We start from the raw sequence: 72089 nt of genomic DNA on the forward strand, positions 1-72089 counted from the left end.
CTGGACTTTAGACAAAGGCCTACAAGCATTTGATGCATCTTTCCTCAATTTCTTTAGGTAATGAAATAAAGGTAAACAACTTATTAGGCTTTTTGTTGATAAGTACATTTAAAAAATAAGTGTATGGTAAACAGCAAAAGGTATTCATTATGACAGTTCACAAAAACACTCATCATGACTAAAATATCTTAAGTGGACTGTAGTGCTAGAACTAGAACTAGTAGGTATAGAACTGATGGGAACTTACTATCCTAGCGACGAACAGAGTCTTGAAGGGGTCGAGCGTGGAGCGCGGGTTGGCGGCGGGGTCCCACAGCGCGATCTCCTGCTCCAGCTTGTACGCGGTCTGCTCGGCGCGCTCGCGCCGGCGCCGCTCCACGCGCTCCTCGCGGGTCTCCACGCGCGTCGGCGGCGGCGTCTCCGAAGGGTGCTACTCATAACAAGTTACATTCAAAGCCCTGCTTTCAGTCATAATATTGTCACAAGATAACTTTAAGTGTAGGTAGTATGGATCGGGGAAAAGGACATTTGGGAAAAGAGTTAATCAAGGAAATGGACTTTAAAAATCAACTGGAAATTCTCGTAATAAGACTGTGAGGACTTAAGTCTCTATTAGTCCATGTCTGTGTTTTGGAGTTTATTGGAAATAGACAGACGAGGCGGGGGACTTTGTTTTATAATATGTAGTGATACTACCTTATGGGGTACACAGAGCTGATAGTCTCAACTCAATTTAAGATTCATATAGTGACAGGTTGCAAGCCTATAGCTTAAAAGAAGAACCCCAAGTTTCCTTGACTGACTTTTAACAATCTACATGAAGAGAAGCAGCTGGCACACAAATGGAGTGGTATGAACAAGAAGGTACTAAACACAAGACTTAAGAGTGGAATCCATTGCAGAAGACTTGTGTCCTTCGGTAAATGAAATAAGCTGCAAAAAAAGAAGTATCTCAATAAGGTTCAAGAAAAAAATTTGTAAAAATCAGGTTAGAATATTAGGAGCAGTTTTCATTACACAAGTAGTGTCAGGTATGTGAGGTAGGTAAAGTCCACAATCAACTTTGCAGTCCATTGCAGATGTCTCGAGAAAGCCTCAGTCATTGTAATAGTAATTCATAATTGTGGTATTGTTACCTGTAAATAATTTGTTCCGTTTAATGGACTATTATCATTGTAGGTACCTACTTAGTCAATGTGTTAACCAGTTGTGACCAAGTGCTAAGGTAAAAATCAAGCAATAAAAAAAATACCACAGATTAGATTTTAAAGTAGAACCAAAAAGTATTTAGGCAATTGATAAATGTGATTTAGAGATATATTCTTGCAAGCATATATTTTTGCTCCGTATCAGTACATAATGAAATCTAATTGTTGCGTGAAATTGCTGAAATCACTGGTTTTATTCTGTGGGGGAATAATGATATATTGTTGGAGTATTTAAAGTCTTATGTCAAGAACATTGCATTTTTAACTTTAAATAACTCTGATTTGAAATATTAGGTTTTCAAAAAATTTACTTAGCTTAGAATTCATGTCTGATTGATGATTTTCACTTTAAATCAATATGATTGAATAAACAATAGGTTTCATTAAATTTGTGAAAATGTACAATTAAATTGGTACGAATGAAAACTTCTGTTTTAATAATTAACCAATTCAGTAACAAGCTGACATATTAATTTTTTGTCATTTATGTTCATTATGCAGATGCAGTAGGTAATTAAAAAACTAACCTCAAAAACGTTGAGAAATGCACCGACGCCATCGTATCCTTTCTGTTTCTTCTCATGTGGAAGCTTCGCTGCTGGTGGAAGGTACGGGATAGGATCCCGAGCGGCAAATAATGCCAATAAATTTGGTGGTAAAAATTGCGTCATATTGCCATTAGTAAAGAACTTGGATCCAAATTCACACACAAAACAAAACAGACAGACTGTATTTTAATAATAAAATAATGACGCAGTCCCGTCCCGATCAGTCCCGATGTTATCGACCACAGATAATAATATAGGTTTTATAGAAGTTTTTTAGGCATTGAACCCTGGTTTTAGCACAAAATACTTGTGACGCGATTCAAAGTATTTTATACGGACACGCAGCGCTCCTCGTACTTGCAGTGCCAATCAAGCCCTAGTTTCGGGCCCCGCAATACTTGTAACCCCACTTCAAAGTATTTTACTCGAACGCCCGCGACGCGCTTTAAATGAAAACTGATATTTATTACTATCGCATTATGAATTATAGTCGTGTGTGCAACCTTAAAACCACACAGTATATTTTTGCCAAACCCATTGTTTTCCCAAAAAATACTCTCTAATATTTTACTATGAAGTACTTAGACGTGCACCTCGATACTCCTACTCGTATATCTAATTCATTTGATTATAAAGCTGCTTAAAAATAAGAAAATAAAATATGTTCTTAATAATGCTATTAACATAGGGAACACAATCTTGTGATCAACTTTAAAACACTTGGAGTATTAATGAATTTAAGCTTGTATATTAAGTATGTATATTATTTATGGGATTATTTTAAATATTTTTTTGTTGGACGGCTCGTTCGACACTTAAATTGGGGTACAGAAATGAGAATGGTCAAGTAATTTTATGTCTTTTTATGGACGAAATTGTCAAAAGATGCAATTATGCTTTAAAAGTTTCGATTAGATTCCTGATCGATTTAATTACTATTGAGATTAAGTTCTACATATTACGAGAAATGATGGTAATTTTTCTCAAATCGAACGTATTTTTTTTTGTGTTAAACGTTTTGTTCCTTATCGCAGCACACCAAGCTCTATTTTCTTTGAAAGATTTACAAGTATTTACTCATGCACATACCTAGTATCTCTGGTAGGCGATTTACGACTCAAAAGGAGATATTACGTCAAGTCACTTCACGTCAATTAGCAGTCAGTGAATGAAAAAAGGATGAAACGCGGGGCACCAGTGTTGCCATTATACCCAGAGAAAAAGCTACCAATAACCTTATGATAATACATAGATGTAGGTACTATGAAGATGTATAAATAAAACAGTGTTATAAATAAAATTTAAATCTGAGTAAAAAGCGTGGGGTGCCTGATGTAGCAAATATTAAAATCATTCTATTAGCATATATTTATAACAAGAGAGTTATGAAAATGAAGTAAAATGCACCCCACGCTTTTTATTCCGATTTAAATTGTTTTGTTTATAAATTTAATTTTGTTATAATTTTAATCGGAGGTAATTGACTATAACTGATTGTTCGACTTGCTACTACTGTTTTATAATTCCTTTGTCATTAATTTTTATTTTCTATTTTTTAAGTTTGATTAGCAATAAAAGCGTAGTTTTTTAGTTTTTTTTTAACTATTATTTATTTTCTATTTTTTAGTTCGATTAGCAATAAAACGCGTAGTTTTTTAGTTTTTTTATACAATTATTTTTTGGAAGTTAACACTTCTGGTATAACTATCTTACTAGAAAAGACTTTCGCAACCATGCGCCCATCGCCGGAGGTTTTCACAACTAACTTTCTTAAAGTTATATGTGGCCTGATTGGATTAAATCTCATAATATTCTCATCATCATGATTCTTTTTTAGGCGATAGGCTTGCAACCTGTCACTATTTGAAACTCAATTCTATCTTAAAGCCAAATAGCTGAACGTGGCCTATCAGTCTTTACAAGACTGTTGGCTCTGTCTACCCCGCAAGGGATATAGACGTGATTATATGTATGTATGATGATTGTTAAACCCAGTTGAAAAAAATTTTATAATGATAAATCACTGTTAATAATATTTTTGACTATCCAGCAAACATAATAATTTTCGATTGTGGCCTTGCCAGGAATCAAACCACAAGATTAAGAGGCAGATTGATACAGGAACAAAAATATTTCAAACATACCTCCACTGTCTTTACAACCAGGAACGCAACAATGTTTATCTGAAGACATCGTGGCACTTTTGTTGTAAAATCTGTCTTTTACAAAAACAAACACAAACTTGGGACTCCTATCTCAAATAATCAGGTACTTTTTACAGGAGTCCTATCTCAAAATATCTGCACAACACAGTGAACACGGTCAGAGTCCAATTTCAGATGATAAAATCACACGAATATCCGGAAGAACAAAGCTCGACTCAACGGAAGATTCCAAACTCCAAATAACGACAAGTTATCAGCACAAAACAAAGTGCAAATAGGTAAATACACAGGCACCGGTATAAAAAAACAGAAAGAAAGTTTACAGGTGTTCGAATCGAATTCAAAACTTACTGCAAAACTTATTTGACATAAATAAACTGTCACTCATTTTCCAAACGAGTATTACAGTGTTGCTATTATAAATAGGCAAAAGATACCTAATGTTAATTCAAGAATTGCATTAATATGTTAAATACGTATTAAATATCGCAAAGTTCTGTAGGTAGTAACTTTATTCTTGTATTATTGTAAATTTAGTTGTTCAATTTTCATTTATTACTTTTGTTTTATTACATATATATTTTTTATTGTTTTAAAATATTCTACTAATTCTACTATTGTTTCTAATGGTAATTCTAAATGGAGCGATGCGATGAAATAAAAAAGCCTCAGGTTAATAGTAACATTATATGGAAATATATTACATCTCTTTTTGGACTCCTTATACGTCAGAACTTCTTCGTTTCTTGTATGAAGATTACTGGCACTGGTGCTATCTCTGTCTCTCTTACTCTCATACGAAGGATCTAAAAATGAATTTATTAATCCTGGCAGTTTTAATAAGGATAATGAGAAACTCTTATCAAAATATTGCATTGTCATCGGTCCTTGATACGTGTGCAAAGTTCCAAGTTGATCAGACGTTTAGAAATCAGTGAAAATTAAGCTCAAAGATTCCGTTACATATATACATACATACATACAACCGAAGCTAATAAAAGCGTAGTAAAAAATAAAAACGAAAATAGACAAATTGTATTATTTAGAAACCTTAAAAACCAATATAATTACAACAATCAAAAGTATGATTATGAATGCGACCGAACTAAAAAATGCTATTGTAAAGCCGGTGACATGTCTTCCAACGAAAGTAGGCTCTGGTTCATGGGTTCTGAACCCTAGCATGCTTTGAAAATAGTGCTCTGAAGGTCGCGGTTGACGATGATGCTTTGACGATGTGGTTTTCTTATCTATCTCCATACTGTCTCTAAGCGAATATCAAGTTATCTGTAATAAAAACAAAAATTGAAAAAATATCGCACGAAATTGTTTTTTTTTATTGTGCACAGTGGAGACAGCGGAGAAAGAAAACGTGAAATGAACCACCCGTATATTTTTTACAAGCCTTAATTTCTATCAGCTGCTTAGGATGAATCTTAGAGGCTTTTGATGACAAATTAAAAAGTCAAATTTCTTTTAGTATTTATTATTACTCTTCCCAAAGGTTTCCCAAACAAGTTGACCTACATTTAAGGTCAACTCATAAACTCGTTATTAAGAAATAAACAACGAGGAGTAAAAATAGAATCCCTATAAAAAAATTTAATGGGCACCATAAACATTTAAAATTTCTTCCTAAGCAGCCATCTTCGTCGCACAATATTCGCCTGATGATGAAGTCACTCTGGCATGGTGGTTCTTGGAGGTGGGGATTCGGTTTCTCGACACCATCTCCACCACTGCAGCCAATATCAAGATTTCTGTAATAAATAAATTAATAATATCATATTTTTGCATATAGCCAAGCACAAGCCATACAGCTCAAGGTGGCCTATACTTATGTATTTTTGCACAAGCGCATTCTCTATTGTATAAATATGTTTATTTCACAATTTGTAACCATAAGCGTCATCTGAGAGCGCATATAGAGGTAGGTGAAGTTGTGAGTTGTAAGCATGTGGCTTCTAGCATTAAGTCCACCGATTGTATCTTTTAATTGTCTTAATCCTTTAGTCCCTGTTGTGTCCTATCTCTGGGAAGGCTAAAGTAAATCCTATTTGACCTTCGCAACCATGCAGGGCAATTTTACCAATATTAGATAATCGACGCTAAATAGAATAACCACGCTCAATATCTTTGATTGAAGCTTAATTTGATTCCTAGTTCTTGTAACATGATACCTGAATGTGGTTTCCGCACGATATTTTCCCTTATCTTTAAAGTATGCGTTAATTTTCAAACTAACGGACTTTGTAAGTCACAGATATTTATTTATAATGTCAGAGATTGTACGTACTCAATCAAAGAGGTACTAGTGTGTATGTCGTACTTTAATTGCTCCCCATATTTAGAAAGCCCTCAGTCAATTTTCAAAATAATGAACATTGTAGGGCCGTTGAAAAATTACCTCCCGAATTCCGGATGGCGATTTCTCTTTGGTATTATGAAAGTCACAAGCCCATTGAGCGAACTACTGTTGACAGAAGGACAGGAGGCTTAATCTTGTTTAGATTTGCTTGCAAGAAGGCATAAAGAATTAAAATAATATGTATGTGTGCATTGTCGGGTTTACATTTTGAAAGTAAAAAAAAATAAAATTAATCGATTAATCACAATTTATTACACCAGTTTAACACAAATAATGTAAATCCAATATGTGAGTAATAACACAACGTCGGCTTAATTATCAGAATGCGTAACTCCACAAAAATACGAAATTTGACTTTTGATGCCATCTAGTGGTGCATTTGGTTACCTACCAGATGGAATACTTCTTATTTCCCAAAAAATACTGCAAAATTTGCTATCGACGTATAATAAAAACACTTATCTCCAAGCCGCCATTTTGTCTTACCCAATGTGCGTATCTCCGGCGCTCAGTACGGCTTTGCTTGTGCAAGGGGAGGACGTGCGTGCGCTCTTGAGAAAAAGGTACGTAAACTTTTATTTTTAACGTTTGTTATGTGTTCCTTTTGTTTGGTAAATAATTATAAAGCTTATTAAATAAAAATGAACCTCGAAATATTAACTAGAATGCGACAAAAAGGAAAATAAATATTACAGTGGACTTACGATGTTTTATTTTTTTGTTTGGGGTAAGAATACGTAAATTGCTTAAGGAGTTACGAAGTTTTATTTGATTGATTTTATTGTTTGTCATTATTATTAAAGGATGTTGAAGCTTCGTTTGATGATACTAGGTACCTACTCATACTTTCCGAAATGCTTGCATACTTTGTGTAGGAGTCTATTACACCTAATCAGCCTTAGGAAGCTTAATTTGTTTATTTATTTTTCAGATATAACAACTATCATGTATAAAAATCCTCGAACTTTAAAAATACTCCAAAACGTTGACCATGGCGTATCAGAACCAATACTTTGCCGAAATATTCCGAATCAAATTGCTTTGCCGGATATCGAATTATCAAAAATTCAACCAGGGTCTTATACATTACAGCCAGATTGTTCTTTGCTATTAGAGGAAGAGGAAAATAGCCCGAGTAAAGTACGCATTTGCGGCACTCCAACAAATATAATAATCTGCAGTGACGGATCTCTCCGAAAACGATCAACAAGTAGTTCGACGTGCAGTATCTCCATATTAAACGATTCTTTAATTATGCCGACTACATCTGACATTCATTGTAATATTTTAGAACAGGATGTTACGATGGACTCTCAAGAAACACTGACGAACGAGACTACTTTGGGCCTATCAGAAAAATATCTAACATCATCTGTTCCTAAGTCTCTTAACGACGATATTTCAGTAAATGATGAGACAATTGAGAATTACCAGGATGTTTCTGAAAAGGCTACCTGTTCATCAGGCTCTACATTAAGTCACCAACATGATTTTCCCGAACAAATTATGACAACAACTGAAAAGAAAAGAAACAAAAAGAGTCGTCCTCAGGATTGGAGCGTTAATAAAAATAAAGATCAGAGGGAGAAAGGTCAACCATATTTGGGCAAGAAAAAAGTTGACGATAAATGGCGTTTCGTACAGATCAAGAATGAGAGAAAGTTTAAAGACAGATGCAACTGTAAGCTTAGTTCAAGAGGTAATACAAAGTTACAGTGTAAAGAAATACCAGAAGAAGAGCGACAAAAATGCTTCAAAGATTTTTGGAATATGACGTGGAAAGAAAAGAAAGTTTTCATCAAAATGTTGTCTGTTTGTAAACAAAAACAAAGAAACAGATCTGCTGGAACATCCTCAAGACGAGAAAATTCTGTGGAATTATATCTCTCGGATAGCAAAGGGAACAGATATCGGGTGTGCAAAAGAATGTTTCTAAACAGTTTAAGTGTTGGCGAATGGGTTATCAAAAAATGGATTATATGCGATGATGGCACACCGAAAAATATACCAAAAAATAATGTCAAGGCGGAGCCGCAGAAACAGTTACGACGATTTTTCGATTCCCTACCCAAACTGGAATCACACTATTGTCGCAAGGATTCTTCAAAACTATATTTAGAACCACTATGGACATCAAAATCCCAGTTATACAAGGCTTATACAAAAGACTTCTGCTCTCAAAAAAATGCTGAACCTTTAAGCATCGCCACTTTTTGTAATATTTTTGATGAGCTGAACTTATCGCTGTTTCGACCAAAAAAAGACCTGTGCGAAACTTGTGAGTCATTTAAAACGAAAAATATTACAGAATCCGACTACAAGATACATCAAGATATGAAAAAAGAAGCTCGCGATGAATTGACAAAAGACACTTCCTCGAATAACGAAGTGTATACCATGGATTTACAGTCTGTGCTTTTGAGCCCGCAATCAAATGTTTCTTCCCTGTACTACAAAAGGAAACTTATTGTACACAATTTTACTCTGTATGACGTTAAACGAAACAAAGGATATTGTTACATCTGGAATGAATGTGAAGGAAAACTTTCAAGTAATGAATTTTCTACTATAATTGTAACTGCACTGGGAAAGTTCATAAATCAACACCCCATGTCTGATGGGCAGGAACTGATTTTATACAGTGATGGCTGTACATATCAAAACAGAAATGTTGTACTGGCCAATTCGTTGCTCAACTTTAGCATGCAGCACAAGATCACTGTCGTTCAAAAGTTTCTTGAAAAAGGACATACCCAGATGGAGTGCGACAGTATGCATTCCGTCATAGAGAGAGCAATGAGGCACAAAAAGATAAATGTTCCAGCAGATTATGTATATTTGGCCAAAACAGCCTGCAAGAAAAGTCCTTATGAAGTTGAGTATCTTTATCATCATTTTTTCAAAAACATTGAGAATACCCTGACTTTTTACAAGTCTATAAGACCGGGGAAAAAGTCTGGTGATCCCGTGGTCACAAATCTGAGAGCTCTGAAGTATTCCGAAGGAAAGATTGTTTACAAGTTAAGACACTCGAGTATTGTTTGGGAAGAGCTTCCTATCAGGATTAAAAAAATATGTATCGTGCCATGGAATGATATACCTCCGCTGTACTCCGCAAGATTGCAAATTACAAAAGACAAATACATGGATCTCCAGGAACTGAAAAGTTCAATGGAAAAAGATTACCACAAATTTTATGATGATTTACCTCATTTTTAAAACGGTTTTCGATATTTTCTTTTATTTGATTAATGTTATGTTTGCTAACTAGTTTCTTTGGTATACTAATAATTAAAATAATGATTGTTTGTTCCTTAAAAATTGCATTAAAACGTTGAGACTGATTTTGCCATAAAAACCTTAATGTTACCTATAGGTATGATAAGATGTTAACTAATTATATAAGTACTTACCTCATTTACGTGAACATAGTTCACAACTGTGTTTTGTTTTTGATAAATTTAATAGATAGTTAAGAAACGTATTTTGTTCCTAAGACTTTTAAAACCTAATTTTGAGACTGATTACGCCTTATAAGTTAAGTCAAGCTACTAGATTTAAGTTTAGAAACTGTTTTATATCTGTATAACAGACATTCTATTTGCATTAAATAAATAATACTTAAGTTTTATCTGGCATTTTTCATTATACCTATCGAAGAAGTGTTTAGTTTGTGGTAATACCGCGTAATTCCAATATCATTTTAAAATATTCAAAGATAAAAAATGCTAACTCCATTTTACACCTCGTAACTCCAAATAAAATCACGTAGAAAAGTTCGTAAGTCCATTTTCTTAGATATTCACTGTTACTAAATTAAAAATAACCAGAAAAATCAATTCCTTGTTCGATTTTAGTTCAAAATGCAAGTGCACGTTAAAAAATAACAATTAATTACTGAAATAATTGGTTTTTACCTGCTCCTGTAAAATTTTTCCTAACGGAGTTACGAATTCTGATAATTAAACCGACGACAATTATTATGGACAAGCAAACAACGACGATACAGTTGAAATTCCGACCTAGACAAGAGTTTTCAGCGTAGAGTGGTCCCCTGATGCGAAAACCGGGTTGATTGGGCTGCTGCTGTGGAGGCTTTGAAGGTTCCATGCTTTACCAAGTACTGAATAAAAAGTCTGTAATAAACATTGATTATATCGCTTTATGATTGCACATGTTTGGGCAACAGTAGGCAAAAGTATTACTATTTGTGAGACATAAAACTAATCAACAAAAAGAAAAAATACATAGTCAGTCTTTGATACTTTTAAAAGCACGTCCAACTAGCAAAAAAATTGTCTCTACTGAGTATGTGGTGACACATTGTGCATTTTAAACCTAACCTTTGCTTTTCTCAGGTGGATAGAGATAAAATTCAAGTCAATATTTTTATGAATGTCTTTACTGTTCGGAACTCCAGTGTTATTATAAAGACAAGAAATGGTTACTGAGATACTATTTAGATCCTGAATCATGCTATAAAAGTTTTCAATATAAAATAAAGCACTTAACCACATATACTTAACCAATATAGCTCAGTATACACGACACACATTTAAATACATAACGTTTATGTCAAAATTTTTCTTGTATGACGAAAGCAGTTATAATTCCTAGTACAGCCAAAACGGTTCCCGCCACAATTAAAGCTGTCAAAATGGATATCGTCCGATTGCTATAGAAACTTCTGGAACTAACATTACGCAATGGGCGTTGTGAGAGAATTTCAGGAACTGATTTTCCACCCTAAAAATTAAACAACATGTTAATAAATATTAAAAAAAAATATTTATTTATTAAGGATTAAATATTTAAAAATATTTAATCCTTAATAAATAGGCTTGCACAGGTACTTTGTCATTTTCAAATAATTATTTATCAGTGACAATACTTTATGCACACTGTTGTTAATACTAGTTTAGATCGCTAGACCCAATATTTTGACCAAGATGATAGCAAAACTAAATGTTATGTTGAGAAATTTTATAGGAATTGTGAAAAGAACTCTTTATTTCTGAATTTCCCATTTTGTTTTGTGTTGTAATTGTAGGAGTACGGTAAGTTCAAAAGCTGTATTACGTAAACTTTCACTATATTAACTTAATTCACTATATTATATTAATTGTCACTATGGTGTCTGTTCGCAGCATAAAATAAAAAGCGTTAAAGCGTTGTCACTCTGTAATCAAATCGTAATGAAAGAATCGATAAAGAAGTAAGGAATATCTCTAAATCGTTTTAATATTACGATTACATGTATTTATAAATACGATTACTTCTGAAAATAAAAAATTAACTTACACCAACTGTATCTGTCATTCTTCGTTCTACTGACGGATCTACAACAAACGATGACCCTTTTGAAAATTTGTACCAGTTTTAGTAGTTTTTTCGGCCTGTTAACACTAGTTTACGCGCTATTTTCAATTTACCAAATAATGATATTAAATTCGTTGGTAGGTGGTAAATAGGTACTAAATGTACCTTTTTATGTAGTAAGAGGTAGGTTTCATTTTCTCAACATTTGCCTTGAATTTGTTTGAATCATTTAAAAGAACATTATGAATATTAATTAAATTTCATTCCAGCATGAGAGGAGAGAATGCTTGTCAATAAACTCACAACCCAGGCGCTTCAAAGCAGCAAATATTTTATTAAACTACAAATCACTTCTCTTCTCGGCGAGGTAGGCAGAAACTACATCTTCCCATTAGCCATGTTCACTGCATCCTTGTTTCGTTTTATATAAATTCATAAATCTCATTCCCATTTTTTATTGGGTGAGTTGGTCTTTTTCCACAGTTCGGGTGATTATTAAAAAACAAAAAAAACTATCTACTTACGCCACTTGAAATATATCTTTACTACTGCATCCTGGCATTAGTTATATTTTGTATATTAACTATATAAATAAAGTCATTAAAAACTCAATGAAAAATCGACCGATCTATATTACAAGTAGGTATTTTCACTATTTTCGTTTCTTCTGCTCATGACATGACTACATTTATTGACGGATGACCATCGACGACAGCCTTGCTTTGACTTTTGAACAAGAAGTATAAATATTCCACTGAGGATTTTGGCAAATGCTCACTTGAGTCTTGTTCACTGAATTATTTTAAAATTTCCCTCGTCGAAGGTACACTCTTTGTGCTCCGTGAGTCCACGAGCTCACAAACTTAAATTTTACATGCAGAATCAAATTTGTCTGTTGCATGAAAAGTGAAATCCAGAATGTGAAGAAAGCAAGTATGCGATCGTGTTAATAAAATAAAGTCTTTGCTTGCTTACCCCTCTGAGAAAGAGGCATGATCATATTATGTGAATTGCTTGTTAGAAAACCTTATGATAAACGGCTTTATCCGTCTAATTTTCCTCAAATCAACGGCCTTGAAATCTCAATTATAGTAGCGGCGATAAAGGAAAATAAATAAAACTATATACAATAGAACTTTAATTAAATTATATTATGCATAAAACAGACCCTGTACATATTAAATTACATTTAAAAAGAGAAGGATTACAACAAAATTAACATCGTAATAAAAAATAACAACAAAGCCTTGGTTACAAACGGATATCTGGGGTTGACTAGGAGTCCCTACGAGATCAGTACACTTGGAACTTTTATTTTTATTACCCTGATACAAAAACGTTAACGCGGCGGAAATCTACGCCGGCCAATAGAGGGGCTCCTTGACTGCGAATACCTCGTGGCAGTTCGGGGTCCGGGCCAGGAGGGTGAAGAAGACGCTTCCGGGGCCTTCCGGGGCCATGATGGCCTCCACCTCGAATCCTTTCTCCTCGAGATCTTCCTTCAGTGTGGCCTCCTCCGTGTTGGGCGGCCGCCCGCGGATGGCCACTTTTAGCGGGCGGTCGGACGGCAACGAGTAGGAGTGCCATTGCACGTGCAGTGTTGCGATGTATCGCTATATCACGCGGTACTCGTTGCCGTCCTTGGGCGTGAAGTGCACGCCCCTGCCGCGCGTGGCGGCGGCCGGCGAGCGCCCCAGCAGGCGGCTGAGTTTCTTGAAGTGGACCACCCAGCTGGGCAGGTAGTCCACGTCCAGGTCGTGGTGTTCCTGGGCGGTTCCGCTGCGAGCAACCGGGCCAGCTCGCCTGTTCCTGGCCTCGCGCCGCAGCACCGAACAGGACGAGTGGTTAGCCGGGTGCGGGCCACTGCAGTTGGCGCAGGTGGCAGGCTGGTCCAGCGGCCGCTCGCAGTCGGCGGCCTTGTGGGGCCCGCCGCAGCGCACGCAGACTATAGACCGGTGGCAATTGACTGAGGAATGTCGGAACAGCTGGCACCGGTGGCACTGGGCGGGTCCTTGTTTTTCCCTTCATGCCTCGATCCTCACAGCCGGCCTGTGGAGGAGCTCCTTGATGGTAAACACCTCCTGGCAGTTCGGGGTCCGGGCCAGGAGGGTGAAGTAGACGCTTCCGGGGCGATCTCCCCTGCCCCGGATAGCCTTGATGGGCTCCACCTCGAAGCGCTTCTCCTCGAGGTCCTCCGCGGATGGCCACTTTCAGTGGGCGGTCGGACGGCAATGAGTAAGAGTGCCATTGCACGTCCAGAGTGTTGATGTACCTCTGGACGACTCTGTACTCGTTGCCGTCTTTGGGCGTGAAGTGACGGCGGCCGGCGAGCGTCCCAGCAGGCGGCTGATCTCTTTGAAATGGACTACCCAGTTGGGCAGTAGTCCACACAGATCCTCGGGTACCGAGGCTCCGGGGCGCTGGTGGTGGTTGCGGGGGCCACCACACTACAGATTCGTACGAATGATTTTTTACTGTTTTTGAATATTTACTGTTATTGCAAAAAGAACGACGGAAAGCAAACTTGAGCAAATAAGTATTTATTAAATTTTAAATAAAATAAATTAATATTTTATTTAAATTTAATTCATTAAATTTAAATAAAATATTATATAAATTTTGTTCATTGAGGAGGCAAGGCGTGACTTTTAGTTAACATTATACAGAAGCAATGAGATCTTATGAAAAAACATACAATAAGAAATATTTTTGACGTTAAAATGTAACGTGTGAAGCTAGCTGGGTGAATGTACTTAACCGTTCAATCAGTATATAACTAATAAGGCACAGCTGAATGCAATACAAACGCAACATTAGTTTTAACTAAATTACCGAGTTAAGCTAATCCAGCACGCGTACATCCATGCGTCCGCTGTATGCTCTTCCGGAATGGTTCCCCAAATGGAGGCTCTCGGTGAAAGGCAAGACAAGGGCCACAGTAACGGGGATAAGACCCCCTCCGACAACTTTGCGAATCGGCGCCGTGGCGGCCGCACATGCAGTATAAGTGAGAAGTACACCGACGACGTCGTGGCGAAAACGCCAATTACTTAAGGCGATAACAAAAATTCTTAATGAGCGCCAGATCTCCTGTTACTCATTCACATTAGAGGTGGCCCCGCAAAGAACGCAAGCCGGATCTCCTGCCGCGTCGCGGGTGCGCTCCGGCAAGTCCACCGGATGTTTAAGGGAACTTTGGAAAAAAAATTGCTACGCACCTCGGTAGTGAATGACAATTTCGTGTCGAGTGGCCGTAATTTCGACAGCCAGAGAGGCCGGCCACCTGTTTAATCTGGAATATTCTCTTCCCTTCCGGGGAGAGGTCTAGGATGACGAGCACCATATCATATGGTACCCGTGGGTTCTTCCCCTTAAACATCCGGTGGACTTCCCGGACCGGATACGTCGAAATGGAGGGCGGTCGCGATCCGAGGAGGAATCCGGAATTCCTTTGTGAAGTTGCGGAATTCTTCTGCTAATTGTGGGGTTTTCCGCCATTGCAGCCGATACTCTACCGGAATGGTTCACCAAATGGAGACTAGGCGAAATTCTGCAAGGCACGGGCCATAGTAACCGGAAATTGGGCGGGTTGGAGGGGCGGAGGGGCTCTGGAAAGAAGCGACGGGTTTATTGGGTTTTTGCCGGAGGCGGGTTAGCTGTTTTTCTTTGCCTCTTTCCGGCGACCGTTGAACAACCGGGTGAACTCGGATGAAGAGGACGAGGACCCAGAATTGTTCCTCTGGCGTGGAGTGCGCTGATCCACTTTCATATCCGACTCAGAGTGGTTCCTCCACGGGGAGGAAGCCAAATTGGTTGGAGATAACAAGGCGGCGCACTTACTGCGTTGTACCGACAAAAATACCCCTGGAACCGAAAAGGGGCACTCAGTCGGCAGTGCTCGGTGCAATCCTCGGCTGCACGCGAGGGGCCGGGCAAAAGTCACTGAGTCCCGGTTTTGGGGGTAAGTGTTGAGAGAGACAGTAGGGGATAGTTGAAGTAGGCTTTGGGTGGAAGTGTTTAAAGCCTGTAACTGCTTACACGGTTTAAAGTTATGCGGCGCAAAGACTAGGAATGCCAGACTCCGTGCATTGTATTGGTCTGCGACCACTTTTGAATGTAAACTGGAAAATTTGTCTTTTATCACCAATAACATATTTGATTTATTTCTATAGAGAAGCTCGATCATTATGGAGTCACGTGATCCTGCATCCCTCACTGGCCGCTTCGCCGGTCGGCAGCTTTTTGTCTGAAGATTCTTGTGTCTGTAAAAAATGAAAGAAAATTAAAAAATCACTCTTTTATCAGAGACGTGTTAGTCAGGACCGGCAAAGGTTCGATATAAAAGGCGTAGGAAATTCCTAGAGATCCATAATTATTGCCTATCTCGTGTAAGAGCGTTTTATCTGGGTACCTACACTTTCTTTATTAAATAGATTAAAATATATTAACTTGTGAATACAAAATGTGCTCTGAGCAGCTGTGAAAAAAGAAATTGAATTCAATTTCGTCACAGGTTCATAACTCACAATGCTGGAGTCTTCGGCGTGGAGGTAGGGCACCGCCTGCCGGCTGAACAGCCTCCTGAAGGCGGATCGTGGCGGAGTGTCGCGCCGCGCGGCCGCCGCCGGCTGGGAGCAGACGTTATAATACATTATATCACGTCTTCATGCTTTGATTTAATGAATACGTGATACCTTGTATCCAATTTTGAAAATAAATCTATTCTATTCATTTTTTTCATTCGGTTAAACCTGATTTTGGTACATTATGTTAACCAATACTTCCCGAGGAAAACTGGTTTTGAATTTGAATCCGTTGCATGAGAGATGCGTGCAATTAGGTGGAATAGCATCTGTGTTCAAACTCTCGCTGACTGACCCTTCTTTCAGCTGTGCATTTATTTCGCGACTCATTTTACGTCCGCCCTTCAGAGATAAGGACTAAGTTTAGATAAGAATAACATGCGCACTTTTGGGAATAATTTGTAAATTTTCTCTTTGGACCATTCAAGACCAGCCTAACTTTCTGTGCGACAAGATGGCTTGCTTTCCCAATCGGTTCGTTCGTTTCCAGAAAATCTTTTATCTAGAACTTTAGGTATTCGTTATTTTTCCCGGCGCTCGCTACTCACTAGCTCCTCCACGGCGACGCTATCGTCCGCGCCGCGGGCGGGCGGCGTGCGCGTGCGCATGTCGCAGGCGCACTGGTCCGCGTCGTCGCGCGCACGAGTGCAGGAGCCGCACGCGGCGCCGCCCGGTTGGACCACTGCACATAGATTCAAACCTTACACTTTTGTAGCTTATTTTGAGCCTTTCACTGTTGAAGGCATATTTCGACGTCTTGCCCAAACTGACAAGCAGGGATTACAGTTTTCCACCTGCCACGATACCTACATAATTATTGTTAACTTGCCATTGATTAACAGACATAATATCCAAAGCACCTGCATGTCAGTCAACGTAAAATTACAAATAGAATTAATATAAAAAAATAACTATCAAATCACAAAAAGAGTCATTGAATAAATCAGTCATTTTGTGTTTAATGTGGCTCTCAGCAGGGCGCATTTTGACTCGACATACATTTGACTCGACCCGAGCTCTTCCAGAGCTGCCTCGTCGCAGAGGCTTGTCCTCTCTCGTCCAAGCTGAATGTGGCTTTTAGCCCGTGAGGGATAAAGTGATTTTGTATGTATTATACTTCTCAGCGCGTTCATTCCATTTTATTTACACACGTTTGTGTTGGGACCAACATATGAACCGCATGACGACAACATCAGACTGCTCATAGGCAACAGACAACGCTCCATTCACCATATTCCTCACATACACCTTCAATATCACACTTTTCCATGCATTAAACGTGGCAAGTGGAGTGATGTAGTCCGCCGGCCCCTTTGGGAAAGCGTCGCGGCTACACGAGTGCCTGGTTCATACTGACCTCTCTGCTCAAAGCTGCTGGGCTCGCTGGCGACGTCCTGCGATACAGACGCGCCCTGTTCCAAGAACTGTTTTAATTCTTCAGCTCGCTCCATGTACCTAAAGAATTAATATTGAATGATTAAGTAAGATTTAAATTAAGAAACCGGTAATAGCTTAAAAGGGCACAGGTTCTTATCCCACCTCGGTCAAGTATCAATGACTATTTCCAAAGTTATGTATTTGAGTTTTAATACTAACCAATTCTCTTACGGTGAGGAAAAACTATGATCGTTGCAATACGAGTTAGGCTCTCCTGCAAAGATCAGATGGGGAATCTCTTCGTGTAAAAACCTGACTCACCCAATCGAAGATCTATTAAAATTAAAAAATTAAAATTAAAAATTTGTTTATTTTCTCTCTATGGTCAAAGGCCTATCCCGGGCTCCGCTCCAGAGCGGTAAGGATGCACCCGAGACTAACACGAGGAGGAAGAAGATATGTAAGATTATATGAATATTTTTTTAGGCTTGTTTTGACTCATACCTCCGGGGGTTTTGTTAACGCGTCGCGCTCGTGAGAACAGGTGACGCGATCACGCCCCTTGCGCATGCACACTCGCGCGGCTCGATAAATCTCAGCCAAGTTCATATATCAAGGTCGCCCCCACTGGGGCTCGTTCCCCTTATATCTATATATATATAATATATACATATATACTAGAGGCCGCCCGCGACTTCGTCCGCATGGAAACCCTATCAATCCCGCGGGAACTCTGGGATAAAAAGTAGCCTATGTGTTATTCTGGGTCTTCAGCTACCTACATACCAAATTTCATGGTAATCGGTTCAGTAGTTTTTGCGTAACAAACATCCATACATCCATACAAACTTTCGCCTTTATAATAGTAGTAGGATAGTAGGATGTATACTAGCTGTCCCGGCAAACGTCGGTTTGTCATCATCGATCAGTAGTGGAGCCTCACCTGGCCAGCTTGGCGGCGAGCGCGTGGCGGCGCAGCGCGTCGGGCTGGGCGCGCGCGGCGGGCACGAGCCGGCGCAGCGCCGCGCCGTACGCCGCCAGCGCGGGCGCCGGCCGCCGCGCGCGCTCCAGCTCGATGGCGCGCCTTATCAGCGACACCGCCTGCGCGCGCGCACAACCAGTACTCATTTTATATTTATTTATGTTAAGGCTGATAAACATACATATGGTAACGTTTATGTCCCTTGCGGGGTAGACAGAGACAACAGTCTTGAAAAGACTGAATGGCCACGTTAAGCTGTTTGGCTTAATGATAGAATTAAGATTCAAATAGTGACAGGTTGCTAGCCCATCGCCAAAAAAGAATCCCAAGTTTGTAAGCCTATCCCTTGGTCGCCTTAGGCTAATAAACTTGAAATTTTATTTATTTATCTTTATTAGGGAAACAAACTGTTACATGATTGCCTATTAATATTATCTTATACTATGACGCATAAACCAATAAAGTTTCCTGTGTTATGTAGGTAATTGAAACACCAACAGCCGTACATACATACAGGGACCAGCTAATGAACTTGAGATTGTCCTTTTGGACGATGAGCTAGCAACCTGACACTATTTAAGCCTAACAGCGGAACTTGACCTATCAGTCTTTTAAGACTACTGGCTCTGTCTTCCCTGCTAAAAATATAGACATGATATATAAATGAATTGACAAATTATAGGTCTCATATATAGATTTATAGGTCCTCATAGTGACAAAAATAATACACAAATGTTGCATACAACCTCAATAAGAAAACTAATAAATAAAGATATTGTGTATATGATAAGGATCATTAGCAAAACAATTTTTATTGTTGTTGATACTTTTTGTTTTTAACTCAAATAGTGGCATTATTGGAAACTAAAACTTCTTCACTTATCCGATTATGAACAGCGCCATCTATTGAGAGAACTGTGAAATAAAAATGAAAGTTACCTTCTCATAGTTCTCCCTGCTCGGCATGTGCTCGAGGTCCAGGTAGTCGTGGTTGAAGAAGTCCTCGTACGAGATCCTGCGGTCCGGGTCGTGCTGCAGCAGCCGGGTGAGCAGGTCGCGGCAGCCCGCCGAGATGGAAGCCGATCTAGGTATCTGTTAACATCGATTACATTATTTGGGAATAATATACAATACATACAATCCCTTACGGGGTAAACAGAACCAACAATTTTGAAGAGACTGAAAGACCTTATGATGGGATTGAGATGTTTATTAGCGTTCCCCTTGAGTCACTTTTACAATATGAATGAAAGTAAACTAGCCTTGCTAAGACATCTATGGGGAAGAGATGAAGTGGTCTTATTCTAAATGGCGAGACTTCTACACTTGTGCTTCGGACGCGGTAGTAGATATAATTATTATGATGTTGAAGTCATTAAGCAATACCGTGTATGCTATTTTGATCATAAATCTATTTCTATAATAGGAGTACGTATTACATTGGAAAAATTTAGAGTACTTGACTCACCTCGATTGGCGCCTTTCGTTGTATCTTGTCAATGAGTTCCTTGAAGGTCGCGGAGCTGTACGGCGCCCGCCCGAACAGACACTCGTACATTATCACTCCTACCATATAAAATACATTTCGTTGTTACTTGTTCTTTCATACAACAAACGTAATTTTTAAACAATTGTCGATTTCAATAAGCGGGTAGAAACACGAAAATAACAAGTAAATATTTAACACTTTGCGGCGCGGAACTGTTATAGCAGTAGGTACTCGCTAAAATTTGAAAATTGACAGTACGGCATATGCCGTCTCTAAAAAAGATGGTATAAACGGAGCTACGGTGACAACCGAGCCATGACTATGGAATCATCGTATAGGCCAAGATTTACTGGCAATCTGTGATCTACTCAACTTTCGCTACTGTCAAATTTAACATACCTAAACGCAAACACCGGAGTGTCATACACGTGGCAGTACCTACGGCGTTAACCGTAATGGTTATATAGCCCTTTACAGGACAGAATACTGAACTCAAATTACACAGGGTGACACTCCGGTTTTTCATACAAAAAATCACCACGTCTACAGCAGTACTTATTAAAATGACTACTAAAATATCAATATACGTCTGTAGCTACGGGCATACCCGCTGTACGGATACAACCGGACTGTTATTATAAATAGAAACTTAAACCAACAAGACGGTTAGTTAGCCTCAAAAGGGTCTGTTTCAGTATTTTCTGATGTATCAAATAAACTATCATCGTCGGTATCTTCCGGGGTCGAAACATCCTCCAACAGTTTTTTGATTATTTTCTTCGTTTTTATTCATCTATGACAAAAAGTGAACTTGAGCAAATCACACAAATTGAGCTAGCCCCAAAGTAAGTTCGAGATTTGTGTAATGGCATTAGTATCGATACTATATTTTATAACAACATATGTACATATGAATCTTATAAGAATGAGTAAAATACTTACGTTTTCTGTCACAAATTTAGGCGACACTGACTTGATGTTTCAAAGAATGTTCTAGGCGAACTAAACGGCTATTGCCGTGGTGTCACTATATCAACTACTTTTTTGTGGTTCTACACGATGTAAATATGTATATATTTTAGTTCTTAGATTTGACAGTAACAATGTTTGAATAACTTGTAGATAGACAGTAAATCTTGTTCTTTACAATGATAGTATTAACGTAGCACGGTGCCCACCGTAGCGCTCTTTACGCTATTTTTTAAAACGACTGCGGTGCCCGGGCTGTCAACCTTCTAAGTTTTTAGCACACTGCTATAACCGTACTGTCCTGTAAAGTGATAGAGAATCTAATACTAGCGCCAGTCAGTGTTGCGCTGGAGCTGGCTATAGCCGTAGATGTTCGAGGTAGAGTACAATATTTGTACTATTATAACAGTACGGTTATGTCCGTGATGAAATTTGTATGGAATTTTTGGCGTCATTTCATGAAATTGTTAGGTCGAGCTTCCGCGTCGCAAAGTGTTAAGTAACAAACGTCATGACGGCACTGAGCCCTTCGACCGCTTTTCGTATCGTCGTAGAAACGTCTCTTTCGAAGCGGTGTAATTAGAAACATACAAGTACTTTATTTAAAAAAGATGAGATGTAAAAAGTTAATTCAGGTCATTTGAGGTCTGAAAGAATTTAAACTTTATTTCAGGTATATCTCCATTAAGTGAAGGAGCTAAGGGGTTCGTGTTTGAAAGAGCGTTTTTTTTAATATTAAGCAGCAACCTCCGGCTGGCAGTCGTCTTTCCTTTCAATTGTGGCCTTCCAACTAGCCCCCACTTCAGCACCTATTTACACCGCGAGCCAGTTTTACGAGCTATATCACAAGCTATACATATATATACGGGACAAATTACACAGATTGAGTTTTCCTCGAAGTAAGTTCGAGACTTGTGATACGAGATACTAACTCAACGATACTATATTTTATAATAAATACTTATATAGATAAACATCCAAAAGACCCAGGCCAATCAGAAAAAGTTATTTTCTCATCATGCCCTGGCCGGGATTCGTAGCCGGGACCTCCGGTGTCACAGACAAGCGTATTACCGCTGCGCCACAGAGGCTGTCAAACCGAGCTATACACCAAGCTAAGCTTTTCTTTTTTTTTCTTTTTTTTCGGACAAATTACACAGATTGAGTTAGCCTCGAAGTAAGTTTGAGACTTGTGTAACGAGATACTAACTCAACGATACTATATTTTATAATAAATACTTATATAGATAAACATCCAAGACCCAGGAATCTAAGCTATATTTAATGTTCCTAAACCTCTAGGATAAATGGGGATGAAGGTCTTACCGACGCTCCACAGGTCGACCCTGGCGTCGTGCCCGCCGGAGAACACCTCGGGCGCCATGTACAGCGGGGAGCCGCGCACCGCGCGCGACCACTCCGCCGACATGTGCTGGGCGAACCTGTCATATATTTATAAATAATCATGCAATAAAAACACAGGATAGCTTGGACACGAGTGCCATGTATTTTAAGGTGCGCGCGCATGGGACGCCGCGCCATAGATAAACAAGAACATAACAAGAAAGAGTTTGTATAACAGTTCAAACTTCTTTGAACATATATATCAACCTGCCAGAGACTAGTATTGCGTACGTACATACATATCATCACGTCTATATCCCTTAGGGGTAGACAGAGCCAACAGTCTTGAAAAGACTGAAAGGCCACGTTTAGCAGCTTTGGCTTAATGATAGAATTGAGATTCAAATAGTTACAGGATGCTAGCTCATCGCCTAAAAGAAGAATCACAATTTATGAGCAAATTCCTTACGACATCTGTGGGAAAGAGATGGGAGTAGTCCTATTATTTTTTTCGTTGGTGCCGGGAACCACACGGCACTACGTACATCTTATCAATATATTATGTTTATTTGGAATATGACTTACACTTCGAATAGACATCATTGAATGAATGATGAGTGAACATCCCCGAGTTAGTAGTTCGGTCGGAGTGGACTCTTAAAAAACCTGACGGCTGACAGCGAGGATAGACACTTTAACCTTAGATATAAATACTCGTAAAAGTGGACACTGATTGATTGACTGACATAAATAACTTCTCCCTCCTAGCTTTAGTCCTGGTTACATCCTCACCTCTCTGAAGAAGAGTCCGGGGTGCGCTTTTACGACCATAATCCAGTATTGGGCGAGTCAGGTTTCTACACAAAGAGAGTCCAATCTGACCTCCGCAACTTTTGCAGGGGAACCTAACCCGTATAACATCATGGCATAGGTAGTTATACATCCAACTGTTCAACTAGAGGTATTCAGAAAGTACTCACCCAAAATCTGCAACTTTCAATATGTACTTCCCGTCCGAGTCTTTATGTAACAGGAGATTGTGTGGTTTGAGATCCATATGTACTACGCCTGCAATAATAAAAATAGTTTATATGTGAGTTGGGTTTTGAACATAAAGTCTACATAACATTGTCAACAGGAATATCAACCTATAGCTTGCAAGTTGGAACATATTAATGTCACCAATTTATTTTTGTGTATGCCATGTTTCTTCCCTTACAGATTGTTAGAGTCAATCAAGGGAAACTTGGATTGTAATTGCACTATTTGTATCTCAATTTCATCATTAAGCCAAACAGCTGAATGAGGCTTTTCAATCTTTTAGAGACTGTTAGTCTACCCCATAAAGGATAAACATGTGGTTTTATTTCTCCCACTAGGCCTGTGAGAGGAGAAATATAATCACATCTGGAAGAAATTTCTCCTATATTTTAATGCTCCCTTACTTTGTGTACATAAAATAAATTAATATTAATAAGAGGAAGTCTCTGCCTACCCCTCCGGGAAAGAGGCGTGGTTTTATGTTTCTAAATAAATACATGAAAATATTAGTAGACGGTAGATACCTTTTTCTCTGAGGAACTTTAATGCCGATGCTAATTGTTGCAGGAAATACAACACCTGAAATAATTAAAATTAAATGTAAGAAAAAAATAAACACACTGGTTTTCTATCTATCTATTATATTATCTCTGTGAAAATATTTTGTCAAAGTTTCTGACTTTATTACACAAAATAATGTAAATTCTCATAAGTAAAAAGTAATACTGACATAATACAATAAACTTGAGATTCTTCTTGTTGGCTAAATATTAATAAAAAATTATACTTGCGCCTACCTGTTTCTCCGGCACCCGCCCGTACCGCTGTATGTACTTAGACAGGTCGCCGCCGCAGCAGTACTCCATAATGATGTAGATGTTCCTAGGAAAAGATACACCTATTCATTTTATAATGTGACTTGTAAATTTATGTGGGAAGTGAGGAAAACTGTTTGCAAAACAAACATACATTTTTGTCTCACATCCACAGAGTCGCGGATACTTTGAAGGAAGGAAAATGAAATGAAATAAATATAGTGTTAAAGGGATAGGCTTATAAACTTGGGATTCTTCTTTTAGGCGATGGACTAGCAACCTGTCACTATTTGAATCTCAATTCTATCATTAAGCCAAACAGCTGAACGTGGCCTATCAGTCTTTTCAAGACTGTTGGCTCTGTCTACCCCGTAGGGGATAAAGACGTGATCATATGTATGTATGTATGTATATTGTTAAAATAGGATACAAGGTATCATTACAGTGACGTCAGCACAAGTTATAATTAATTCTACTACGGCGTCCAACGACGGAACATATCGCATCTCGCGTCGTGTTAACCCGCCACAAATTGGAGAACAGCTAAATTGCGCGGTTTCTATAAATGGGACCCCGAATACAACTAATCTCAACTTCTGTAATTACTTAGCTTTATTCACCTAGCCTGATCTTCCTTTTAATATATTGATCCCGTTAATTCACCTTCCCATGGAAATCTCGGGAAATCCTTAGTGCACCTTAGACTACATAAACTTAATGCCAAATTTCAAACCTACAAAACCCAACAGTTCGGGCTGCACACTGATATGTCTGCCAGTCAGTTTCCTCTTTTGTATTACAACCATGAGACACTATATTATTATTATCGTTTTCATAACCTCAGAGTCCTATGTAAATAAATGAATATACACAAGTTAAAGGCACACCTCAGTCTCCTCTGCAGATAGCTGAGGATGTTACAGGGACTTTTGCGCAAAACAGGAAAGAAACTTACTTGTCATCCCACGTGAATTCCTTCATATGAACGATGTGCGGGTGTGTGAGCGTCTTGAGCAGCCGGATCTCTGTGACCAGGTTGTCCACGGCCGAGCCCGAGTGCTTGATGCGAGATTTGTCGATACATTTTATGGCTACTGTAGTGCGGGCACCCACCTGGAATAAAACAAGAATGCTAGTCTAATACACACATACTTGTTAATGTATGATAACCACTATGCCTGTATTCAAATAAATACAACTGTATGTGTCATTCTGCAAGAGTAGTTAAGCAGACAGCACATGCCATGTTTATGTTACCAGACCAGCATGGAAGCTATCTTGAAACCTCTTCATTAATTGGGCCACAAATAAGTCTATTTGGTTTGGTGATTGAATGACTATTAAGTAAAATTAAAACTTTTCTTCTCATTATTGGCAACTCATGATAAAGTTAACACTGGTTTTGTTTCTAATTTGGCAGAAAAAAAAATTTTGGAAATGAAAAATTTCAGATGGCTTTTAAACAATCTTCAACATAAAAGGTAAAAATAATTATAAATTAATAGGCCACCTAGGCAATTAGCGGGTTGGTAAAAGAAACATGTTAAAGAAGAACAGAGATAAAGACTTACAAAAAATATTTTTTGCAGAGGTTGAAACATTGCTGAACTAAGTATGTATATGTATATATGTTATGTAGAAAATAAAATAAATTATACAAAAAATAATCATTGTTCTACCCAAAGTCATGGCTATTAACTGTGATGCCAAACAAACCTTAAACCTGATAGCTACCAAGTTGCTCAAAATAAAACTAATTTATGCCAAAAATTTTCTAAATGAAAGAAGAAAATGAGTACTTACTAGAAGGGTCACATTATCTGCCTACAGCAAATTACTTTAGCAACAAATGTCAGATGGCAGGCAGGCATGTAGGGTACTATACTTTTTTACTACGCTTTTATTTTATTAAACAAAATGTATTACAGGTAAGTACCCATTTTTTTATCAACTTTTCACAGCATAGTTTTTACATATGTTTATATGACTGATTGAGTAACACAGCTAGGTTTATAACACAGGACAAACTTTATAATTGAGTCATGGTGTGAGAGAGATTATCCCAAAAAGCATGGTAAAAAAGGTAAAAGCACTTTTCTGTAATTGTAATTTACTCTATTTTTTTAATATCAAAGTTAGTGATTCTTTAAAGAAGAGGACTAAAAGTTAACAAATTATTGAAAAATTAAAGTTAAAAGTTTTGTAACAAGACATGAAAGAAAAATAGTCTCTAAAACTATGTGTAATCTTTAGAGCTCCACTTAAATTACTGTTTGAACCTAATAATCCAAGTGCAAACACTTTATATTATTTAACAAAGGAAAAAATAAGGTCGCACGTCTTCTCACCTTAGTATAAGCCTTATAGACTGTCGAATAGCTCCCCGTTCCTAATCTTTCAGTCACAATGTACCCGTCTATTTTTGGGAAAGCCATAATAATACATCTATGTGGGGTAAATTAATAAAAAATCACACGAAGTTTACATGAATAGAAGAGATAATCAGAGTTAATACTAGAGTAATGTTTTGACAGAATAGATGACATTTGATTGAAAAAAAAATACTTGTGGGCAATGTGTTGCTACTTATTTGTTTTAATTTCTACTAAAACTCATTGGATGGTAGAAAAAATGGTACTTCCGTTTTAAACCATTAAAAACTATTTATTACTATTTCAAGCGAAGATGTACTTTTGACGCAACGAGAATGGTTTATACAATAAATAGTTAACCAAATTTGCCGTGAATTTAGATAGATTGATGTGCTGCTGAATTTACATATCTACATGGGTATGTGTGAAAGCAGCACGTTTTATTTTAGTATAATAAAAAGAACGCAGGTGTACAAAATAGAGAAAAGCATAGACTTTAAATGCATGGATAACTTAGACTAAATACAACAGTAATGTAAGGTACATACAGTGCGGTAATGTGTTTTTAAATCAGGATTTTACATATCCTGATTTCAAAATTTCAAGATTGATCAGTTTGAGTCGGAAGCGGCGGCCCGCAAACGGCATCTTCCTAAAATCGTAGTAAGGATACCGTACATACATACATAAAATCACGCCTTTTTCCCGAAGGGGTAGGCAGAGACTAGGTACATCTTTCCACTGCCACTATGTCTGCATACTTCCTTTGCTTCATTCACATTCATAACTCTCTTCATGCAAGCTCGGCGGTCCTTACTTTGATCTGGATACGTCCGTCTAGGCCTTCCCACTCCAATCTTTCCCTCCACACTCTCCTAGTATATTTGCCTAGTCAACTTAGTTAGTGGATACCGTACCCGCCCAGAAAATGGTTTTGAGGTGAATAGACGTTGTCATCTTTTTGGTAGTTTGCACAAGTAGACCATACAAAGCAAAAAACAAAAATCAATTAGGTCCCTAGTAATCGAATAGTTTAACGAGACAGGATATCTCTTATCTATCTGAGTCACACCAATTTTTTTGATTTATAATAAAATTATATCTTCACACGTATATTGGATACATACTTACCTCCCGTTTTTATACCTAATTGGATATTCAGAACTGACAGTTTCGTTCAAAAAGATTAAAAATCCATGTTCAGCTGGTTGGTTTAGTTTGATTTATAGCCCATCGCATAAAAGGAAAATTTCAAATTTATATTTCTATTGACTAACTTTTACTATCTGCACGAGGAGAGAAGCAGTACCAGATATATGTTTCATTCGCTACTACATTACCATGAAGAGTGCCTATAAATGAATGTGCCTATTTTTTTAAGCCATTCTTATAAACAAAAAAAATTGGAGAGCCCCTTTTCTACTATGCACGAAGCCACTCGGTAAAAATTATATGGCTACCTATAATGTCACAATCTGATATTATATTTTATTAACATAGAAAAAACAACCCAATATCTAAAGTCCGTGTATTGGGTTAAACAGAAAATATGTGCGAAAAATTTTCAAATGACCGTATTTATAACATTGCGCAATGCCGCATCACTTGCAGGGTCTCCAGGGTATGCTTACACTACCGAAAAAAATAATGTTTTTGTTAAACACAGTAGGTAGTACAGCCTTGTGGTTCCCGGCACTCTAGAGTAGAACCATCCATCTCTTTCCAATAGATGTCGTAAAAAGCGACTAATAAACTTTGGATTCTTCTTTCAGACGATGGGCTAGCAACCTTAAACTTTAATTCCATCTTTTAGCCATACAGGTGAACGTGCCCCTTCAGATTTTATGAGACTGTTGGCTCTTCTATCCTGTAAGGGACAAAGACGTGATTATATAACAGTAAGTAAGTACCTAGCAGTAGCAGTTGTTGGGGTTAATTCTATTAAACTTTTTACCTTAGTACCTATCCTTTTTCATCTCTATTTTTACCTTTACCTGAGTTTTATCTTAAAAAATAATAAAAATTTCAATAATATTATATCAAAAAAATTAAATAAAGCATTGTCACTTTATATTTACGCTTAAAATATAGCGCGCTGTGAATGATGCGATGTCGCAGACAAGCGCGCCCTGGGGACTTGATGCGGTTAAAACTTGCGCGGCCCCAATATATCCATTTAAATATGTACATCTATAAGTACAGATTAAATATATGAAACTGGAAATGTCACTCCAAAATATAAAAAAGATAATAAAATTTCGTTTTTAACTATTTATAAGGTTTCTTCTAAAAGCAAAGCAAGCAAAGAATATCTGTTAATTTTACGTTACGAATACAATGTAAATTGTTTCTTTTTTGATGGACCTTCATGGGTTCTGTCGCTCGTAGGGGAAACCGCACACACATTTTAGAATAACCATTATTTGACCGGCAAATGGCTCTCGACCCGAATGTTGCGGTTTTGATATTAGAATCAAAACAAAAAATAAATAAATATAAATACATTTACATCCATCCACATGGGTGGTGGGGGGTGCAACTGGGAACACGCAAAGATCAGAGATGAACTTCCATTTCCATATAAGTATATCACAATCTTTGAAATTTTAGTGCTGATGTTCAAATGCGCGATATTACGCATGATTTTGTAAAAAAGATATGTGGACAAAGAAAATCATTAATCACTATTATCATCTTCTTTATAATACTGAGGTAATGGCAGTGTCTAAGGCAAAAGAAAAATAGTTATCTTAGGAACCGGAAGTTAAATTAAGGAATAAGGTCGCGATAGAATAAAACACAATACACTTGCTATTTAATTATACAAAACACACAGGACACGCTTTTTATCTCAGTCCCTAGGCTCGAATACAGATGATGCCCTAAAAACATAAACACCTAAAGTTGTTGTTGAAATTTAAACCTTATTTGAAGGCGATAGGTTGTTTCATCAATTGTTATGTCGTTTCACAGCTTTCGTGTACATACGTATGATTTTTGTGAACAAAAACGATTTGAACGTGGATACAATTAAAAGTTATAAATATAGAATCTTATAAAATTCGTGATAGACAGACAGTACATATTATTTATACATTAAGCCATACAGCTGAACGTTTTAGTCTTTTGAAGACTACTGACTCTGCCTTTACCGCAAGGGATATAGACGTGACTATATGTATGTAAAGTCTTAAATATATAAAATATCAAGTTTCATCAAAATTAGGTTAGTGGTTTAACTGTGAAGAGGTAACAAACAAACTTACTTTCGCATTTCAAATATTAATAGTCACATTAGGATGGAATTTCTTTGGCCATTTTACCAATATTCATACAACTTGTCATGTTCAATAAATATTTGAAGCTAAGTGAAAAGCTACGCTATTTTAGTGCAGTAAATAGAAATGGTACATAGACACACATAGGTACATATTGTTATCCTTCTTTTACTTAAGTAATGGTTAATGTTATAAATACATGATATAAATCTTTGCACAAGTAAAAAATGCTTGATACATTGTAGTTTATTCAAAATTACAATATTAGCGGCAACCAGCAAAATATACTCCCCTGAAATTACAATAACATGTCCGTAGCGGGATGCTGCAATGGCGCCAAAGCCAATCCTGCTTCCAGTGTACACGTCACACCCGACGCGAAGCGCACCGGCCGGCAGCTGGAACACGTTGCATTGTGTTGCTCTCTCAAATACTCTTCGGTGTAATTGCTTATTTAAAAAAAAATGTGAATAAAGTCACAAACATAGTAGAAAATAAATAAATTTATCTTATTTTAAATAATTTCTTAAAATTTATACAAATTTGGCGTAATGTAAGAAATCAATCACAAATAATTTCTTGTTACGTATCTGTTATAATCTGTTCCTCAACGGAAGTGAGTTAAATTAAATATTGTAATAATATTTAATTTGACTCACTTCCGTAAATATTGTAATAATATTTAATTTGACTCACTTCCGTTAAGGAACAGATTATTATGAAGAAATGAAATTATAGAAAAATAGAACGTGGGAAATTTTTTAACAGATAAGAAGGTAGAAAGGTAAAAATCTGGCAACATAAAAAAAGATACATATTCAATATTCTATTTTTATTTTATTTCCAAATTAAGTTTCTTAAAAAAAAATACTTTTTCGTTTATTTTTTTTTTGACAGCTGCCGCAGCAGTTACTTTTTTTGTAAATGTTTACGTTTCTTAAAAATCGATATTCACACGATATTTTTTTTAAATCCATGCAATATTCTTAAGATGTTGTGTTGGTTGTCGTAAGAAATCGTAGGTAAAATATTAGCTGCACAGCACACTAGCGAATGAACGTCAAAATTAAAATAAATAGTTGGACATGGAATGGACAAATACCTACACTGATAATTTTATTAAAATCACGCTGTAAGAACTTATATGAAATAAGAAGTAGGTAGGTATCTACCTACCTACGAGAAAGAAGGCCGCAACTCCGTCTGAGTAAAATCTTATTCCCGTGGGAATTTCGGGAAATCCTCGCTTAGCTCCTATACATTTCCTAGCATTTTCAGTGATATTTAAGAAGATAATGTTAAGGAGCTTTTCTGTCTAGTCCAGAACAGCACTGCAAAAATTTCTTTTTCGGTTAAATATTCACATATTTAAACCTATCGCGGCTATGCACCTTCCTACTTACAGGCCAATGACTGAGTTAAGTAGGTAAGTAAATTTATTTGATATAGGTAAGTCCAAATATCGTCAGAAATCAGGCTGCGGTCAGACGTGAGTAGCCGCGTGTAAATACTTGGCCTAACCGAACGTACCTATTCAAGAGAAGACTTTTTACACGAGGTTTACCTACACAAAGCAAGCAACTATCTATGTTATTGGTTGGATTGAAACAGATGCGAAACGAAGCTAACAACCGAAAACTATACTAAAATCCGTGTTAATTTAGATTTATGAGCAATTAGTGGTACTACATGTGTAGCGCAGTTCGAAAATGTACGTGCTTAAAGTGCAAAATTACTATGTATAAATATTTTAGGCGTACAGTTATCTGTGCATTTATGTCTATATCCCTTGCGGGGTAGACAGAGCCAACAGTCTTGAAAAAATTGAATGGCCATGTTCAGCTATTTGGCTTAATTATAGAATTGAGATCCAACTAATGACAGGTTACTAGCCCATCGCCTAAAAAAGAATCCCAAGTTTGTAAGCCTATCCCTTATTCGCTTTTTACGACATCCATGGGAAAGAGATGGAGTGGTCCTATTCTTTTTTGTATTGGTGCCGGGGGCCACACGGCAGTTATCTGTGTTTTCTGAAAAAGGAGGATGAACTGTAATCTTTGTGTTCTGTGGCCTAAACTTCACTCGGGTACAACCTATCACTTACCTAGTCTGTCTAGGTTGCTTTGTTCAAAGTTTACTGGGATACCTTTTGCTCTGATTGGTATAAAATTTCGATTAATGTAGCTTCTAGTCATGTTAACAACAAACATTACAAGTTAAATACAACCGCTACCAAATTGCAAGTGTAGAATAAGGGGCGGAACAAACTAAACTGCAGCATTTTCACATCGCCGTCAATAAACAAAATATACATATAAATCTAAACTGAGGATTTAATTTTAAGTTGTATTAAAGTTAGTTCGTGAGTAATGTCGTGGGTTACGTAATTTGTAACACATGTACCTAACCTCTTTTATTTTGAAATAAATAAAAATATATATTTTATCGGTTATAAAAAAGTAAGTGAGTGTGAATGTGCCCGATATTAAAGTAAGATGTACGGCGTGGTGGCCGGACAAGACAAAAGTCGCAGAAAGACCAAGGCGCAACATCGGGATCAAGTGAGTATATCTTTAACAAAAAAGAAAAAAAAACGCGACAATTAAAAAAAAAATATACATATACATAAAATCACGCCTCTTTCCCGGAGGGGTAGGCAGGGACTACCTCTTCCACTTGCCACGATCTCTGCATACTTCCTTCGCTTCATCCACATTCATAACTCTCTTCATGCAAGCTCGGCGGTTTCGGGTAGGTACTTTTGACCGATAATTTAAAAAAAAATTTCATACACGACAAATTACACAGATTATGTTAGCCTCGAAGTAAGTTCGAGACTTGTGAACTCAACGATACTATATTTTATAATGACTACTTATAAAGATTAACATCCAAGACCCAGGCCAATGAAAAAAAATATTTTATCTTTATGCTGCGGCTGGGATTAGAATTCGGGACGTCCGGTGTCACAGACAAGCGTATTACCGCTGCGCCACAGAGAGCGTGTTCAATCAAGCCCTTTTAGAAAAAACCAAAATCGGTTTATGCGTTCGGGAGCTACGATACTACAGATAGGCCGATATCAAGTTGTTATTTTTTGTCGGGAATTGGGTATGCAGTTTATGATATAAACTTGTTACATATATAAACTAGGGAAAACCTTTGAAATATGAATAAGAAATATTTATTCAAATCATGAAAAACTTCTTAGCTAGAGAAAATTTTTTTGACGTTGGCGTAGCAATCTGTCACTATCTGAATCTCAATTACATCATTAAGCCATCCCGCTCAAATTAAGAAATAGAATTTTTAAAAACAACGCTTCCTGTTTGATATCCAATGTTTGTTTATCGAGAATACTCCATAGATACTCCATTTTACTATAAGCCGCAGCTAGGCACCGCACGCTTCAGCACTCTATAGACTTTCTAGACATCTTACTTCGAAAGTTTCAAATACCTATATCAAGCAGTTAGCAAGCTTTTAGAAGGCATATCTGTGGTAACATCATTTTATTCAGTAAAATAATGGACTCCACTTGTTCAAAAGTCATATCCATTTATTTAAAACTTTATTGCACAAAATAAAATGTAAGTACAAAGGCGGATATTTTCTACCAGTCTACAGCTAAAACAGAAAACTCGATCCATCTTATATTATAAATGCAAAGGTTGTTATGTTGTGTGTTTTCTATTATTTCGCGCAAAATCTAGAAGAAGAAATTTGGAAGATGGAATAACATAAAAGTACCCTTTAATTCCGAAATTCCCACGGGAGCGAAGCTCCGGGCGCAGCTAGTTTTACAATAATCCGACTCGACACCGCACTCTGCAAGCTTGCTAGACAACTTACTTTGAAAGTTTCAAATAGAACACGCAATGAGCAGGCTTTTAGAGTGTAGCGGCGGTAACATCATCTCTATACTAATATTATAAAGCTGAAGAGTTTGTTTGTTTGAACACGCTAATCTCAGGAACTACTGGTTCGAATTGATTAATTATTTTTGTGTTGAAAAGACCATTTATCGAGGAAGGCTTTAGGCTATATAACATTACGCTGCAACTATTAGGAGCGAAGAAATAATGGAAAATGTGAAAAAAGGGGTAAATTATTGGGCTTCAATGATGCCCAAAATAACTATTCCACGCGGACGAAGTCGCGGACACAGCTAGTGTTATACTAAAGTGAGAACTTTCATAGTATGTGTGAGTGTTCTATTCTGTGATTCTAGTCATTAAAATTATATTCGGATTTGTAAGATGCAAAGGTATCTAATTATAATTAGAATAATAATCATTCTTGTATTTCTCTAAGGTAATGTTTTTGTGACGAAAACCAAGTGACAATGCAATGAGTTATAAAAGTTAGAATCTGTGAATTGAAGATGCAATAAAAAAAGAAATCCGATACTCTTAGCTATTCACTATCGCACAGTTATACATTACTAGCTTTTACCGCGCGAATTAAGCGCCACCTACAAAAGAATATACATAGTTTTTTTTTTGCAAATCCAAGAAGATCTTTAGTTTAGTTGTGCCGTGTGGCTCCCGACATCAATACAAAAAAGAATAGGACCACTCTATCTCTTTCCCATGGATGTCGTAAAAAGCGACTAAGGGATAGGCTTGGGATTGGCTTTAACTTGGTATTATTTTTTAGGCGATATAGACGTGACCATATGTATCTTTAGTTTGACCGAAATGAAAAGTACCCTGTGTCCTTCGCCACACTCTTAATTATAATATATGCGAAAAGATAGGTTCAGTAGATAACGCATGAAAAGAATATCATCTATGTCCCTTGCGAAGTAGACAGAGCCAACAGTCTACAAAATACTGAAAGGCCACGTTTAGCTGTTTGGTTGATAGAAATATGATTTAAATAGTAACAGGTTCATCCCATCGCCTGAAAGGAGAATGCCAAGTACATAAACCTATTCCTTAGTCTCCTTTTACGATTTTTAACTTTCAATTACTTTTTTATCAACTGCGGAGATTTTTTAGGCGATGGTTAAGTTAGCCTGTCACTATTTGAATCTCGAGTCTAGTTCAAGTCTGTTGGCTCTGTCTAACCCATAAGGGATAAAGACATGCTTAAGCGTATGTAATATACTTGTAAGTATCATAACAGAGTCCGTATAACACCATGATAATGCAGTCATTATAAGTAAAACTTAGGTAGTTACTTACGGCGATCGTAATATCTCAGTGAAATGACGTCGGGAGCTCTCGTGGGGCGAATCACTTATTTACAGACACCTCTAATACAGAGTGTGGTTGAGAACAGCGTAGTAAAAATAATATGAATAGTTTTGGTTAGCTGAAAGTATTTGGGAAGAGTAATATAATAGAACGTATTAATGATTCTTGAACTAGCTGTTAAACGCAGATGCGCTTATCTTATTTTAAATCTTGGTTTCTCGTTCCCGCGGGAATTTTCAGAAAAAGTAACCTAGCTACTCTTGTAGGCCTTTTTTGTATCATATTTCGTCAAAATCAGTCCAGAAGTTTTGAGTTTATTCGTCACAAACAAACATACGGAAACAAATCTTAATGTAATGTTACCTTTTGCGCCAAATAAAGATTTTCTTTCTTTCTTTCTATCTTCCCTCTTGATAACATAAGTATAAAGGAATGAAGCGATTTAAATATTTTCCTAGCGAGAGTGATAAACTTAATTATCTCAATCAAAGAGTTTATACGTTTATAGTTTAAGCTATCTTTAAAGATCCATTTCTCAGTTATGCCACTAAGAATATCCTACTAATATTATAAATGCGATAGTTTGTGAGTATTTCAGTATGTTTGTTTGTTACTCTTTCACGCAAAAACTACTGGACCGATTACGATGAATTTTAGTATGTAGGTAGCCGAAGACCCAGAATAACATATAGGCTTCTTTTTAACCCGGAGGTACCGCGGGATTGATAGGGTTTCCATACGGACGAAGTCGCGGGCGGCCTCAAGTGTATTACATAAAGAAAGAGTTGATACGCAGAGATTTTAGTGTTTAACTCAAATGCAGGATTTCGTACGTTTTTATACTCATCTACACATGCGCTTTGAAAGCGGTAGTAGTTATAATTAGATTTAATTGATGTGACGTCAATAAGTGATACCTTGTATCCGATTTTGAAAATAAATCTATTCTATTCATCGTATTCTCAAAACAAATCTCCAATTAAATATGTAGCGAGAAATCCTGGCGAAGGATGCTCATAACTTTACTAATCTGCGGCGTGCGAGGCCACAGTTTAACAATAACCGTAACTATCAAGCCGAGTGTGCGCAGTGTGTCTCCCGCAATGTCCGTGAATCCGCTACTCTGTGGCTCGAGCGGAATATGTAATGGAAAGGGTAATTTAATGTGCTGCATTGCATATGTGCAGCTTAAAAGCGTTATACTCGTAAGGCTTGTGTTATCTTTCGTCTCTCTCTTATTCTGCGGTTAATTTTAGAGAAAGAGTGAGAGGGAACACAAGATAAGGTGGTCGAACGGGTAAGGTGCCCGAATAAATTCCGTAAGTCGGGCGCGTGGACGCACGGGTTCAAATCCTGGCCATGTAGTAAGACTATTTTCTGACATTAGTTTGAGTGCTTACCGATGCTCTTACCGTGAGGGAAAACGTATAGAATGAAAACCTGTACATTCAGGCAATGTAGCCATGACCCAATACGGGTTAGGTTTCCCTGCAACCCTTTGCAGGGGATGATTTCGGAGGTCGGATGGGATGCGAAATTAGTGTGGCCACGAACGCTGCATGCTACGTCATTAGTCTTGCTACGATTCTTGCTACGAACACTGCATGCTACGTCATTAGTCTTGCTACGATTCTTGCTACGAACGCTGCATGCTACGTCATTAGTCTTGCTACGATTCTTGCTACGAACACTGCATGCTACGTCATTAGTCTTGCTACGATTCTTGCCACGAACACTGCATGCTACGTCATTAGTCTTGCTACGATTCTTGCTACGAACGCTGCATGCTACGTCATTAGTCTTGCTACGATTCTTGCTACGAACACTGCATGCTACGTCATTAGTCTTGCTACGATTCTTGCTACGAACGCTGCATGCTACGTCATTAGTCTTGCTACGATTCTTGCTACGAACACTGCATGCTACGTCATTAGTCTTGCTACGATTCTTGCCACGAACGCTGCATGCTACGTCATTAGTCTTGCTACGATTCTTGCTACGAACACTGCATGCTACGTCATTAGTCTTGCTACGATTCTTGCTACGAACACTGCATGCTACGTCATTAGTCTTGCTACGATTCTTGCTACGAACACTCCATGCTACGTCATTAGTCTTGCTACGATTCTTGCTACGAACACTGCATGCTACGTCATTCGTCTTGCTACGATTCTTGCTACGAACACTGCATGCTACGTCATTAGTCTTGCTACGATTCTTGCTACGAACACTGCATGCTACGTCATTAGTCTTGCTACGATTCTTGCTACGAACGCTGCATGCTACGTCATTAGTCTTGCTACGATTCTTGCTACGAACACTGCATGCTACGTCATTAGTCTTGCTACGATTCTTGCTACGAACACTGCATGCTACGTCATTAGTCTTGCTACGATTCTTGCTACGAACACTCCATGCTACGTCATTAGTCTTGCTACGATTCTTGCTACGAACACTGCATGCTACGTCATTCGTCTTGCTACGATTCTTGCTACGAACACTGCATGCTACGTCATTAGTCTTGCTACGATTCTTGCTACGAACACTGCATGCTACGTCATTAGTCTTGCTACGATTCTTGCTACGAACGCTGCATGCTACGTCATTAGTCTTGCTACGATTCTTGCTACGAACACTGCATGCTACGTCATTAGTCTTGCTACGATTCTTGCTACGAACACTCCATGCTACGTCATTAGTCTTGCTACGATTCTTGCTACGAACACTGCATGCTATGTCATTCGTCTTGCTACGATTCTTGCTACGAACACTGCATGCTACGTCATTAGTCTTGCTACGATTCTTGCTACGAACACTGCATGCTACGTCATTCGTCTTGCTACGATTCTTGCTACGAACGCTGCATACTACGTCATTAGTCTTGCTACGATTCTTGCTACGAACACTGCATGCTACGTCATTAGTCCTGCTACGATTCTTGCTACGAACACTGCATGCTACGTCATTAGTCTTGCTACGATTCTTGCTACGAACACTGCATGCTACGTCATTAGTCTTGCTACGATGCTTGCTACGAACGCTGCATGCTACGTCATTAGTCTTGCTACGATGCTTGCTACGAACGCTGCATGCTACGTCATTAGTCTTGCTACGATGCTTGCTACGAACGCTGCATGCTACGTCATTAGTCTTGCTACGATGCTTGCTACGAACGCTGCATGCTACGTCATTAGTCTTGCTACGATGCTTGCTACGAACGCTGCATGCTACGTCATTAGTCTTGCTACGATGCTTGCTACGAACGCTGCATGCTACGTCATTAGTCTTGCTACGATGCTTGCTACGAACACTGCATGCTATGTCATAAGTCTTGCTACGATGCTTGCTGCGAACCTCTTATTCACTGCTCATAAGCTATGCATTATGTTTGATACTATGAGGGAGTCGCGATACACTATACTCCCAAACTATATTTTATTAAGAGGTTTTGTTTGTAACGAATATAATTAAATTTAAAATTTCTTAACCAATTTAAAAACTGGCACAGCGATTTTAATTTTAGGGCAAAAATTAAGCTTTTGCGTACGGGTGGAACTTCAACAAAGCTTTAAATGAGCGCTTACAAAGCTACAAATGTAGACGGACAAGCTGCCGGCCGAGAGCTGTTCATTAACATTTTTGCTCTGCCATTAGAGTAAACAAATTATTTTAGCAGCTTTATTTGTTTCAGTGTTAATATAAGTAAGTACTCATGGTTTTGTGTAGCTTTTGCCCGCAACTTCGTTCGCGTGACAATGTAGTTTGATACTACGTGAAGTTTGTTATCAAATGAACATGAATTGTATCTGCTCTACAGAATAAATGTTAACAGTATATTTGTATTATTAAACTAATTAGGCTCTGTCCACCCCGTTCAGTTGTGTGAGGTATGGGGACGTAAAGTGATTGAATGTTTATATGTAACAGAAATTAAATTGAAATTGTAGCAAGATGGAGTTCTCTAGAAATGTCGCAAATAAGAAGATTTGTCAAACAGGAGGCGGGCGCAGCTGGCGCGTAAATAAATTAGCAGATTATATTCGCATCTGATGGGAATGAATAATATCGAGGCGTTGCACGCACACACACACACACACACATATTTATTTTCTTATTTAGGTGACACGACATTATTACATTATTCTAAAGATAATTAAGTAAAGACATAATGTATGATCCAAAATCGTGAAAGACAGATTTTTTTTATTGTATGTAGACTTATAAAATAAAATTATGATAAAACAGGCAATTCGATAGAAAGAGATAATCAGATGGAATATTAAAAGCTGTTATCGCTACTATATTATACTAGTTTGAAGAACTGGGTGTTCCGATACTGACAGATTACTACTGCTAGGGCTTAATCGAGGTAAATATTTTAATTTTTTAATGCATATATGTGTAGAGTGCCGTGTGGTTCCCGGCACAAATACAAAACAAAAAAGAATAAGACCACTCCATCTCTTTCCCATGGATGTCGTAAAAGGCGACTAAGGGATAGGCTTATAAAATTGCGATCCCTTTTTTTTAGGCGATGGGCTAGCAACCTGTCACTATTTGGATCTCAATTCCATCCTTAAGCCGAGCAGCTGAACGTGGCCATTCAGTCTTTTCGGGACTATTGGCTCTGTCTACCCCGTAAGGGATATAGGCGTGACTATATTATGTATGTATGTATGTATATGTGTAGACTATTACCGACATAATTACTATTGCCCGCCGGTAACACACGTTACCGCCTGTTTTATAAAGATGTCGTCATATAGTTTGTTACCCTTCACATGAATTTTTTGTTTCAGAATGCGGAGGAAAAAGAAAAGGACAAGAATCGCGGGCTTCGAGAGAAGCTGATGGAGTTTGTGAAGAGGAGACTGAACCCGCAACCAGGTAAAAATACATTAGAAAATAGCAGACAGAAAAGACTGAAAGGCTACGCCTAGTCATATTGCTGCGCATTGAAATTCAAAAGTATATATGGAAATATAATAAAACTTTTTTAGAACGATATCAACAATATAAATTCAGTTTTTATTTTTCTGTTGTTTTTTTGTTGTCGTGTGGCACGGAATTGAAATGGGTTGGCTTTGTAAATGTCATCTGGTTTGACAATAAAGGTGACTTCCGAAGCATGAAGGAGTTGGAAAAAAAATTGTATCGCTTACGGTTACAAATATAAGTTGGGAGTTTAGTTTGGCTATCAGACAAACTTAGGATTCGGTTTTCAAAGGTTTTCAGTTATACTTAATTCACAGAGCAGGTTATTAAATAAATGTTTAGTTAATGTATATCTGGTTCAATTTTTATATACAAACATTACTTTAAATTAGTGCACTAAAGGAAAATTATATTGTCATTTTAGTACTTTAATAATTAGAACGACATCTGTTGCAACAATTTAAATAAAGGTTTCTTATAAATTCATAGACAATGTACTTTTTCCTTGTTGAGTTAAATGAGAAGGTAGCGCCATCTAGATTTACAAATAAAAAAAGATGAAGAGAATTATTAACAGTGACATCTGTTGAGGAAACCAAACAATAAACAAAGAAACCGAAAAAAGGAAATAACAACAAAACAATAAATGAATATTAATGCTATATTTGTTTATGTTTGAAATTTATAATATCTGAGTATTTAAACATAAGTTTTACCATAAGGTATTAGGGACCTAGATAATCAAAAAATATTGTGACTTTAAAGTATCAAAATCTTTTTGCAAATTTAGTTAAGTACGACATCTGTTGAAATAATCGAGAACTAAAATGCAATAGTTTCAAAATTTTATAATCTCAAACTTTTACAGCTATTTATTTTTCTGTTTCCTCAATAGATGTCACTGTTCATGATAATCTTCAAGGCTGTTTGAAATTAACAGTTAGTTTTTGGAAATGTTAGACAATACGCTTAGTGACATCTATTGAGTCGCAAAGAAAGTAAATGTTTGACTATCCTACGCTAGATGTCACTTTATACGAAATGCGTTTTTAGTTTTTAATTGTTTCAACAGATGTCGTACTTCAATAATCTTGCAAAAAGTATGCTTTTTATTAGTGCACTAAATGTCAAAAGTATTTTATTAATATATAATATTCACAGTACTTAAAGTTTTTAATTATCTTGTTTTCTTATACCACAATAAAACGAATGGTGAAATGTTTAAATATTTCAAATTTCAGGCATGAACAAAAAAATTGTATAACACACTACTGTTTAGTTTTTAGTCCCCTCAACAAAAGCCATTGTTAATTTGCTCGTAAAAAACTTGATTGCCATCTGTTACCTACTTTAGGCAGCAATTCCTTTAATTAAAAACAATTAAAATTTCTGCAGCTGACTTCAATGTATCCTTTGATCTTGATCTATTTAAAAACTTTTATTTTAATTGCTTAGAGGGTCATCTATTGAGTAAAGAAGGAATTACTAGTTTGACTACTCAACGCTAGATGACACTACAAATAATTTAGCAAGTAGCAATTAGGCCAAAGCAGAACTTGAATTAGTTACTTATATTCAAATAGCCTATAATTAAACTAATGTTCTTTTACTTAGATTAGTGCACGAAATTAACTTACGAAATTTACAGTAAATTAATTTGTTATAAATGTTACACGACACGCTTAGTGACATCTATTGAGTTGAAAAGAAAGTAAATGTTTGACTATCCTACGCTAGATGTCACTTTATAGATTTTTAGTTTCTGATTGATTTAACAGATGTCGTGATTAACTAAACTTGCAAAAGGTTAGTTTTTAATTAGTGCACTAAGTGGCACTAGGCACTATAGTCACAATATTTTTGGTTGTTTTGTTCTTTGTAGGAACTTGCCTGTAACATTACCTACATTCTTTAATACCACAATTACACTTTTAAGAAGCTTTTATTTGAATTGCTTTAAGTGTCATCTATTGAGTAAAGAAAGAAGTACTAATTTGACTACTCAACGCTAGATGGCACTACAAATAACGCGATATTAATTTAGTAAACATGAACAAATATAGCCTCAAACTTTATATATATGTGCTCCCAGTTTATTTTACTCGTTCAAGAAGAAAGTGCTTTATTTGCTTGACATAACTATACTGTATTTGGATTTTCTTAATAAGAAATGAAGAAAGAAGATTCATAATAATTTTTATTTTTAATTGCTTTTTAGACCTCTATTGAGTAAATAAAAAAGTACTAGTATGACTATTCATCGCAAGATGGCACTACTAAACAGATAATATTCAAGTTAAAATTTTTGTTTAGTTAAAAAACCAAAAGGGAACTTGAATTAGTCATGAGCAAAACAATATTTAAAAAAAAATTAAGTCTATGTTAAAATATTATTAAATATAATAATTAAACAGTAGTTTTAAACCTGATTCTTATTGTAGACGCTAGATGGCATGCTTTTGGTTTGAAGTAAAACTAATTTTTTTAGTTTATTATTCTCCCAAAAGATGTCGTTGTACCTTTGAAAATGATGCCTTTGATCGTTGATACCTTTGAAAATGTAGTTTTAATTTGTAGCGCTAGATGGCACTAGTTAAGTTACGAAATCGCTAAGTAGGTTACCAAATTATAAATGGTGATTTTTATCATCTGGAGACTTTCAAATGAAATGATGAATCTTATTATTATGTCGTACACAAGCCAATGCCATTCCATACATTTGTCGCGTAGATGAGTTGGTCGATTTCATCGACATGATCTTGGCTCTTCTAACATTCCAGTTATTCGAGCCTAATTACGGGAGAGACATCCTGTTTCGCTTTTATGCCTTCAGCATCATTTCTTGACTCCATACATACATACATAAAGTCACGTCTACGTATATCCCTTGCATATATATATACAGGGCCAAAAATCTTGAAAAGCCTAAAAGGCTACGTTCAGTGGTTTCTAAAATTCTAAATTAAAAATCAAAATTCCCTTCATTTCTTGAAGTCCCTTTCTCAGATCTTACCCACCTGAAACCAACACTCCAGTATAAAACCTTTTAAAAAAGTTGTAAGCTACAACATTTTTTAAAGGAAGAAAAGAAACAAACATAACACTCGAATTGAGAACTTCTTTTGCCTAGTCGGTTGAATTTAACTAACTTTCTGGCGAAAGGGTCCAGATAAATGGCAGTTTACATCCGCCGTCATATCAGACAAGTGGGCGACGTGTGAAATTGTGTGAAGAAAATAAATGGGCGGTGTTACCATGGCCTGAATTCTCACTCGCAATGTTCCAGTCGCTTAAAGTCACAAAGTGCTATTTATTCCACCGTAGAAATGTATTTACTTTCACGTCTCAGTCCTTAGTTCTAGTTACTATAGTAGGGATAGGCAGCGACCATATCTTTCCACTTGCCACGACATCCACATACTTCTTTCTTTCCGTCGACATTCACAACTCACTTCATACAAGTGCGAAGGGCTTGGGATATTTTCGTCAGGACGACCCCGATTTGATCTTTATATTCTGTTGGATAAGGTAATTCAAGACCAAGAAACAAAACAAAGTATATAAAATTCCAACAATAAGACATTGACTTTCAAGGACTAAATTTTGGGCGTGGTTTGTTAATAAATAAACAATTGTTTGTATTTCTTAATAATTGAATAAAAGCAAGGAAATGAGATGGAAAACAAAGAAAAACATTTGGGCAGCGCGGGGCGGCCGTCGTTAGCCGCGCTTGTTAATGGTCGGCGTGCGCGCGGCAGTGCGTACAGCCAAGTCTGTATGCGTCTTAGGGTAAAAATTCGCACATCGGTGACACAATATCGAGGGCGAACGCAAATCTATAAAACAGGACCGTGTTTAAGATATTTATTTATACAGATAACTTAAAGTAGGCAGAGACTTCACCTTTCCACTTGCTACGATGCCTGCTTAAGTACTTCTTTCGCTTCATTCACATTCATAAGTCTCTTCATGCAAGAGTGTCTATTTCTGGTAATCTAGATCTTTTGCCAGGACGTCCCCGATTGGATCGAGATACCTTCATCTAGGCTTTCCCAAAACAAACGCCCCATTTTTTTGAAAACTAAGAAAAATCCTGAAGTCTGCAGAATAACAGATTTGGGCGAACATTCGGCGATGGTATAACTAAATTATGTGACGCCAGAACAGAATCAGGACGATATGATTGCTCGCCTACAATAAATTAGTTTCCCTTACAAGAAACGTAGCATTGGTAAATAAACTGATTGTGTTATTAATTGCAGAATTTATTAGGTTTTAAATAAAACTTGGCTGTCGTTTTTAATTGCTACCGGAGCGAGTGGCCGCTGAAAGTGAGTTATGGCGGAGTAACTCGGCGGGTGTATTTGTTGGCTATTTGTTGATTTATCGTCGATTTCTCGTGAACAATGGGACGTAAATCATCTAGGCTTCGGAAGGTCGACTTTTAGAATATTTCTTCATTTGTTACTATAATTACTTAAGCTTTAGTATCCTAAATTATTATTTACTGGAGCTTGTTAAGACAATATAAAGTGTTTTTTTTTCTTTTATTTAAATATATAATGGGCGTTAAAGGTACGTACAATACGTGAATTAAATGTTAAAAGCATTATCTACCAGTCAATCTGGAGGAAATAGTAAACAGATAAATAATCAGGTTCTTACATTATTAGTTTTTACCGCAGCATCGCCCGCGATCTTAGCGTCACCTACAAAAGAATACAGGTTTTTCGCAAATCACACGAGAACGAAAATTTTTGCCGGGATGAAAGGTACTGTCCTTTTTAGACGCCAGCGCTTGGCGTAAAGGGGGGAGGAGGGGAGGGTAAGAGCTAATAATTAGTCAAATATCCTCATAAAATTCTGCCCCACTTACAATAACTCATTAAAATTAATTAAGTTTAATTAAGATTCGGCTCCTGACGCGCAGCTGTCGCCTTGCTTAATATTAATCACTGCTATTTATTGCTTAAAAGGTATAAAGCTATACATTAATCTTTAGAAATCTCTATTGTTTAGTGGTTATCATGCGAGGGTGTCTATAAGTGGCGGCGGGTTCGATCCCCGATGAATAATTACATACATGTCATCGCGTCCTTATCCCTTACGGGGAAGACATACAGTCTTTTGAAAATGTCATGGCCACGTTCAAACTAACGCCTAATGATGGAATTGAGATTGAAATAATGACAGGTTGCTTGCCCGTTGCCTATAAAATACTAAATCCAAGTTTATTTTCTTTCACTTGATTAACTTTTACAATTAGTAGTTGGCACACACTTTTTTCATTTAGATGAATGTGCTCCTAATCCCTTAGTCGCCTTTTAGTTTGATATTATTAGATTTTTTTTCTTTCCGTCCTTTCTATTTTTGGTTCATAATTCTAATTTATTTGATAAACCTAACCTAAGATTGGCTGGAAGAGATTGCTTAGCGATAAGTCCGCCTTAGCTCAACATTTTCATAATGTCTGTTTCTACTACTTATGTAATTTTTTATGGGCAATAAAGATATAATTTGTATTGTAGTAGTCCGGGCGATCCATTTCTGACGTTCCTCATTACCCTAATTTTGTATGTTTGTTCTCCAACAAAAACAAAAAACAACAAACTCTCACAGAAATTAATTATAGTCCACTCATCCCTATCATTCGCAGTTTCATTATTTGGCAGATTTTTTTTTGAAGCGTGAAAAATTACACGGCGCCGGAAATTTGAAATGGGTTGAGATGCTCTCCAGATAATAAATTACAGGTTCATTTGAAAATGGCTGCCGACCGCGCCTTTAACGCCAGTGCAAATCTTTTTTTTTATTGATTTACTAGAGAACGCCTGCGACTTCGCCTACGTACAGACATACATCACGACTTTATCCCTTACGGGGTAGACAGAGCCAATAGTCTCGAAAAGACTGAAAGGCCGCATTCAGTTATTTGGCTTAATGATATAATTGAGATTAAAATAGTGACAGGTTGCTAGCCCATCGCCAAAAAAAGAACCCCAAGATTGTAAGCCTATCCCTTAGTCGCTTTTTACGACATTCATGGGAAAGACATGGGGTGGTCCTATTCTTTTTTGTAGTGATGCCGAGAACCACACGGCACATTTTCTTTACCATGAGTGAAGATAATTCGTGCAAAAATGTGTGGACGAGAATGCCTCGCGCGAACCGCGTAATGTGCTAAGTTCGTGAAATAATGTCGTTTCATGAATGTCTCGCTCAACCTGCTCGTGTTATTACGATACCTTGTTAAGAGGTGGTCGCGATAGGGCGTTTTTACACTGAGCGGTCAATTGTAACTTTATGTTTTGAACTAATATAATCATTCAAAATAATTTTGGATTTAAATGTGTATTTATGTGAAATTATTAAAATTTAAATGTGTTATGTTATCTATTAAAAGAGCAAGTCTGTCTGGCACAAGCATTAGTTTCTTAATAGGCAGTCCTCACACCAAAATTGTGAACAAAGTTTTTGTTAGATATATATTTAGATTTATATTTCCGAGTTCTAAACATTGACGTGATTCGTTCAACCAATCAACGTAAGCGTCGCCCTTGTCGGATGATTTAACGGCAAGACACAGAGTAAATTTATCAATTTACTAAAATACATACGTTACATACATACATTTCAAATACCGTTTGTTATATTTCGAAAGTTGATCAACTACCTAGAAAATTGATCAATTAACGATTCTTGCTATTTTCCGGTGACATATACATATTATTGGTATATGTACGAAAGCGCCTTGTGGTTCTCGGCACCAATACAAAAAAGAATGGGACCACTCCATCTCTTTCCCATGGATGTCGTAAAAGGCGACTAATGGATAGGCTTATAAACTTGGGATTCTTCTTTTAGGCGACAGGCTAGCAACCTGTCACTATTTGAATCTCAATTCTATCTTAAAGCCAAATAGCTGAACGTGGCCTATCAGTCTTTACAAGACTGTTGGCTCTGTCTACCCTGCAAGGGATATAGAAGTGATTATATGTATGTATGTACACGAAAGCGCCCGCGACTCCATCTGTATTTTTGTTGAAAAACATCATTTTTATATCGTATGTACAGACATAGGTCGGCTACAGTATTGTTGCGTTTCGCCCGCTCCGTGTGCGTTCCCCGTGTTGGAATAAAGTCGTTGACGAGGCGATTACGGCGACGTCGCGTAATTGTTTCGCATAAGCTGGAACAATTTGATTCACAAACGAGAAGGGTAACAAGAATTTAATGAATAAACACATACGTATAATTACGTCTTTATTCTTTACGGGTTGGGGTAGACTGAGAGAGACCTAAGTGGTAGACAAAGCCAAAAAGACTAAAATGCCTCGCTCAGCTGTATGGCTTAATGATGGAACTGAGGTTTCAATAATGACAGGTTGCTAGCCTATCGCTTTAAATAAGTACCTTAAGTTTATAAGCCTTTTAACTTTCACAATCTGAATGGGAAGAGAAGTAAAGGCGTATATAGAATATGACAAATCAAAGCGAAATAAACACGGTAAATATGTTACCGCTCGAGTCGAGGGAGCGCCTTTGATTCGCGGCTCACAGCGGCAATATTACCGTAACGAGGTCCGTGTTTGACTCGTCGACAGACTTCGCAAGGAATAGGGGTGGGACATGTTCGATGAATCGAATTATATCGATACAGATTTAAGTTGGGTCGCGTGGTTCTTGGCACTTTAGAAGTAAGAATGAGAGTGAGCCGTTGCGTTGCTCGTAGTCTGCGGTGAGTCGAGACAGTAGAGAGCGAAGTCGACTTGTTGGCGCCGGTAGATATCGTGCAGAGCTGTCACGCTGGAGAGAAGAGCGGCCGTCGAAGAGATCCAGGCGTGGGCTGCGGTAGATGCGTCGGTCGCTGAAGTCGATGAGAGTGAGTGCGGGTGGAGACAGGACCAGGAAGCGAAGAGTGTTGCTGATGATTGAAGTTGATAATGATGTCTCCAACATTATCATCCAATCACGTCGGGGTCACCAATGTAGCGGGAGCGATAGTTCGGGCTCGACCGCCACAAAGGAACTGATAGACTGCATTTACATATTTCACGTCTTTAATTATTTACGGTAAAGACAGAACCACGTTGGCCACGTAGCCTTGTTATGGAAAGCCTTGTTATGGAATTTTCAGAGCCGCACTAGGTTGATTTCATCGTGCATCTATCGTTATCGATGTAAATTTTCGTATAATGAAGTATTCCTCGTCCCTACCAGGTCAAGTGTGTAGCGCATTGAAATTTTTTAAACGTCGCGTTTTAATTTGAAAGTTGGCAGAACTGAAGCGACCTCGGCTGGCAACACTCATTAAATGTTTACGTACCAACTGTTTTGAAAAGACTATTGAATGTTTTTTTTTTAAAGTCTACCTTAATAACATTATATAAAAAATAATATGTAAGAACATGGGCCGAAATTGAGCTAGCCTTAAAGTTAATTTAAGTTATTAAGAGGTATAATTTTGTGTACCTATGTAAGAATAATACATATAAAAAAATGATACCTCTTTCGTGGAGGGGTGGGCAAAGACTTCATCTTCATCTAAACTTAAAACTGACAAAGCACGAAGAGAGTTATGAAATACTAACTCAATTAATTTACTATACACTGAAACCAGAAATTTAAGTTAACTAAATTACTACTGTGCGTAAAATAATCCTTATAAGTATAAAACATTCGTTTTAAAGATTCACCGCATAAGATCTTGCTTTATAAACGGCCACGATAAAGTCCGAAAGTCAGCGTTAATCTAGTACAAGCCGGTTGTAACCGCCGAGAACCGGTAAAAACCGGTTCGATCCGGATTAATGGCGAATCTCCGGCTTCACTGCGGTTGGCAGAAGTTTTGCCACTCGTATATTGTTTTTATTGCAATTGTTTCAGAAACTTGAAGCGTCATGAAATGAAGTCGTTATAAGGCGGACTTAAAAACAATGAATTTCGTTATACAAGTGAAATAAACACTTTGAAATAAATGTACTTATACTTTTGTAATAAAAATATATTTGTTTTATATAACAATAACATCGAAGTAGATTTAAGTCATTTTGTGGCAGACAATTGAAATATATATATATATACATATTATAAAAAAAAAACATTATTTTTTTTTGAACACAGTTACACTGTTGTGTTCCAAAAACCCCGCGGAGTATTGAACAACATACATAATCATTACGTACGCAAATTTCTGAAAAGACTAAATGGCCGCGTTATGGCTAAGCGATGGCATGGAGATTTAAATAATGACAGATTGCTCGACATTGTTCAAAATGTTGTCAAGCTTAGTAAATAAAAAAACAATTTCCCGTGTCAATCATTCCCTCGGATTAAGTACACGACGGATTACAATGTCACACTGAATATGAATAATTATTAATGTTGGTGGTAGAAAAGTGTCTGATTTGAAAAGCGTGATGCGCAAAATGCCATCGGTTCATATCCTACTACGGCCATGTACCAATAATTGTTTGAGTTATGTACATTAGTTACATCGTCAACTAATGCTTTATCAACGAGGGAAAATATCGTGAAGAAACCTGAACGTTAAGGCAACTAGATGTGTAGACATGAAAGTCTATTGTAAAGGTTGCGGAGGTCAAATGCTTCGTGTTAAAATCTGACTTCGTGGCAAGTGATGTAGTCTCCACTTATACCATTGGGATTGAGAAGTGATTACTGCGTATATATTGTTTAGGTTATTAAAGCGTAACAAACAAACTCACTTTCGACTTTATTAAATTAGTAAGAAAAGTAAGTATGTAAGTCTGCGTTAAAAATAACATTTTAAGGTTCTTTAAAACTTATTCAATTATGAAAATCAATTATTTTCACTCTTAAATGCAGGTCGATTACCACATTCAAGTTTTCAACTCCAATATTAGCTAGAAAGAGAGTCCAGTGTTCGAAAGAGACGGCATTATCAATTAGTAACTTTGTTCATGTAACAAACACTGATATTCTTTACAAGAGCAGACGAAATTAGACAATACTCGTATAAAATATTGGGGGAATAAAAAAAATAATAAATGGCAAAAGGCATTAATTGGTCAAGAGTAGCCGTACAGTAAAAAAGTGTACAGTAATTTGAAAGTGGTACTGCTGGCCACTAAGAAAAAAAAGAACAAAAATAGAATATTGCACAAAATATTTAAAAAAGGAGAAGAGCGTATGTAACAATGTTAAAATGTATATAATTTAGTTGACTTTTTATAATGTCATGGATGTTAATACCTACTGTATAAACCAAATATATAAAAAAAGTTGTGAGTGAGTTATTTTAGAAAGTGCAGTTTTAATTTCTTTTAAAACAAGTTCCGACAAAGTTCATCAAATAGTTCTGTATTAAACAAAAAGACTTATGAATGCGGATGAAGCGAAAAAAGCATGCAGGTTCGTGGCAAGTGGAATGATGCGGTCTCCGGGAAAGAGGCGTGATTTATGTCTTGTAAGTAGAACGTATTTTTTGGAGAACTTACAAAAAGCTAACGATCGTTTAAATTGCCATTATAAATACCTACCTAGTTTTCTTAACAGGAATAGAAGACAAGGAATAAAAAAAGAGTATTATTAAAAAAAATATAAACCAATGTTAAAAAAATTATGCAAAGTTTGACGCTATGAATTTTTGAAGAATTTTGCATATAGACAATTGTCTGCTCTACCAGTATAACTCAAAGTAAAGTTGAGTGCATGAATTAAATAACTTTTTAAATTAGCCCGCCGCCGGCTGAATAAAGCAGTTTTTATCTGTTTACATTAAATTGTTTGCAAGTGTAATCTCCGGAGATGCTTTCCCAGTTATGGAATGTGCTGCTTTTATTTTTATTGTAAACTTATTGCCCGCGACTGCGTTTGTGGTAAATCTATGGGATTCACAGGAATATATGGGAGTGAAAGTTGGGTGTGTAGAGAAGATAAAACGCTGACCTTCTGTATGTACCTCCTGAGAGTAAGGAAGAACCATTTGTATAGTTTTTCAGTTGCACCAAGTCAAACACCATGTGACTGGACTATACAGACTAGGACTATATTCAGGAGGAACATACATGCATATAATCACGTCTATATCCCTTGCGGGGTAGACAGAGCCTACAGTAAAGACTGATAGGCCACGTTCGGCTTTAAGATAGGATTGAGATTCAAATAGTGACAGATTGCTAACCCATCGCCCAAAAGAAGAATCCCAAGTTTATAAGCCTACCCCTTAGTCGCCTTTTACGACATACATGGGAGAGAGATGGAGTGGTCCTATTCTTCTTTTGGTGCCGCGAACCACACGGCACGAGGAGAAATAAAATCTTCAGGAGGAACGAGAAATAAAATCTTACAAGAATTACGCACAACGATTGTGGCGAAATAGTCCAATAAAATCTATAGCGATTGCCGCTCGAGCAGCGAAATAAAAATGAAAATTAAAGGCGATAAGAAAGGGAAAAAATACAATATCAAATAAAAAATATCGTAAAATTGCGCACGTTTACGAGAACAGCGGTCGTAAATATATATTTAGACACATTGTTACGGCAATTTATAACAAGACCACTCCATCTCTCTCCCGTGGATATCGTAAAAGGTGACTAAGGGTATATACATTAAATCTTGTCCCTTACGGGGTATACAGAACCCACAATCTTGAAAAGACTGTAAGGCCACGTTCAACTATTTGGCTTTATGCATGAATTGAGATTCAATTAGTGCATACAAACATACATACATATAATCACGTCTTCATCCCTTGCGGGGTAGATAGAGCCAACAGTCATCAAAAGACTGATTGATAGGCCACCTTCAGCTATTTGGCTTTAAGATAGAATTGAGATTCAAATAGTGCCAGGTTGCTAGCCCATCGCCTAAGAGAAGAATCCCAAGTTTATAAGCCCATCCCTTAGTTGCCTTTTACGACATCCATGGGAAAGAGTTGGAGTGGTCCTATTCTTTTTTGTATTGGTGCCGGGAACCACACGGCAATTAATTAGTGACAGGTTGTTATCCCATCGTCTAAAAGAGGAATCCCAAATTTATTAGTCTTTCCATGATTTACATTCCTTTTTTTCCAATGCAACGAGATCAGCGTGTAAGCATGGAGGTATTATAGAATTAAATTTGACTGGGTTCAACTCAACAGCCCGCATACCATTCACTTCATGAAGGCGATGCCGCGTTGATCGGATATCAATGACACAGATGCATAACTAACAGATATGATTACGAGTTCAAAATAATATAATACATACATACATTAAATCACGCCTCTTTCCCGGAGGGGTAGGCAGAGACTACCTCTTTCCATAATATAATCGTTAATGTCATTTGATTTAGTTAAAAAGTAAAGTGAGTCTGGCGGTGTATCGAAGCTTGTTGGCACCATCACTAATATATGGCAGTTAAAGTTACATTTCACTACCCAAAGGTTGGCTGGAAGAGATTGCTTAGCGATAAGTCCGCCTTTGCCCAACATGTTCATAATGTATGTTTCTACTACGTATGTATTTTTTATGGGCAATAAAGATAATTTGTATTGTATTGTATTGTAAAGCAAGTTGCGTAGGGTAGATAAGTGAAATTTAGCGCCACGTACAAAAGATATTGCAGATTTTTCTCAAATTCCACGGGATCTATATCGGTTCCTTCTTCTCCAGACTCTTAATTATTTGCACGTGATATTTCAAGAAGATTAATTAAGAAAATATACCGTGAAGAAGTAGCAAACAAATAAACTTACTTTCGCATTTATAACATTAGTTAATTCATTCTTAGTATAATGTCAAATTAAAACTGAAAATAAAGAAATATGACATACATACTATTCTATATCTATTGCTGGGTAGACAGAGCCCACAGAGAAAATAAAGATATATGAATTAACAAAAATTTATAAATTATTCTATCACTGTATAGTATCAACCTGCGGGATGTCCAGAAGGCTGGCAGCATGACCATTATTGAATGCCATTTCTAATTGTCTGAGCCGGAAAATTTTCAGCCCTTCGGGTCACGGTTGTTGTAGTACCTTCACTGGATCTTTGTTCACGGGATTATTAGCTATTCCCTTGGTCGCCTTTTACGACATCCATGGGAAAGATATGGTGTGGTCCTGGTATTCTAAAGTGCCGGAAATTAAAGTTATTAATTATTTAGGGTTTTTGAAATTATTAATAAGTAATATACTAGTAAATATATATTTATTAATAATATTATACGTATATGTAATAAATATATTATAGAAGTGTACTTATAATGTAGTTTCTTCCAGTAGCTTCACTTGATCCTTGGTCCCGGGCCTCGCATCCCGCAATAAAATCCATTAACCGCTCCCGGAGGACTTCGGAGCTCGGGGTAACGTGGGACTTGCCTATCTATTAATATGTGATGACGTGTAAAAATATATATTTATTGCTAGGGTTTATTCTTAGATGTGAAAGGGTTTTGATTTCTTATATTTAAAAATGAGTTTTGATTTTTTTTTGAGTTTTAAAGCTTTAATTGTTGTCTTGTTCATGGCGTTGGTCTCGGTTACCCCCTCGGAGCCTGGGGTGCGCCTGTGACTTTGTTTGAATGCGCTAATCGCAGGAACTATTGGTTCGAATTAAAAAAATATTTTTGCGTTGAATAGACCATTTATCGAGGAAGTCTTTAGGCTTATAACATCACGCTGCAACTATAAGGATAATGGAATATGTGAAAAATAACGGGGAAAATTATTCATCCTAGAGGGCTTCAATGATGCCCAAAATAACTAATCCACGCGGACGAAGTCGCGGGCACAGCTTGTTGTTAATATATCTCTTGAACAATTGTTTGTTGTCGTGAATAAAATAAAACAAAAATAAAATAAACAACACAAAAAGATTTCAAGAGGCAACCGTTAATATAAATCTCTTAGACAACAGTCACAGATATTTCGTTTCGCCCTGGTATAACTAAAATGCCGTTATCTGCCAAATGCTTGTTTTAAGTAAAACGTCAAAAATGCGGTAAAAATTTAAACTGATGCCATTCATCAATGAGAACGCCTATTTATGACGTAAAGGTACCAAAAAGTCGTATATACAGATCGAAAGAGATTTTTTTTTATTATACTGGTAAAAAATGTGAAAATCCTGATGTCAGATAACGGCATTTTAGTTATACCACGGCAGCGTTTCGCTCTGTCAACCATGAAAAAATGTATTAGTCGTAGTTTTTCGGCTGCCACAGTAAATATATCCGCGACGAGCCGCGAGAGCCGGCCGACGTTGTTTATGCCCGCGTTCTCCGTTTGAGTCTGACCACCGGCGTATGGCAGTGGTGTATTGTAACATTCCATCCATGGGAATGCTAATACATACATATGGTCACGTCTATATCCATTGCGGGGTAGACAGAGCCAACAGTCTTGAAAAGACTGAATGGCCACGTTCAGCTATTTGGCTTAATGATAGAATTGAGATTCAAATAGTGACAGGTTGCTAGCCCATCGCCTAAAAAAAATCCCAAGTTTGTAAGCCTATCCCTTAGTCGCCTTTTACGACATACATAGGAGAGAAATGAAGTGGTCCTATTCTTTTTTGTATTGGTGCCGGGAACCACACGGCAAAACGGAATGCCAATAAACTTGGTATTCTTCTTTTAGGTGATAAGTTAGCTACCTGTCACTATTTGAATCATACAGCTTAATGTAGTAATAGCCTTTTGCACTGATAAGACTGTTAGCACTGTCTACCCCGTAAGGGATCAAGACGTAATTATATGTATGTTTGTTAAATGATTGGAATAGGACCGACCGAGCGAAGCGAATGAGGTTTATCAATCATCTTAGAGCAAAAACACATTTTTTATATGTGTACAATCCAATACTTAGCTTTGAGACGCTAGTCCCTCTGGTGTCGAAATAAAACAACCAGTGATATTGGATCGAAAGAATATATTGCATGAAAAATCACTTGAGTATAGTAAATAATTAAAGAGAAACCATAGCGCAATCTAAATAAAAATAATAACGAACAACGCCATCTAATGACAGGTTGATGAGCTAAACTTCTAAGGAACAATTTTTAAAACTTATACATTCCGCCCACCAAGGACAATATTTGTCCTTTTTACTCAACGCCGCCCACCATGACATAACATTTCAATTGTATGGTGAATGATTTGATTAATTTATAAACTATACGAATAATCTATTTAAAACATTAAACAAGTTTGTTCAATTAGTTAGCCACACTTTTCACCAATAGGTAGTATGCACAATTTGGAAGTTGGTCGTTTAATTTGCGAATATTGCGTTTTAACTGTTACGACTCGAGTAATTCTATCGTCGCCTGGATGTTTAGCAACCACACTTGTTAACAGCCATCGATATGGAGGTAAGTCATCTTCTTTCCACGATTCGTTCCACGCTCTTATTTTAGTTTTGGAAATACCTAACATCTCTGCCACTTCTACTAAAAGCCGAGTAACAAGTACAGCACCACACAGCTCTAGCCTTGGTATGGAGACTTGTTTAATTGGTGCCACTTTAGTTTTGGCAGTGACGAGTGTGACGCATATATGGTCATTACTATCGATCAAACGAATATAAACTGCTGCTGCTACAGTGTAACGGAAGACATCCATAGAACGAATCCAAGTAAGTCCTAACAATTTTACTACTTCATCTAATCTTAAGTATAATTCTTCTTTAACTTCTTCCTTGATTCTGCTTAATAACTCTTTGCTATTACTCATCCATTTCTGCAACTGAAAACCTCCACGTTTTAACAGTTCATTCATTGCCTTGTATATAATAATTCCTTCTTCTACAGAGTCACAAGACGTCAACAAATCATCCATGTAGAAGTATTTTTTACAATTTCAGCTACTATAGGAAAATTCTTCCCTTCATCAATTGAAACCAGTTGCAATGTCTTCACCGCTAGATATGGGGCAGCGGCAGTTCCAAAGGTAAGTCTCTTTAATCTATAATCTTGTATCTCATTACTTGAACTGTCTAACCAAACCAGACGTTGGGAATCAGCATCTTGTTCCGTTACCTTAACCTGGCGATACATTTTTACGATATCCGCAGCTAAACATATTTTAGATACTCTCCATCGCATGTCGTATAATAAAAGTCGTAAATCTGATTGAATTGTTGGACCAATCATTAAAGAATCGTTCAAAGACACTCCATTTTGATTTTTTGCAGAAGCATCAAATACAACACGAACTTGCGTTGTCTTTCTATCATTTTTTACAACTGCGTGATGAGGTAAGTAACAATTTGTTTTATTATCTATTTCCTCCTTAGGTACTATTTCCATGTGATCTAATTGTGAATATTCTTGAATAACTTCTGTATATTTTTGTTTCATACTTTCATCTCTTTTTAATTTTATTAGTAATCTTCTTAAAGCTATATCCCTTGAGTTTCCTTCGGCACATTTAGGTTGTTCGTCTTCAAAAGGAAGTTTGACTACATATCTTCCCGTATCATCGCGGTAAGTAGTTTCCTTATAAAAATTTTCACATAACAATTCTTCTGTTGATAATATTTTTTTTGTGGGTTTAGGATCAGTTCCTATTTCCCAAAACTTTTTGAGAAGATCATTATCATTAGCACACACATGCATTGTCACCACATTTCTGCTTTTCAATGGTAAGTTATTAACTGTACCTGAAAGAATCCATCCTAAAGATGTAGCTTGAGCTACTAGAGTCCCAGATGGTCCCCTTTTTACTCCGGTCTCAATAATTTGCCCATAAACGTCTGCTCCTAATAATACATCTATTTTATTCGGTATGTTATAATGAGGATCTGCTAACTGTATTTGGTTTGAGCCTACCCAATCCACCGGAAGAATTCTTTTGCTTGGAAGAAATGTGGTAATATTCTTCAGTACATAAGCTTGCACTTTAATAATAACATTTGGCTTAATCCTTGAATGAATTTTAAATTCGACCATGTACTTTGCAGTCACGTTTTTGTTACCTTCTAGACCTGAAATTATACCCTTCACAGCAATCTTTTTAACTCCTAGATTCTGTGCTGTTGCTTCGGTGACAAATGATGCCTGAGATCCTTGATCTAAAAGTGCTCTGATTGTAAACCGACTATTACTAGTTGTTTCTGCATCCACGAGCGCTGTCGCAAGTAAAATATGGTTATGGACTGAGACATGATCAGATGAATGACATGAAATAATTGGATCGTTTTCTGTAGCATTATTTGATTCATCTACCTCCTGTGTCTCAACATCTTCACAATTTACAAATGTTGCTGCGTTTTCCGTTTCAGACCCACCAGAACCTGGACCCTCTGAGCTACCAGATGGATGTAATAAAGAATGATGTTTTCTTTTACATATTCTACAAGTGACAGGACTCCGGCATGCCTTGACAGTGTGATTGCTACCCAAACAATTATAGCACAGACGATTATTGGCAACGAAATTATGGCGACTATTATAATTCATCTGTGCAAATTTCTTGCTAAAACATATTTTGTGATTCTCAGAACACAACTCACAAATCACATTCACAACATGCATTGTTTTCATTTTATTTGCTTCATTGGGATTTGAGTGTCTCTGCTTTGGTTCAATACATTCAAGAGCTAGAAATCTACTTTGCAAAAACCTTGTAAATTGCTTATAAGTAGGAAGTTCATTAGACTCATCAGCAGATACACTTAACTCCCACTGCTTACGGGTTTCAACATCAAGTTTATAATTAACAATATGTATTATTATGATATCCCATGAACTCACATCTATGTCAAGATTTTTTAAACCATTAATACAATCAGTAGTTGTGCTCAACAAATCCTTTAAAGCTGATGCAGATTCAACATTACTACCTTTCTGACTAAATAACCTTTTTAGTATACAATTAGCAATATACTTTTTGTTGTTAAATCTATTTTCTAATTGCTGCCAACATTGCATATAGTTAGCCGCCGTAACCGGTATTTGCCTTATAAGAAGCTCCGCTTCACCAGTCAAGTGTCCCTTCAAGTAATGCATCTTTTGGACGTCATCAAGATTGTTATTGGAATGAATTAAAGACACGTATAAATCACGAAAAGACATCCAGTCATTATAATTACCCGAAAACGTGGGGATGGTAATTTTTGGCAACTTGACTGAAGAAGAAGAAGCATGACCTGAAGAACATGAGGAGGTTGAACCTTTTTCATTTTTAGAGGCCTTAATTTCATTAAGTGAATTTAAATACCGTTTAAGTAAACATTTGTACTCAATATATATTTCTTCCGTACTATCATAAATATTTTCTTGACCGTAAACACTGTTCTGAATATCTTCCCACTTAAAACCCTTAATCAATTGTTGATGGGTGTTCATAAATTCAACCCATAGTTGTTCAATGTTATCAAGTCTAGTTTCTAAATATGGTTCAATTATTCGTTCTTTTGGCGATTTCTTAAAGTTAATATAAGCTTTGTTAATTCTAGTAAATATATCTCTTTGATAGTTAATTAAACCATCCATCTTTCTGATCTATAGGTACAAATTTAACTCATTAAAAATATTTAAAATTTTTACAAGTGTTTGAGTTCTAACGAACTTTTTAAAATTTGGGCATAGGTTCCTCGTCTCAACCTTTTTCAACAAATTATTCTAAGTGTAAGATATGCTAAATTATTCTAAGTTAATATTATTAAGGAAAATTACAAGTTAATAGAGTCCATATAATAAAGTTCAAATTAGCTTGAATATCAAGCAATTTTCCAAGTTTCTTTTTCCTTAAACATAAGATTTAAATTTGCTTGAATAATAGTATGAATAAATGTACTCACAGTAAACCGCGGATTCACTCACACCGCTTTACACAACACTTGAAGACACATATGACAGGTATTCCACCTGCACACTCCTTGCCTGCACTCCTGACGTCACTGGATTCTCGTTTCAGTTCCGTCTTCAGGTCTGCTATCTCACTCACTCCTTGAGGATCAGCAGCACCCTGATGAATACCCGAGCAGCGATCCACTGCCCCTACTGGGCTTTTTCTTCACCGGCTTGGTATCCACTGAAGATCACTTCATCCGGCTCGAAGGACCAAATGTACAATCCAATACTTAGCTTTGAGACGCTAGTCCCTCTGGTGTCGAAATAAAACAACCAGTGATATTGGATCGAGAGAATATATTGCATGAAAAATCACTTGAGTATAGTAAATAATTAAAGAGAAACCATAGCGCAATCTAAATAAAAATAATAACGAACAACGCCATCTAATGACAGGTTGATGAGCTAAACTTCTAAGGAACAATTTTTAAAACTTATACAATATGTATGTTTGTATCGCGATAACTTTTGAAACGTCTGATTTTGATGAAATTCAAATCATCAATAGAACTTTTTGATTCGTTAGTCATGAAAAAAATTCGTTAAAAATTGTAAGTGTTCAAACACCTAGTTAGGATAGTGTTTGAGATTCAGAGGGGAGCGTCATCGCTATGATAGCGCGCCTCTTGCGTTTATATTGCGTATTCCACTCTGACGCGCCGCCGTCAGGCCGCACTAGGGTTATTTACGATTACATATGAAACAAAATCTTCACGATTCTTTGAAGGACTTTTATTTATTACGGTTGAGAATGTGAGTTTGATAGTAAGGAATGATTTTTATTATGAAGTAACTGTTGCCTGCGAGTCCGTCCGCCGTAACAACACAACAGCCGGCCCACTTGTATTGCCCTTTTATATATCTTTTGTATCATTTTTAAGCATTTTGCTACACTTATGTGAAAACATGTAAATGGTCTAAAGTAACTAAATGAGATTTTGTACAAGATATATGACTGTATGTTTTCCAAAAAAAAATATTAAATATAAAATTAGAAGGATATTTTTTTGTACTACAATTTTTAAATTAAGACCAAGTTTAAAACGTATCTGAGAAAAATGCATTCAAATCGGAGCTGTAGTTTTAGCGCGATGCGAGCATAAACATAAAGACAGACAGTAGTGCTAAAATCAAATTTTTGTATTATACAGGACCCCCACCTTGTTTTATATATGTATGGGTGTGCATTTGTGAGGAGTTTAAGCGCGTGTGAACTCAATATGCCTGATGGTAAGCAAGACGCGGTCTAAGGTGTTCTTTTTGCATTTTCACGGGAACAAAGTCGCGAGTAAAACATAATTTCGCTATCTTTTCTCAGAAACAAAGAGGACCATATTGGTACACCGTCGAGTGAGACATGAAAAACCTTTTAGACAAAGACTCGCGAATTATGAGGGGCCGCGGCGGTCACCGGCACTAATGTATAGGATTTGCTTTCATTCTTTCCCATTTATTATATTTTTGGGGCTCAAACCGCATCGTTTTGTTCTTCGCTGACTTAACATACATACATATATACAGCCACGTCTATATCCCTTACGGGGTAGACAGAGACAAAAATCATGAAAATACTGAAATCAGTTCAATTGTATGGCTTTATGATGGAATTGAGATTTAATCAGACAAATGGATATAATTTTAAAAAAGTCAACTTTAGATTTGAATTTAGATTTTTAGACCAATGCTATAAACATACATACATACATAAAATCGCGCCTTTTTTCCGGAAGGATAGGTAGAGTTTACATCTTTCCACTTCCCACGATCTCTGCATACTTCCTTCGCTTCATCCACATTCATCTCTTCATGCAAGATCGGCGGTTTCGGGTACTCTTGACCTGACCCTTTGCCTGGACGTCCTTAATTTGATCAAGATACGTTCGTCTAGGTCTTCCCGCTCCGACCTTTCCCTCCACACTCTCCTTGTATATCTGCTTAGTCAACCTGCTTTCATTCATCCTCTCCACATGACCGAACCATCTTAACATACCCTTTTCTATTCCTGTAACTACATCAAAAATCAAAAAACTACGATATGATTTTAGTGCAGTGTGGTTCTCGGCACCAATACAAAAAAGAACCACTCCATCTATTTCCCATGGATGTCGTAAAAGGCGACTAAGGGATAGGCTTACAAACTTGGGATTCTTTTTTAGGCGATGGGCTAGCAACCTGTCACTATTTGAATCTCAATTCTATCATTAAGCCAAATAGCTGAACGTGGCCATTCAGTCTTTTCAAGGCTGTTGGCTCTGTCTAACCCGTAAGGGATATAGATGTGACAATATGTATGTATAAATATAAATATATACGGGACAAATTACACGGATTGAGTTAGCCTCGAAGTAAGTTCGAGACTTGTGTTACGAGATACTAACTCAACGATACTATATTTTATAATAAATACTTATATAGATAAACATCCAAGACCCAGGACAATCAGAAAAAGTTATTTTCTAATCCTGCCCTGGCCCGGTTTCGAACTCGGGACCTCCGGTGTCACAGACAGCGTACTACCGCTGCGCCACAGAGGCTGTTATGTATGTATGATTTTAGTAAAATTATCTTTTAGTTTCGCCATAGTTGCGATGCGCTGATGGCGTCAAGGCCGGCGCGCGTCATCAATCTTGTGAGGCTTCATATTGCGACGCGCGCCGCGCTGTATGGCTCACTCGGCTTTGATACTGACATGCAAAAAGGAATTTCGTGATTTACTGTTTCGCTTGACTGATGGAGATATGCATATAAGGAATAATATTTTATTTCTAAAATAGGAAAGGGATTGACTGATATATTAAAGCACAAACCTGAGAAAAATGTACATCAAATATTATATCATACATACATACATACATACATATCATCACGTCTATATCCCTTGCGGGGTAGACAGAGCCAACAGTCTTGAAAAGACTGAATGGCCACGTTCAGCTATTTGGCTTAACGATAGAATTGAGATTCAACCAGTGACAGGTTGCTAGCCCATCGCCTCATAAAGATTTTCATTACCTTTTTTTTAAAATCAATATTGTATTAGACTTTTGTCTTCCATCTCATGTTATGTTTTATTCAAAAGTGCCGTAAACCAGACGGCGTCATATCTTTACATACATGTCGTACAAGGTGAGCAAGGAAAATAATAATAAACTTGGGATTCTTCTTCTAGACGATTGTCTAGCAACCTGACACTAGTTGAATCTCAATTCCATCATCAACCTATACAGCTGAACGTGGCCTTTCAGTCTTTTCAAGACTGTTGACTCTGTATAACTCGTAAGGAATAAAGACGTGATTACACGTGTGTATGTAATAAAATTCATCTGGTCATCAGTATTAGAACTTGGAACCTCGGGACCCTGCGGTGACTGGCACATTCGTACATTCCCTCTGAATGTGTTTACATTAGCGTCCTGACAATAGCCCGATACAACCTTCACTACAATGGCGATCAATCATAATATACTACTAGCATTTACACGCAGCTTCGCTCGCGAGAATTTAGCGCCACCTCTACGCACGAATTTAGAAAAAACAAATACAAACACTACAAATGAATACAGGTTTTTCGCAAATCTTAACTATATTCATATGAAATTCCGTCAATATTGATCCAGAGGAGTCAACTTTTTATCTTTTACGGGGTAGAGAGAGAAAATAACGGGACTCCTTAAAAAAAGACTAAAGGATCAGATACTTTAGTTATTCGTAGCGCACGGCGTAGTACTCGTAGATACTCTACAATATTTCGTAGCGCACGGCGTAGCGCTCGTAGATAGTCTACAATATTTCGTAGCGCACGGCGTGGCACTCGTAGATGCTCTACAATATTTCGTAGCGCACGGCGTAGCACTCGTAGATACTCTACAATATTTCGTAGCGCACGGCGTAGCACTCGTAGATACTCTACAATATTTCGTAGCTCACGGCGTAGCACTCGTAGATACTCTACAATATTTCGTAGCGCACGTCGTAGTTCTCGTAGATACTCTACTGATATAATGAAGAAAATAAGAGTATAATATTTTTGTTTCTAATAATTTAATTCTAAAACTACTGGACCGATATTGATTATTGCGACGGAGGCAAACAAAGTCAAATTAGGAGCAGGATAAGCTTAACTTTTTTTTGGAAAATACCAACACGAGCGATGATTGAAACATTAATAATATTTTTTAGTACTTGCTATTAGACATAAGTTTTCCCAAAAGCACAAAATATTTTCACGCCAAAATTAGTAAGTTGAATGTGGAAAATATAGAATGTGTCACCCGATTGCTCCCTACATATAATGATTGCGAGCAAATATGCCTTGACTCAGCCTTTACAAATGGCGCCAAAATGTCTCTGAACAAAAACACAAAACATACAAAATTATAATCCAAAATCGACCTATGTCTTTCAAATAAAGATCAATACACAACGTATTCATCACGTAAAAGTATTCATTATTAAAACGTCTGTTAAAGATCCTTTATATACCAATTAACAATCTATTTTAGTTCTTACGCTTTTGGATTAGGAATTAGAATCCTTTGCGTTCGCAATTACTCTTGACATTTTCTTCGTCATTGTTTTATATCCTTAGATTATACGCAAAAAGTGACTTAAATACTCATAGATAAAATTCAAAATTATATTGGATAAAATTACCTAAAATAATAAACGATATTACGTAATATTCTCAAAAGATATTTTGAGTTTAATACCAGAAGAATAAAGCTTAAAATGAAATGTTTACAAGAGGCATTCAAAAACAATGTAAGAGCCGTAAAAAAATCAATTTTGAACTTAGAACATAAATAATGAAGTGAAAATATTATTTATTTGAAAATGGAACGTAACTACCTACATATTAGAACTTATCAACACTTTGAAAAAAAAATTGGAGCTAAAAAAACAAGTTTTTGCCAGCTACTTATCATACTGTGCAGATTGTAAAACTCAATCAAGGGAACGGCAATTAAAGGATGGGCTAGCAACCTGTCAGTATCATCATAACTTGACTTTATTTTCGAGATTGTTGGCTCTTTATATTTTAAGGAATCTGTGCCGCTAAAATATAATTATAAACTAATACAATAAAGTAAGAAATGTATGCGTCGTGACTTTATATAGGCACCAACTTATTAGCGGACGCGCGCGGCGGGCTCCAGAGATTGCTGTAGGTACGTTAGATACCAACCCACTAGTCGCCTAGGAACGACGTATTGTTAATTAAATATTCAATTATTTCTAGCTTTTTAGTTTTTTTTAGTCGGGTTTAATTTTTTATTAATAATTAAAAATTTATTAATATGGATGAATTGAAAAAAGTATGCAGGGATCGTTGCAAGTGAATAGATGTAGACCCGTCCGGGAAAAAGGCGTGTTTTTTTGTATGCATGTAGGTTTCTTATGTCCAGGCGTGTACTAATAGAGGCTATCTTTAAAATAACGGAACATTTTCATTGCACGCAAAGTCGCGAGAGTTTTCTAGTCAAAAGATAAACAAATGGAACGCATTTAAATTTGAACACGCATGCGTGTGTCCCACGGCGAGGGCTCCCTGTGAGGTAGTAGAGCTGCCGACGCGACGGCCCGCGCCCGCGTCCCGCCGAACACTGCCCACTTGTTCGCAAAACCACCTGTTATAACAGTTTAAAAACAAAGCGTTCGTATTTCGAAATTTGATTTATTTTTCAGCCAGCTGCAATAGAGGTCAGTTAGTTTTGGAACTAATTTGATAAAAATATTTTGCAATCGATATGTACTAATTAAAAATCGATTCGGGCGTTATATTTACGTGTAGATTTTCTTCTAATTTCAATTATATTGTTGTGGCCAGCTGCAATATAGCTCAGTTGTAATAAAGAAATAATAAATTAAAAAATTGCAACCAGCACTATTTAGTGAATTATCGATTCGGGCGTTATTTCTAAGCGTAAAATTGGGCGAACGGCCCTTTTCTAAATTATAAAAATAGTTTGTATATCAGCCGCGCTACCCCGTAAAAGTAAACTATGATGAAAATAAACAATGATAGAATTGAGATCCAAATAGTGACAGGTTGCTAGTTCATCGCCTAAAAAAAATCCCAAGTTTATAAGCCTTCTCGCTTAATTGACTTTATTAATCCAGATTGGGAGAGCACTAGCCAGTCTATAATAAAGGAGGGTTTTCAAACAAGAGCAAAGTCACGGGCAAAAGCAAAGTTAGTACATCTATAAATTCAGTGACGATAGTACTTAAAACAAACAAAATTATTTTAGTAACATATCGATCGCAATGCCCACAGCGGTTGTTTTTGTACCAATATAGACACAATTGGTTGTTGATCAATTACTGTAAACTACCTGTGAAACGAAAAAAGCTGACTCTGTTAGAAGGGTGGAGGTGGATCAGTTTTCAAGTTGGACCAAGCCAAGCTAATGGGAAAACTGCATTAAAATAGAGCAAAAACTTTTGTGCCGTGTGTTAAACTGTTATAAATCCCGGTTCATTTATTATTAAGGGCAGTCCCGGCTGTGTTTAGTATTGATCGGAGAGAAATAATACAGCGGTCTATTCTATTACAGGATCGTTTACATACATAATATAGTCACGTCTTCATCTCTTACGAGGGAGACAGAGCCAACAATAAGCTGTAGGACTTACTGATGAAATCGAAATTCAAAAAGTGAAAATTCGCTAGCCAATCGCCTAAAAGAAAAGAAATAGAAAAGAATAGAAAAGGGTATGTTGAGATGGTTCGGTCATGTGGAGAGGATGAATGAAAACAGGTTGACTAAGCAGATATACAAGGAGAGTGTGGAGGGAAAGGTCGGGGTGGGAAGACCTAGACGAACATATCTTGATCAAATTAAGGACGTCCTGGTGAAGGGTCAGGTCAAAAGTGCCCGAAACCGCCGAGCTTGCATGAAGAGAGTTATGAATGTGGATGAAGCAAAGGAAGTATGCAGGGATCGTGGCAAGTGGAAAGAGGTAGTCTCTGCCTACCCCTCCGGGAAAGAGGCGTGAGTTTATGTATGTATGTATGTATGTAACCGCCTAAAAGAGCCTTTTTTAAATAAAGGTAAACCTTTAACATTCCTTTTAGGATTATTTACGTTCATAAAAATATCTTTATTTAATACTAGCGACTCAGCCCGGCTCCCCACGGGTAGCATTTAAAGATATAAACCTTCCACAGAAAACCCTCATTCCAACATGTCAAACAGGAATAAAATCCGTTTATAACTTTCCGAGATTAGTGCAGACATACTTACAGAAAAAATGGAGGGTCATAGGTATAATTTAGTGATAGTGATGATATTTAATTAACTATTTTCTTATTTCTCCCGAATCCCGGTGACATCCTCACCTCTCCGGCAGCTCATGGCTTATGACCATGATCCTAAATTGAGTAAGGTTTTTACACGAAGCGACTCCTGTCAGACCTCCGCAACCTTTGCAGGGGAACCTTACTTCTATTGAATTATGATAAAAAATGTGATTTATAAGATCTCAATATATGACATAACATAGCAGAGACTACCTCTTTCTACTTGCCACGATCTCTGCATACTTCCTTCGCTTCGTCCACATTCATAACTCTCTTCATGCCAACTCGGCGGTTTCGGGTACTTTTGACCTGACCCTTTACCAGGACGTTCTTAATTTGATCAAGATGACGTTAACTAACATTTCTCATACAGTTGGGAACGTGACTATTAATTCTAGATTCTACCAGTACTAGATTAGTTCTAGATAGACCCCGCTAGTGAATGTTCGGTTACCCGCAAACGGCCAAAGTTCATATAATTAATAAAATATAGGTATGTGTGGTTCCCGGCACCAATACAAAAAGAATAGGACCACTCCATCTCTTTCCCATGGATGTCGTAAAAGCCGACTAAGGGGTAGGCTTATAAACTTGGGATTCTTCTTTTAGGTGATGGGCTAGCAACCTGTCACTATTTGAATCTCAATTCTATCATTAAGCCAAATAGCTGAACGTGACCTATCAGACTTTACAAGACGTTTGTAGGCTCTGTCTACCCCGCAAGGGATATAGACGTGATTATATGTATGTATGTATGTAGGTATATACTTGCTGTAGTGGACTTCAGAGGTAGTGACCGGTAGTTAGCCTGAAGCCTGATATATAATTTCAAGTTAAGATGTAGCCTCTGCCTGCGCCTCCACGCAAGAGGCGAGATTTCATGAATGGATGGAACTCTGCCTTTGTTGGAGTTTCGACGTCATAATGAAATTCCATTGATCGATATATGTGCAAAGCGAATGTGTATTTATATACATTGTTTGTTTGTTTGTTTGTAAGAATGTAACAAAATATTTATTTTTATGTGCAATAAAGAGTCTCTCTACGAGATGAGACTTAATGAAGTAGAGAGAGATTTGAATCTCGATTCCTTCATTAAGTCTCGTGGCTTTTTAGTCTTTTCAAGACTGTTGGCTCGGTCTACTCGTAAGAATTATAGACGTGACTACGTAATAGATACATCATTCTTTTAAACTATGAACTATTCGAATTTCAATTTCAACATTAAACTATATAGTAAGAAGTGTCTTTTCAAGACTTGGCTCTGTCTCCCCCTTAAGAGAAAAAGACGACCCCTTGATGGATAAAGACGTGATAATAATATATAATTATGTATGTAAAACTAATTGAACTACGACACTTTCACTGCGCCACAGATTACAATAGGGAATACTATGTGATGAAAAATAGACATTTGTTATGGCAACTCCGCATTTTTGTATGATGGCAACACCAGACAGGCGCGCTCATTCAGCCATAAATATGTAACGCGTACGATCCCGCGGGACAGCGGTAATATCGGCGATGCGACCGACTTATCAAAAATGTAGCAGCATTGTCTGGGAATGGCTTACCTTAATAGATGAAGTTACTAAGAGTTTGTGCCGTGTGGTTCCCGGCACCAATACAAAAAAGAATAGGACCACTCCATCTCTTTCCCATGGATGTCGTAAAAGGCGACTAAGGGGTAGGCTTATAAACTTGGGATTCTTCTTTTAGGCGATGGGCTAGTAACCTGTCACTATTTGAATCTCAATCCTATCTTAAAGCCTAATAGCTGAACGTGGCCTATCAGTCTTTAAAAGACTGTAGGCTCTGTCTACCCCGCAAGGGATATAGACGTGATTATATGTATGTACTAAGAGTTTGTACGTTTGTAAATACTTTATTGCCTTGTGGTTCCCGTAACCTTAGATCTTAAGAACAGGACCACTCCATATCTTTCGGATTGAAGTCGTAAAAGGCGATCAAGGGAAAGAATTTTTCATGAAAGCGATGGGCTATGGCAAAAGAATTTCAAGTTTATTAAACTATTCATTGATTGACTTTTCTTTTTTTTCTTTTACAATCTGCATGGCTACCTGACCTGCATGGAAAACCAAGTAATAAAAAAGGGAATTTTAGTGGTATAAATATCCGAATTGCTATGCTATGCAAGATGATATAAATAACACACACACAGGATATCCTAATTGTTATCCTAATGTTATCCTAATTGTTTCTAGTCATCACTCTTTCGTTTATCTGTGCGAGTTCTGACGATTGCCAGCGCCCTGCATCATTATGCTGCGAGCCTTGGACTCCGCTTCGCAATTTCATAGTCATCTGTTACGTCTTATTTCACTAACAATTTTTTTTTTTTGGTTTTTGACGAGTACGTACGTAATACGAAATATGTACGAGTAATTACGTACGAAATACGAGTACTCGTATATGGAATTTTTAGTTTTACTCGTGCAGAATAATCATCACGTGAAAGCTTTTGCATACATATTATATATACATAAATTCCTGCCTATATCCTTTACGGGGAAGACATAGTCAACGGTCTCAAAAACACTAAAAAGCCACGTTCAGCCGTATGGTTTAATGATGGAATTCGTTCATAAACTTTTGCAATAATAACATTACAAAGTTGAATAAGAACCTAACTTTATTGCCGGTTCAAGAGATGTGGTATGGTCCCGCGGGAGGCCAGTAATATCGGAGATGGCGGTGACGACCGCGGCATTAAATATGTATATCTTGACGCGGAGCGCGGAGATGTATGACACGAGTGACATACATTTTGTTGATCGAGTTTGTTAGAGTCGCTGGCTCACATTGTAAACATACACATATTTCATGCTTTTATTCCTCACGGGGTTAACAGATAAGTTAATATAATTATTTATTCTTTGAATATGGTTACAATATAGGTGTTAACTATTTAGGTACAGTTTCTGTGAACACATATTCTACCTCTTAAGGCGTCGGAATTATATACATATAATTTAAATAAGCAGCGTAGCCGTGTGGTTCCCGGCACCAATACAAAAAAGAATAGGACCACTTCATCTCTTTCCAATGGATGTCGTAAAAGGCGACTAAGGGATAGGCTTACAAACTTGGGATTCATTTTTAGGCGATGGGCTAGCAACCTGTCTCTATTTGGATCTCAATACTATCAATAAGCCAAATAGCTGAACGTTGCCGATCAGTCTTTTCAAGACTGTTGGCTCTGTCTACCCCACAAGGGATATAGACGTGACCATATGTATGTATGTATGTAGCAGCGTGTCTAGTTATAGATTATAGACATCATAATCATAATTATGATCATTTTGTCAATATTTCAATGTGGAATAATAATAATAATTTGTCATATTTTGATATTAATGAAAAAATTAAAAATTAATTAAATTGACAATAAAATATAAAAAATAATAAAAAGTATTTGTACTTTGTTGCGGGTAGCTCGTTTTGTCTAAATTATTCATATTAATTTGTTGTCATATGACTAATTGTAAAAGGCGACTAAAAGAAAGGCTAATAATAAACGATATTCTTCTTTTAGACGATGGCCTAGCAACCTGCCCTATTTGCATCTCAATTCATCCATCATTTAGCTATAGGGCTGAGTGTGGCCTTTCAGTCTTTGCGAGACTGTTCGCTCTGACTACCACTTTAACGATGAAGACAAATTCTGTGTATGTTGGTATTGGAGCACAGTTCGCGTGTACAGTGGGCAGCAATACGTGCCAAGTGGATATCATTATGGACCGGATCCGAATACCAATATCCGGCCGCCCTCCGTCCGGAGACCGGACAAGCTTCATATTTGTCGGCGGCGGATTTATTTTTACTCAGGTTTTTATTGCGTATTAAAATTAATGAAATCATATTGGTGTCGTGTGATTCCCGGCACCAATAGAAAAAAGAATAGGACCACTCCATCTCTTCACTCCATTTTCTTTAATAAGAATAGGAAAACTCAAATTATACATTCACCAATGAAAAGTAAAGGGCATCGCAAATAAAGCTAACTCCACTAAAACATTAATACATATTTTATGAACAGTAAAAGCCTGATGATCCGAGCGCGACCCCGCGTTATACATATTTGTATTAAGGATCATACCTATCATAATCCATGTACTTTTGATGAAGAATGAAAATATTACTTGGATATTATCTCTATGATCCCATTTCAAGTTATACTATAAGTGCCGTGTGGTTTTCGGCACTATAGAATAGTACCAATCCACATCTTTCTCATGGATGTCGTAAAAGGCGACTAAAGTATAGGCAACCTGTCACTATCTGAATCTCAATTATGTCATTAAGTCAAACAGCTGGACGTGGCCTTTCAGTCTTTTGAAGACAATACATATGTATTGACTGGCGGTCTTATTTTTCTCGTTTACTTTGCCTGTGGTACATACATTGACCACTTATATACAATATAACACTAACAAATAATGTTACTTTTAAAAGTGATAGAATTTTCATGATCAAAAATTCTGAAGATAAGCCCGCACATACAAACAAAAGAAACTTTAACTCTTTAGAATATACGTATCTATGTATATATACTGATATGAATGAAATTATACGATGATGCTACGAATTAATAAACGCCCGAAATCATATTTCATTTTGAAAGTATCATATTTTGGACATTTGTTTTCACTGCATCGTTAAAGGATTTATTTAATGTACATCTAAATTTGTTTTTGTTTCTTTCTTATTAATCTGCCTCAGACAAGTACTAACTTTTGTAACGTTTGGTAAATTTTTTTGTTGGTTATTAAAATATAATAAATCAAATAATATTTTGTAAATCTTTTTGATCCTAAAGTTAGAGGTACTGCAAAAGACTGTGTTAAGTATTTACCTTTAAAATATTTTTCAAAAGATTAACCATATTCATATAAAACAAATGACTAAAAATAATGATAATAAATGACAAAACTAATTAAAGATGCACAGCATCACCTAAATAAAATAACTACACGTCGGTATCTTTAAAAAAAAATACAAATCAGCCATATACTTATTATATAGTCTATGACATTACGAACTGCTTTATAAAAAAAAATCTATCCACTTTGAGTTGGCAGTGTTTAGAAGCGGCGCGGCGTACAAAAGTGGTATTAACGTATTGAACTAAATAGTGACCGGAGCGGCTGCAAACTGAACCAGAAGCGACAAGCCAACCTACCTCCTGTCGCGTAGGGAGCCAGCGACAGCTATGAGCATAATGGGTAAGTTTTTTTTTATACAGAAACTAGCTTTTACTAGCTTCGCCCGCGCGAATTTAGCGCCACCTACAATAGAAAACAGGACTTTCGCAAAACACGCGGGATCTATAGTTTTAATCGGGATTAAAAGAACCTATGTCCTTCACCACAATCTTAAATATATATACGCAAAATTACAAGAAGGTTGGTTCAGTAAATAACGCGTGATAAGGCAACGAACAAATAAACTTACTTTCGCATTTTAGCTGGGATTAGTATAGTATTGTGCAGTTTGTATCCCATAACTACATTCAAACTTACTTAGGGCTGTCTCAATCTGTGCTATAGTTTCCGATTATATTTTTTATTATTAGACAAATTTATGAATGAATGTATGAACAGATTTCTCATGATCATGATGGTCATGAAACTATACGAACGTATCTTGATAAAATCAATGACGTCCTGGTAAAAGGTCAGGTCAAAAGTACCCGAAACCGAAATGTGGATGAAGCGAAGGAAGTATGCAGAGATCGTGGCAAGTGGAAAGATGTAGTCTCTGCTTACCCCTCCGTGAAATGAATCTAGAAAGAATGAAAAGGAAAGAGTGAAATGAATCTGAATGAATCGGGAAAGAGGCGTGATTTCATGTATGTATGTATGAAACTATAATGTATATAACTCAGAGCCACTGGTAGGTGCATGGCCGCGGAATGATTCGAACCTGTGCTACCTGCGCA

At 37.0% G+C, this 72089-nt stretch overlaps 3 protein-coding genes across 4 annotated transcripts in view; 1 reads left to right on the forward strand and 2 right to left on the reverse strand.

The window, feature by feature from the left end:
* LOC106139372 (U1 small nuclear ribonucleoprotein 70 kDa) overlaps nucleotides 1-2012 on the reverse strand; it is a 13099-nt gene extending 11087 nt beyond the window's left edge. For both annotated transcript variants that reach the window (XM_060952234.1, XM_060952233.1), the window contains exons 1-2: nucleotides 1736-2012; nucleotides 248-430 (exon numbers count right to left, since the gene is read on the reverse strand). In XM_060952234.1, the coding sequence (XP_060808217.1) occupies nucleotides 248-430; nucleotides 1736-1879 (327 nt within the window). In that variant the 5' untranslated portion in view covers nucleotides 1880-2012. The remainder of the gene's footprint in view (nucleotides 1-247; nucleotides 431-1735) is intronic.
* Nucleotides 2013-6621: 4609 nt separating this feature from the next.
* Nucleotides 6622-9832, forward strand: LOC132903662 (uncharacterized). Its single transcript, XM_060952434.1, has 2 exons — nucleotides 6622-6852; nucleotides 7221-9832. The coding sequence occupies exon 2, from the start codon at nucleotides 7235-7237 to the stop codon at nucleotides 9506-9508; it is 2274 nt and encodes a 757-aa protein (XP_060808417.1). The 5' UTR covers nucleotides 6622-6852; nucleotides 7221-7234; the 3' UTR covers nucleotides 9509-9832.
* Nucleotides 9833-12738: 2906 nt separating this feature from the next.
* LOC106139371 (serine/threonine-protein kinase ULK3) lies at nucleotides 12739-26743 on the reverse strand. The gene is made up of 13 exons (XM_060952344.1): nucleotides 26557-26743; nucleotides 25164-25321; nucleotides 24191-24275; nucleotides 23918-23972; nucleotides 23333-23420; nucleotides 22335-22450; nucleotides 20019-20116; nucleotides 19490-19642; nucleotides 18512-18669; nucleotides 17549-17646; nucleotides 16740-16873; nucleotides 16135-16236; nucleotides 12739-15870 (listed from the first exon to the last, which is right to left on the reverse strand). The coding sequence occupies exons 1-13, from the start codon at nucleotides 26641-26643 to the stop codon at nucleotides 15802-15804; spliced, it is 1401 nt and encodes a 466-aa protein (XP_060808327.1). The 5' UTR covers nucleotides 26644-26743; the 3' UTR covers nucleotides 12739-15801.
* Between the last annotated feature and the right edge of the window lie 45346 nt (nucleotides 26744-72089).

This window comes from Amyelois transitella, chromosome 28, assembly GCF_032362555.1.
Source record: "Amyelois transitella isolate CPQ chromosome 28, ilAmyTran1.1, whole genome shotgun sequence".
Taxonomy (NCBI): Eukaryota; Metazoa; Arthropoda; class Insecta; order Lepidoptera; family Pyralidae; genus Amyelois; species Amyelois transitella.

Bases quoted from the DNA above. Each gene is read 5' to 3' on its own strand.
- LOC106139371 (XM_060952344.1), bottom strand. From the start codon at position 26,643: ATGGCTTTCCCAAAAATAGACGGGTACATTGTGACTGAAAGATTAGGA. The intron at 23,973-24,190 runs GTAGGCGCAAGT...TAATTATTTCAG, and splicing joins GGCGGGTGCCGGAGAAACAG to GTGTTGTATTTCCTGCAACA. The intron at 23,421-23,917 runs GTATCTACCGTC...TTATTATTGCAG, and splicing joins AAAGTTCCTCAGAGAAAAAG to GCGTAGTACATATGGATCTC.
- LOC132903662 (XM_060952434.1), top strand. From the start codon at position 7,235: ATGTATAAAAATCCTCGAACTTTAAAAATACTCCAAAACGTTGACCAT.